We start from the raw sequence: 72,089 nt of genomic DNA, 5'->3' as shown, positions 1-72,089 counted from the left end.
ACATACATTGAGATGCTCGTTAGATAGAAAAAGAGAAAGAAAAACAGTAAATAAAATAATGTTCAGAAGACAGCGAAAGGAAATAGCAAGAGACCAAACGACAACTCAAAAAGGAAAAAGAGAACTAGGTTTTAATATGGTACCTTGGAAATATATAATTGGATATAATGTATAAGCTTGAAAATTGCTTCATGTGAGTTTCAGTGAAATTCATTGTCCTTCTACAAATTCTAGAAGATTCTCTTTTTTTTCAGCGTAACGATTTTGCCGTCCCTCGATAAGATCGCGAAACGAGAATTCCCGGTTATATTAAGCGACTTCTTAAGCGGCTCATTACGCGGCATCTTCCCTCACGCCATGAATGTTTCTGTCTGTTGATTTTATTGATTGAATTAATGCGTTAAAAGTGAATTTACCGACAAGCTGAACTGAAAACACGGGTGTCAAACTGTAGCTATATTCGCAAATAAGTTATTTCTGGTGCAGCTTTAAGCGAAAAGTTCACGGTGCGGTGGTCCATAGCGAAAGCGATATTCATTGCGTGTGATAGAATCCTACATTGCGAATTTTTCTTTTAGTTTTAGGTAGGAAAGTAAATCAACCTTTAAAGTGTGTGCAGAGCCGTTCCAAAGATTGTTTTCGGATTTTGTACCGAGGAATGGTTGCAAATATATGTAAGAAAAAAAAATACTCCGTGTCATTTCTTATGGTCTGTGTAGACTGACATCAAAGTTATCACCACACAGGTCGCTATTGAAAGCCAGTCAAAAAGCTGACTGAGGTGGACCTGACTTGCTCTTATAGTTAGTCCTTTTGTGGCTAGCTAAAGGTCCTAATCGCGTCAGTCTCATCTATCAGTCTTTATGACTGGCCTTTAATAGCGACCTGGTCCCAGAAGTTGAGGTACGGTGCCCGACAAAGGCTTACGGGACACGAGGCCGGTGTAATTTTTTTTCAGCGTGATACCGTGGCCGTCGACACGACAAGGGAACTTATAAGTAAGGGAAGACAGAAGAAGAATCCGTTACTGCTTCTGCTTTCCACTTCTCCTCACGTGTCGGCGGCGGCAGTGTCACGCTGAAGACAAACTACGCCTACCTGGCATCCCGTATACTTTTGTCAGGCACTCTATCCTTAACATAAAGGTAACGAGAATATACTTCCTTAAGGCTACGATAGAGCCTCTAAGCCGAGGGTACAGAATTCAAGGCAACAGTAACCTTAAGAGAAAGGTAACGGTGATAAGTTCATAAGGCTACACACATGCCTCTACATAAGAGTTACACTTTGCAAAAGGGACCGTACTCTAAACATCAAGGTAATCGTGACATTCTAAGAGGTACACCGTACCTTTTATTGAAAAGAAACGAAAGGGAACACTTAACACTTCCAAATAGAGATAATTTCTTTGCCAATTTTTTACCTTTACTATAAGGGTACGAAGCTAAGAGTGTACGTTCGATTAGGCCTGCACTGCCTGAACCAGTTCCGGTGGTGTTCCACTCGCCCGTTCGTTTCGCCAGTGCACCGTCTCGTCCGTTTCAAACCAGTGCACGCCAAGTGTAGCCCTTGTGTAAGGAAACTGTAAGGAAAAATGGTCAGTTCAACGGTAGTGCAGAGTAATGGCGGCAATGGCAGCAGACGACACAAGGCAAATAATAGTTAATGTAAATGCCGGAAGAGACGTTTGAATTCGAAGTCGAAATAACGATTCACTATTTCGGTGTACGTTGGTACACGGTTCCTTCATGAAGTTCGCAAAAGATTCAAAGCTATCACGGTTACCAGGTCGTCGAATTCTTCGTCCTCGCTGTCAGAATCCACAAGTTCCATGGCTGTTTGCACAATTGTTGAGCAGTTCATTGTGTGCGAAATTAAAAAGCAGCAATGCACATGTGATTGAAATGTCACACGTGTTCTTACAAGCTGTAGCGGTGTTAAGACTCGCAGAGAGGAGAAGGCCTGCACTGGTGCTGCACTTCGATATTCGTTTCGCGGCGGCACTAGTGTTGCACCGTTGAACTGGAGCTGGCCTAGTGCTGCGCTAGTCCACTACTGGCCCTGCACCGCACGGAACTGATTCAGGGAGTGCAGGCCTAATCGAACGTACCTGAAGTTAAGCTTTAACTTGCGGTAAAAAAAAAAGAAAAAAAGAAAAACACAAAAACACATGTACCGGTGACGCAATCGGAACTGCCCTTATCTCGGGTTGCGTTTTCTGCTTTCTTTTAATCTTTTTCCAGGACGTAAGAGGCGATAGTGTGCTCTTTCACCCTCTCACATTGGAAGTGAAAGAAAGAGGGGTCAACGAAGATGACCAATGAAAAAAATGAAACAATGGTGTTGCTTCACGATTTTTTTGCGGACGATCTGCCGAAAGGATTATGTTGCCCATATATTATGTTGCTATTTGCTAGGATTTATATTGGTCATTATATAGCTGCTATTCCATTCATCATAACTGGGAAGTTTTCAAAAATAAAATTCTTCAGCTTCTAGAGGATTTCGTCCCCTCTTGTACAGTAAGGGGTACTCGTACGCAGCCCTGGTATGCGTCGGAACTTAAAAAACTGAGTAACAAGAAAAAGCGGCTCTTCAGACTGGCGAAAAGACTCGGTTCTGAGTCAGTATTTGCTCTCTACCACAACTGTGCCAAGATACTCAGAGAGACAGCACAGAATGCGAAACGTAGCTTCTATGCAAAAGATATTCCTAACATGCTTACAATTAATGCAAAGAAATTTTGGCGTGTTATTAACCCCAAATCAAACCAGGCGATTTCTCTGAAAGATGCTGATGGTTCAGTTGTTCCCGATTTGGTTTCCTGTAACATTTTTAATAATGAATTCGCTAGTGTTTTTGTTGATGATTCACATTTTCAACCATCATTGTCGCAGCCGTACCAATTTCCTCCTATGTGTCCTATTAATATCACACCTAATGGTAGTGAGAATGTCATTGAAAATATGAAGCGGTCATCCGCCTGTGGCCTTGATTGCATCAATGTTAAAACGTTAAAGAACACAAAGGCAATCTCATCCCAATGCTTACCTCTAATTCTTTCTCAATCTCTTGCCTCCGGTATTGTTCCTAGAGACTGGCGTTTGTCAAAGATAGTTCCACTCTTTAAAAAAGGCGATAAGCTGGATCATCAGAATTATCGTCCGATAGCTTTAACTAGCGCCCCATGCAAAATCCTTGAACATATAATCTTCTCGCGTGTCTCCACTCACCTTGAGTCAAATAATTTTTTTTACCGTAACCAACACGGCTTTCGAAAGGGCTACTCATGTGACACCCAATTAGCTTGCTTCATACATGACATTCAGTCTAACTCAGACAATAACATTCGCACGGACGCCATATTTTTAGATTTCTCCAAAGCATTCGATACTGTCATTCACCCAGGTCTTCTTTATGAGTTATCGCTATTTAACTTACATCCCCTTGTTTTTAGCTGGTTGAAAAATTACCTCCACGACCGTTACCAAATAACGCTCGTAAATGATGCCCTCTCTTTTCCATTACCTGTGTTATCCGGCGTACCCCAGGGGTCAGTACTTGGACCACTTCTCTTCCTAATCTTTATTAACGATCTTCCTAATTCCCTCTCTTCAAATATTCGCCTATTCGCAGATGATTGTGTTCTCTACCGCAGCACATCTTCCGTTACTGATCAGCTAGCACTTCAACATGACCTTGATCTCATTTCCGCGTGGTGTTCTAACTGGAAGCTTTCCCTTAATACGTCTAAATGCTCGCACGTTTCTTTCACGCGTTCTAGACAGCCTTCTAACGCTCATTACACCTTAAATAACTGTCCCATTTCTAAATCTGACTCATATGACTCATATAAATACCTAGGGATTCATCTAGTTTCGAGTCTTAGTTGGACGACTCACGTTAATGCAATTATCAACGAAGCTAACCGTAAACTTTGATTCCTACGCCGTTATTTAAAGCATGCGCCACCATCTGTTAAAAGACTAGCATACACTACCCTTATTCGTCCTAAATTAGAGTACGCTTCCTCTATCTGGGATCCGCATTTACTTACACTAAATAACTTACTAGAATATTTCCAAAACCGTGCCGCACGGTTCATATCTAATGTCTATTACTATCCTTCTAGCATTTCATCAATCAAGCTATCTCTAGACCTTCCTGATCTTGTGTTACGCCGGAAGTTTCTACGACTTTGTCTTTTTCACAAGTTTTTTCACAACACCTTTTTACGACCGAATTTCATCACAGCTGCTTCCTATACATCGCCGAGACATGACCACATTCTTAAAGTTAACGTTTTCTAAGCAACACTGACCAATTTTCTCGTTCATTTTTTCCGTACACATCCAACGAGTGGAACTGTCTTCCTCAGAACATTGTCATAATTAACGATTTCATTGTATTCAAGCGAGAACTAGCCAATTTCCTGTGTATTTAATATTTCCGTGTTATTTATATTCTAGTTGTGTTAACTTTTATCTTCGCTTACGCCCCCATGTAATGCCCCAATGGGGCGCTTTGAGGTACTACCATAAATAAATAAATAAATACCCTGAAAACGGCTACGATATTAGGTGACCGAAAAGAACAGATGTCCTCATTGGGACAACTTCGTAGCTTTTATAATTAAAAAGGTAATTAACGATTTTTAGGTAATTAGTCATTCGACAGTCCCGCAGCAGATGGCCAAGAACGTCCGCCGGCCCAGAGATGATAGAAGTGCAAACAGCATGTCTATAGCGCCCATAGTTCTTTTATGGTAATCTGTATCGAAGGAAAAAGACACCCTATATAGTTAGGATTTGTCTGCTACTGCAATTCGCCGTTCCGCGAATTCAAGAACCCGCAAGTGATTGCAGCTCAATTGCGACCTGCTGAGCTGAATATTTAGACAAAAAGTGCAACACGCTTTCCAGAGAATCAGTCTTGAGAAAGAATGGTACCGTTTTGCGCTTTATTTCCAAGTTTTTTCCATTTAGTACGCGGCGACATACAATCACCACTCGCAGACGACAGCTGTTCGTCTTCATGGCCACGACCGGTGCAAGTATGGTCGTGATTGGCTGCCGCCGTTGAAAACACGATCCTGATTGGCTGACTATTAGTTGTTGCGTCACTTCGGCGAGTAAGCAGGCTTTCTTTATCCAGGTGGAGTTGCCATGACCCGGTTTGCGGTTGTGTCGCACGCAAATCATGTCACTTCAGAGCGAGGACACTGTGCTTCGTCTACTGCAATGCAAACGTATATCACCCGCGCTCGACAGGCACAAAACAGCCTTGGACCGTTCGCCCCAAAAAATCTGTATCGCGAGAAGGGAATCAATTGCGGTCCGTGTTACCTGCCGTTAAATCCCTCACCAAGGTTCTCGGCAGTTGTGCCAAACGATCCTTCGGAATACACATTAAAGAATGGACTATTTCTGAGAAAGCGTATGGCAAGCGCAACCAACTGGTGGCAGCCGTCATAGTTTGGAGAGACCACTGGCTTCAACGTGACGTCGGCGTTTGAGGTCTGGCTATGACGGCGCATTGTACTCGTAATCATGAAAATGCCGTTTCCACTCGCCCCACTCTGTTCTTGTAATATTCTCGTGCCAGTTTCCCACAGCGACGTACCAGTGCTTATGAACGTCGCCATGACTACTGCTTGGAAAACACGACGTTCGGCATCCTGCCGCTAGGGGAGCCGAGAATATGAACGGCCCTCTGTTCTCGGGCTCCCACAAGTTGAGGTGCAGCGAATAAATGCGATAAGACCTGCTGACTAAAAAAGCACAAGGAAGGGAGTGTTATCGCTTTGAACATATCACCAACCCGCCCAGATTTTAGCGTTGATCAAACCGTACATCACGTATTATCCGCGAAACCAAACCCTAAATCTTTTTAACCCCTCTGGGGAAGTGTCCCCACTCGCAGGTGGTGGTACATTCACATGCAGCGCTGGTACGAATTTGCCATAGAAACCCATCTTGCGAAAAATTCACGTGACCTCCTGCGCTGAACCAATGACTGAGGACTAGCTACCCTATTTTCTTTTTCTTCTTTGATTATGTTACCAGCAACGTAAAATGACGCGCGCTTTCTCTGGTCTGATTTCCTCCTTTCGGCTCGGCTTCCAGTCTTCTGTTGTTCTTTCTTGTTTGGCTCTTTCGTGATTTTTTAGCTCGCTTCCTTCGAAGGTAGTGGGAGTTACAGAAAAACGACGGGGCCTTGACTGTTTTTATCACATTAAGTATTTTACTCTGCGGTATACATTTATGCATGTCAAACGTACACAGCGTGTTCGCAGTAACGAAAATTATATGACAATATTGCCGTGGAATTTGCTTGAAGAAGCCTGACGACGTCGGACTGCCACGAGCAGGAACTGTGATACTGCTACGGGGAGGATGGAGCTTGGAGGCTGCAGGTTTAAAATCAGGATCAGATATATAGCTACGCGTGGTGAAAGTTGCATGATGAAAGTGTGCAATGTATATAAACACAAAAGCTGGTATAAAGCGCGAGAAAGAATAATGATTATGGTACGGTTGTGAGAAGATGGCAGTTATGGGGTGTGATGGGCGACCTAATCCAATATATATATATATATATATATTATTGTGCTACCTACCACGATATATCCAGGCAGAATAGCCAGACAAACTTGATTTGGAGCTACAGGACAGCTGCTAAGCTAACATCATCGGATAAAACTTGTCGAGCTATATCACGTACAATCACAGACATAACGTGTGTCATTCCTTTAGACAGTACGATCGCAACATTAACATGATATTGCTTTACGAAAAGAGATCGCAACTGCGAAGCTACGCGGTCGGTCACAGCGTAGTGCGGGATTTACAGTGAGTGTTGTGCCCCTTATCCACAAAAGTTGTAAGGCAACAAACAATACAAATCAGTTACCTGTCGTTGACCGAGCGTCAGAAGAATGAGGCGTTCCGACTCCCGAATCTTTTCTCGTTTCTACACGAAGAAGCAGAAATGTGCAGAAATGTTGCGATCTTCCCTGGCGGCTGTGACTTTTGCAAAACACTGACATGGTCCGGCCAGAGCTTTCAAACATAGGAATTCGTATAAAAACCGCTATCCGCAACTTTACGCTACGATTTCGCCGCCACGCTGGCGAAGCGGTAACTGCCTCTTCAAGCTTGTGTTCCAGACGATCACAACTTCCGTCCGCAGCTGCACCTGGTATATAATTGCTGACAGAAAAATATCGCGTTAGACTAATGGAAGAATAGGAAAAAGCAGAAGCTCAGAACAGAACAGAAAAAGCAGAACTGAAAAACCACCACCAACGAAAACAGTCCGTTTAAAAGCAATAACATGTTTTGTGCTCCGACGTCTGGGTCGAAGTCCTCCAGGGATCCGTAAAATATTGGTGCTTGCGGACTTGTTTCTTGATCTCCAGGCATTTTTAGACCTCGTCGCCAAACTGTAGTGTTTCTTGAACACTGATTACTTGGATCATTTATGATCCTCGTCGAGACCCCAAGGAACGCTCATCCACCCTCGCTATATCATCGTGAAAGAATAAGTTTATTTTCCAGACACACAGAGGGCGCACTCACGCCTAAACAGTTACAATAACCACAACTAGGTGTCGCCACACACACTACACGTCTACCGTGCTGCTGTGAGAAGAGCATACTTGTGCACGTTACTCGAAAATAATAATTGATTACCGTTACTCCTACGGAAAAAGTAATTCATCACCGTTACCAATTGATCTGCTTTATCTCCTCCTCTTGATTATGATCTACCACAGTTGAGGGCGGAAACGAAGCTGGAACGACGGCGAGACGTGTCGTTAGAGCTTCCCTTATAGTTCCGTGGAAGACAGGTGGGCAAAACTGATCCACAGACCTACCTGTGTGGCGCCGCTCATGATCGTAGTTGTTCCGCGATGTAAAGCCACGAATTACCTATACCTGTATCCCTGTGAAGAATCATGACGTCGCTCGCTTTGAACAAATACATGGAGACAGACCATGCGTCACGCGCCACATCGAAGATGTTTACCTGTTGAAACAATCGATGTGATTGGAAGTCCCATGCACGTCCCTCAGTATACAGAGGGTGTTTCACTGATAGTGTCACAAAAATAGTACATTCTGCGTGTCTAAAAAGTATGAAGGCAACGGCGTTTATCTTCGGCGAACTTTTGCCATGATCTGCGAGGACCTTGATCCAATTTCAGTCGCGAGAAATTGCATTTTCTGAATTGAACTACAAAATTTGCGAAGCCAATGGCACGTTTTCTTCTTTTTCTTGCCGACAATAGAAAGCGCATCTTGGATTTACCCCATTTCATCACAAAGTACATTGGCTACTACAACGGTAATAGCTGGAAAGAAATTGAGGAAAGCTGTCGTTTCGAGACGCCCTAATTGTCGGTCGCGCTCGGTCTTCCAATGGCGAATTCGGGTGGTCATTTCGTGGTAACTTTTTTTGCCACATCCCGAGCAGTGATGTTCGCTTGGTCAAAGCGAAGCAATCTCGCATGTTAGCGTGGCGCGTTCCGAGCGCTCGGAATTTGCTAGCTAGCACTTTTTTCGCCCGGGCTCCAACTATATCCCAACTATGCCCAACTATATCCGGTGTCGTCACATCCGCACTGCAACGGTGGAGAGTGCCCTCATTGGCTCGCACGTCGAAATTCACGTGCTTCAGCAGACGACGGAACCCGAAGACGGGCGACCGCGATGCCCCTAGCGTGATCCAAGGAACTAAAACCGGTCGATTCCTGTCACTTATGTTCGGGTGGCAACGGTCACGTGATCCATCTCAGGCGCCAACCTAGCAATTTCCGAGCGCTAGGCCGTGTGGCCATGAAATGAGCCCCCGAATTCGCCAGAAGAAACACAGCAAGAAGCGTTGACGCGCCCCTTCATTTTCCTCTCCTGTACTTCTGCCGATAACGGCACCAAAGTTCGAACGCCATAATCATCTGAAACAACACTGTGGAGGAAACACGAAGAGGAAGGTCACCGTTTTTTCCCGACCTTTGTTGCATTAACTTCGCGGCGAAAAGTACACGGTAAACAACTTGTTCCTCTGGGAATGAAGGATTTCCCAGTTTTTTAAATCCATTATTATTGTAGCATATAGGGAATGTATTTTGTGACTGAGTGGGGTAAATCCGACATGTGATTTCTGTTTCTGAAAAAGAAAGAAAGAAAACACTATGGCCATTGGTTTGGCAAATGCCGCAGGAGCTCGGAGTTCAAATAAGAACATTAAATTTCTCACGACTGAAAATTGTGCTCGTCTGTCACGGAAAAAGTGCACGGAAGATAAACAGCGTTGAGCCCATAACTTTCAGGCACGTATATTTTGTATGTATATGTTTGCGAGGTGAAACACACAGTGTATGCGGTAGGGGGTTGGTATAGGACCACTAAGCGGTGCTCCAAGGCCACGGCTAACGGAATCGTCGTAAATGTAGACGTTTGGTGCGCACACTTTCCCTGTTTTATAAACCTCTTATAAGCTTCTATAAACATTGGTCTAATCTCAAGTTTTCCCATCCTTCCCGCATTCATCCTACCAGTTTGTAAACGATAATAAACTTCCAAATTTCCTGCACCACGTTTCCTCAACGGTCACAACCCAATCTGCCGAATCCCGAACGCTGCTAAGCGGTTTATCTGTGAGGGGGAAAGTGGACCCCCTTCGCCACGCTGGGAAAGAATACAACAGTCTTTCGACTGGTTGTATATCGGCGACTTCCGACCAGTTATGTGTTTAGACGCTTCCCTTCTCCTCAATAAAAAAGAAACCATTCATTTCATACGCAGAGCTCATCAGATCAAGTAAAACGTCTTCATTACATTTGTGTACGGGAACGCATCGGTAGAAGCTGACGCACGACGACTATTAAAGGTCATATTCTGGGCAGCAAAACACACATTTTATTGGATACACGGCGTCACCATCAATGAAAGAATATCGAATATTTATGAAAGTACAAGTCTTTGCTACAGATTCCTTTCAACGTGTTCCGGTATGCCATGTGTGACGTCATCTGAGGACAGAGGATCGTAGTTATGCGATGACACACCCCAAATGCACAGCCAATTTTGCTTTAACTTTCTTTCACTTGGGCACATCGCAAATGCACGTCAAGCCAGAGCAAATGGCTGGTACAGCGCAGTTGTTATGGCAATTCTTGACTTCGCAGGGGGACCAGTCACGGCCTGGAAAGGAAAATATATAGTTTACACACTGCCGCAGCCACTGGGCACCGTAGATGAAGTGAAAGTTTGCTGGCACACATTCAATAAGCCGAAAGCCTGACACAGTCAAAAGGCAGAAGCGCCTACTGGGTGCCTCGTCAGCTATGTGTGAACAATAATATTATAAGATGAAGGGGAACCAGAACGACTATGAACATGTACACGTCAGTGTGAAAGACTGAGGTTCATGATGATTGTTGGTTTTGGTACTGCATCAAGTGTTTCAACTCGGTCGCAGATGTATTTGGGGCATACCCGCTTTGATCGGTAAAGAGTACCACAGGCCGGGGCCGCGAACGGAAAGGGCGGCTCTAGTAGAGCGTGCAAGGTACTGCTCGAGCACTGGTTTATCCTGATAGGGCTTTTCGTTTTCGGGTTTTCAGTTTTCGTTTTCGGGTTAAACCCGATGTTTCACAATATTTGCACCCCAAACATATCGAGCCTTAGCGGAGGAGACCCAAATACCACAACACTTTCCAGCTTGCGCCGTTTTGTGTAGACCATGTCATGTGCGTACACATCTCCCTGTTCAAAGAAACCTCCACTCTTTGTTTATTTTCCATCCGTGGGCTAATGAAACGACAGCTATGAATGACACAGCAACTATGGGGCAGTTAAGGTTCACTCTGGAATTTCAGCACAAATGAAAAGCAGGCTACGGCAAAGGCAATGGGGCGTTAGGTGAGGCCTACCGTCGCCTTTTCCATGGGGGTGAATTTCAGATAAAATGACATAAACACAGACCAGCTGCATGGTGGACGATATCTGTAGTTGGGAAAGTCTGAGGTTGATCATGTCAAGTGAACACTACACAAGTGAGCTCCTTTTTTGTCGTCTAGCCATATGTTTGGGAAAATGTTCTCAAACGAATTTGAACGTGTTATTTTGTAATTATTTTGTAATGATATCCAGGCCCCGCCAAGTACGCTGCAAAATAATCACATTCAGCGAGATGTAGCTAGGTAGGAATAATGGACTAGGTTTCGTGGTGCTACAATACATATACCTGCGCGAAACTCGTGCGAAACTCCGCGTTCGCGGAAGGAATCTACCCATGTTTTTGCATATTAAATGTTGCTGGCAAACGATACAATAATAACAACAGTAAGCAGATTGGTAATTATGGTAGGAGGAATTGGCCACGTAAACTGTGTTCCAGTATAGTCCAGTGCACAAAGGACGATATGGAGCAATATTTATATACTTGTGGTATTCAGTATGAAAGGTGCAATGATACGATCAAAGATTTGGTCTAAAAAGGTGGGGCAATCGCAGCACTTTGAGAATGATGCGGCTACCGCTGCTGCAATCCCTGTTAAATTTAAGATGTTTCTGTCTTATTATGGCTTTGGAATCGGCGACATTCAAGGGCATAGGTCCATATTAAATGGGTCCGGTGCAGCGTTTTAAGAAGGATGCGGCTACCGCTGCTGCGATCCCTGTTAAGTTTAAGACGTTTCTGTCTTATTATGACCTTTGAATCAGCGATATACGAGGGCATTCGTCCATATTAAATGGGTCCGGTGCAGCATTTTGAGAATGATGCGGCTACCGCTGCTGCAATCCCTGTTAAGTTTAAGATGTTTCTGTCTTATTATGACTTTGGAATCAGCGACATTCGAGGGCATTCGTCCATATTAAATGGGTCCGGTGCAGCATTTTGAGAACGATGCGGCTACCGCTGCTGCAATCCCTGTTAAGTTTAAGATGTTTCTGTCTTATTATGACTTTGGAATCAGCGACATTCGAGGGCATAGGTCCATATTAAATGGGTCCGGTGCAGCGTTTTAAGAATGATGCGGCTACCGCTGCTGCGATCCCTGTTAAGTTTAAGACGTTTCTGTCGTATTATGACCTTTGAGTCAGCGATATACGAGGGCATTCGTCCATATTAAATGGGTCTGGTGCAGCATTTTGAGAATGTTGCGGCTACCGCTGCTGCGATCCCTGTTAAGTTTAAGACGTTTTGTTTTTATTATTATGACTGGAATGAGCGACATACGAGGGCATTCGTCCATATGAAATGGGTCCGGTGCAGCATTTCGAGATTGTTGCGGCTACGGCTGCTACGATCCCTATTAAGTTTAAGACGTTTTTTTTTTTTTTTTGCTAATTATGACTTTGGAGTCAGCGACATACGAGGGCATTGGTCCATATTAAATGGAGCCGGCGCAGCACTTTGAGAATGTTGCGGCTACGCCTGCTGCGATCCTTGTTAAGTTTAAGACGTTTTTTTTTTTTCTTATTATTATGACTTTGGAATCGGCGACATACGAGGGCATTCGTCCATATTAAATGGGTCCGGTGCAGCATTTTGAGAATGATGCGGCTACCGCTGCTGCAATCCCTGTTAAATTTAAGATGTTTCTGTCTTATTATGGCTTTGGAATCGGCGACATTCGAGGGCATAGGTCCATATTAAATGGGTCCGGTGCAGCGTTTTAAGAAGGATGCGGCTACCGCTGCTGCGATCCCTGTTAAGTTTAAGATGTTTCTGTCTTACTATGACTTTGGAATCAGCAACATACGAGGGCATTCGTCCATATTAAATGGGTCCGGTGCAGCATTTTGAGAATGATGCGGCTACCGCTGCTGCAATCCCTGTTAAATTTAAGATGTTTCTGTCTTATTATGGCTTTGGAATCGGCGACATTCGAGGGCATAGGTCCATATTAAATGGGTCCGGTGCAGCGTTTTAAGAAGGATGCGGCTACCGCTGCTACGATCCCTGTTAAGTTTAAGATGTTTCTGTCTTACTATGACTTTGGAATCAGCAACATACGAGGGCATTCGTCCATATTAAATGGGTCCGGTGCAGCATTTTGAGAATGATGCGGCTACCGCTGCTGCAATCCCTGTTAAATTTAAGATGTTTCTGTCTTATTATGGCTTTGGAATCGGCGACATTCGAGGGCATAGGTCCATATTAAATGGGTCCGGTGCAGCGTTTTAAGAAGGATGCGGCTACCGCTGCTACGATCCCTGTTAAGTTTAAGATGTTTCTGTCTTACTATGACTTTGGAATCAGCAACATACGAGGGCATTCGTCCATATTAAATGGGTCCGGTGCAGCATTTTGAGAATGATGCGGCTACCGCTGCTGCAATCCCTGTTAAATTTAAGATGTTTCTGTCTTATTATGGCTTTGGAATCGGCGACATTCGAGGGCATAGGTCCATATTAAATGGGTCCGGTGCAGCGTTTTAAGAAGGATGCGGCTACCGCTGCTACGATCCCTGTTAAGTTTAAGATGTTTCTGTCTTACTATGACTTTGGAATCAGCAACATACGAGGGCATTCGTCCATATTAAATGGGTCCGGTGCAGCATTTTGAGAATGATGCGGCTACCGCTGCTGCAATCCCTGTTAAATTTAAGATGTTTCTGTCTTATTATGGCTTTGGAATCGGCGACATTCGAGGGCATAGGTCCATATTAAATGGGTCCGGTGCAGCGTTTTAAGAAGGATGCGGCTACCGCTGCTGCGATCCCTGTTAAGTTTAAGATGTTTCTGTCTTACTATGACTTTGGAATCAGCAACATACGAGGGCATTCGTCCATATTAAATGGGTCCGGTGCAGCATTTTGAGAATGATGCGGCTACCGCTGCTGCAATCCCTGTTAAATTTAAGATGTTTCTGTCTTATTATGGCTTTGGAATCGGCGACATTCGAGGGCATAGGTCCATATTAAATGGGTCCGGTGCAGCGTTTTAAGAAGGATGCGGCTACCGCTGCTACGATCCCTGTTAAGTTTAAGACGTTTCTGTCTTATTATGACCTTTGAATCAGCGATATACGAGGGCATTCGTCCATATTAAATGGGTCTGGTGCAGCATTTTGAGAATGATGCGGCTACCGCTGCTGCAATCCCTGTTAAATTTAAGTTGTTTCTGTCTTATTATGGCTTTGGAATCGGCGACATTCGAGGGCATAGGTCCATATTAAATGGGTCCGGTGCAGCGTTTTAAGAAGGATGCGGCTACCGCTGCTGCGATCCCTGTTAAGTTTAAGACGTTTCTGTCTTATTATGACCTTTGAATCAGCGATATACGAGGGCATTCGTCCATATTAAAGTAGCACAGAAGTCATTTTTAACACCCAGTTTTCTTCCTATAAAACTGTTATGTAGGCCAGTAAGATGCACCATGCGAAGTAATTTACACCACAGAGTCATAATTATCGCGGAAATTGAATTTACAATACGCCGCAAAAAGCGACCGTGCGCAACCGTGGTGAAGAGCAGCACCAGCCTGTGATCTGCCTGGAACCTCGCGCTGACGCTATAAGGAGAACGCTCCCTGATTGGCCTAGAGAAATGTTGTCTGCTACTCCGCTGTCGTCTGCTACTCGGCTGTTCGCAGTTCTGATAAAGCCTTTCTCCTTGCTCGGTAATGCTTCGGCCGCTCCTTCTATCCCCTCAGGGAAATCGCTCAGGGAAAACTGGCAAAACAGGTTTACGGCGGCAAAGGGACAAGGCGCTGACCCCCACTGACCGGCAAACCAGAACGAGTCTCGTTATGCCGTCATCGGTGACGTGCCATCATACCTCCTCATCCTCGTTATAGCTGGAGTGGCGAGTTGAGGGTGAACGCCCGGAGCTATGTTTATGTGAGTTTTTTTTCTGGGAAACAAATTGCACACATCAAAACCTTTCGCGCTATTCGGTATAATGACACATACACTTTCATTAGATGTCTTAATCTGAAATTTTTTTGGATGGCCCTCTGTACTCCTTTAAATGGGTCCGGTGCAGCATTTTGAGAATGATGCGGCTACCGCTGCTGCAATCCCTGTTAAATTTAAGATGTTTCTGTCTTATTATGGCTTTCGAATCGGCGACATTCGAGGGCATAGGTCATATTAAATGGGTCCGGTGCAGGGTTTTAAGAAGGATGCGGCTACCGCTGCTGCGATCCCTGTTAAGTTTAAGACGTTTCTGTCTTACTATGACTTTGGAATCAGCAACATACGAGGGCATTCGTCCATATTAAATGGGTCCGGTGCAGCATTTTGAGAATGATGCGGCTACCGCTGCTGCAATCCCTGTTAAATTTAAGATGTTTCTGTCTTATTATGGCTTTGGAATCGGCGACATTCGAGGGCGTAGGTCCATATTAAATGGGTCCGGTGCAGCGTTTTAAGAAGGATGCGGCTACCGCTGCTACGATCCCTGTTAAGTTTAAGATGTTTCTGTCTTACTATGACTTTGGAATCAGCGACATACGAGGGCATTCGTCCATATTAAATGGGTCCGGTGCAGCATTTTGAGAATGATGCGGCTACCGCTGCTGCAATCCCTGTTAAATTTAAGATGTTTCTGTCTTATTATGGCTTTGGAATCGGCGACATTCGAGGGCGTAGGTCCATATTAAATGGGTCCGGTGCAGCGTTTTAAGAAGGATGCGGCTACCGCTGCTGCGATCCCTGTTAAGTTTAAGATGTTTCTGTCTTACTATGACTTTGGAATCAGCAACATACGAGGGCATTCGTCCATATTAAATGGTCCGGTGCAGCATTTTGAGAATGGTGCGGCTACCGCTGCTGCGATCCCTGTTAAGTTTAAGATGTTTCTGTCTTACTATGACTTTGGAATCAGCAACATACGAGGGCATTCGTCCATATTAAATGGGTCCGGTGCAGCATTTTGAGAATGGTGCGGCTACCGCTGCTGCGATCCCTGTTAAGTTTAAGATGTTTCTGTCTTACTATGACTTTGGAATCAGCAACATACGAGGGCATTCGTCCATATTAAATGGGTCCGCTGCAGCATTTTGAGAATGATGCGGCTACCGCTGCTGCGATCCCTGTTAAGTTTAAGATGTTTCTGTCTTACTATGACTTTGGAATCAGCGACATACGAGGGCATTCGTCCATATTAAATGGGTCCGGTGCAGCATTTTGAGAATGATGCGGCTACCGCTGCTGCGATCCCTGTTAAGTTTAAGATGTTTCTGTCTTACTATGACTTTGGAATCAGCAACATACGAGGGCATTCGTCCATATTAAATGGGTCCGGTGCAGCATTTTGAGAATGGTGCGGCTACCGCTGCTGCGATCCCTGTTAAGTTTAAGATGTTTCTGTCTTACTATGACTTTGGAATCAGCAACATACGAGGGCATTCGTCCATATTAAATGGGTCCGGTGCAGCATTTTGAGAATGGTGCGGCTACCGCTGCTGCGATCCCTGTTAAGTTTAAGATGTTTCTGTCTTACTATGACTTTGGAATCAGCAACATACGAGGGCATTCGTCCATATTAAATGGGTCCGGTGCAGCATTTTGAGAATGATGCGGCTACCGCTGCTGCGATCCCTGTTAAGTTTAAGATGTTTCTGTCTTACTATGACTTTGGAATCAGCAACATACGAGGGCATTCGTCCATATTAAATGGGTCCGGTGCAGCATTTTGAGAATGATGCGGCTACCGCTGCTCCGATCCCTGTTAAGTTTAAGATGTTTCTGTCTTACTATGACTTTGGAATCAGCAACATACGAGGGCATTCGTCCATATTAAATGGGTCCGGTGCAGCATTTTGAGAATGGTGCGGCTACCGCTGCTGCGATCCCTGTTAAGTTTAAGACGCTTCTGTCTTATTATGACTTTGGAATCAGCGACATACGAGGGCATTCGTCCATATTAAATGGGTCCGCTGCAGCATTTTGAGAATGGTGCGGCTACCGCTGCTGCGATCCCTGTTAAGTTTAAGACGCTTCTGTCTTATTATGACGTTGGAATCAGCGACATACGAGGGCATTCGTCCATATTAAATGGGTCCGCTGCAGCATTTTGAGAATGGTGCGGCTACCGCTGCTGCGATCCCTGTTAAGTTTAAGACGCTTCTGTCTTATTATGACTTTGGAATCAGCGACATACGAGGGCATTCGTCCATATTAAATGGGTCCGCTGCAGCATTTTGAGAATGGTGCGGCTACCGCTGCTGCGATCCCTGTTAAGTTTAAGACGCTTCTGTCTTATTATGACTTTGGAATCAGCGACATACGAGGGCATTCGTCCATATTAAATGGGTCCGCTGCAGCATTTTGAGAATGGTGCGGCTACCGCTGCTGCGATCCCTGTTAAGTTTAAGACGCTTCTGTCTTATTATGACTTTGGAATCAGCGACATACGCGGGCATTCGTCCATATTAAATGGGTCCGCTGCAGCATTTTGAGAATGGTGCGGCTACCGCTGCTGCGATCCCTGTTAAGTTTAAGACGCTTCTGTCTTATTATGACTTTGGAATCAGCGACATACGAGGGCATTCGTCCATATTAAATGGGTCCGCTGCAGCATTTTGAGAATGGTGCGGCTACCGCTGCTGCGATCCCTGTTAAGTTTAAGACGCTTCTGTCTTATTATGACTTTGGAATCAGCGACATACGAGGGCATTCGTCCATATTAAATGGGTCCGGTGCAGCATTTTGAGAATGATGCGGCTACCGCTGCTGCGATCCCTGTTAAGTTTAAGACGCTTCTGTCTTATTATGACTTTGGAATCAGCGACATACGAGGGCATTCGTCCATGTTAAATGGGTCCGCTGCAGCATTTTGAGAATGATGCGGCTACCGCTGCTGCAATCCCTGTTAAGTTTAAGACGCTTCTGTCTTATTATGACTTTGGAATCAGCGACATACGAGGGCATTCGTCCATATTAAATGGGTCCGCTGCAGCATTTTGAGAATGGTGCGGCTACCGCTGCTGCGATCCCTGTTAAGTTTAAGACGCTTCTGTCTTATTATGACTTTGGAATCAGCGACATACGAGGGCATTCGTCCATGTTAAATGGGTCCGGTGCAGCATTTTGAGAATGATGCGGCTACCGCTGCTGCGATCCCTGTTAAGTTCAAGATGTTTCTGTCTTATTATGACTTTGGAATCAGCGACATACGAGGGCATTCGTCCATATTAAATGGGTCCGCTGCAGCATTTTGAGAATGGTGCGGCTACCGCTGCTGCGATCCCTGTTAAGTTTAAGACGCTTCTGTCTTATTATGACTTTGGAATCAGCGACATACGAGGGCATTCGTCCATATTAAATGGGTCCGCTGCAGCATTTTGAGAATGGTGCGGCTACCGCTGCTGCGATCCCTGTTAAGTTTAAGACGCTTCTGTCTTATTATGACTTTGGAATCAGCGACATACGAGGGCAGTCGTCCATATTAAATGGGTCCGCTGCAGCATTTTGAGAATGGTGCGGCTACCGCTGCTGCGATCCCTGTTAAGTTTAAGACGCTTCTGTCTTATTATGACTTTGGAATCAGCGACATACGAGGGCATTCGTCCATATTAAATGGGTCCGCTGCAGCATTTTGAGAATGGTGCGGCTACCGCTGCTGCGATCCCTGTTAAGTTTAAGACGCTTCTGTCTTATTATGACTTTGGAATCAGCGACATACGCGGGCATTCGTCCATATTAAATGGGTCCGCTGCAGCATTTTGAGAATGGTGCGGCTACCGCTGCTGCGATCCCTGTTAAGTTTAAGACGCTTCTGTCTTATTATGACTTTGGAATCAGCGACATACGAGGGCATTCGTCCATATTAAATGGGTCCGCTGCAGCATTTTGAGAATGGTGCGGCTACCGCTGCTGCGATCCCTGTTAAGTTTAAGACGCTTCTGTCTTATTATGACTTTGGAATCAGCGACATACGAGGGCATTCGTCCATATTAAATGGGTCCGGTGCAGCATTTTGAGAATGATGCGGCTACCGCTGCTGCGATCCCTGTTAAGTTTAAGACGCTTCTGTCTTATTATGACTTTGGAATCAGCGACATACGAGGGCATTCGTCCATGTTAAATGGGTCCGGTGCAGCATTTTGAGAATGATGCGGCTACCGCTGCTGCAATCCCTGTTAAGTTTAAGACGCTTCTGTCTTATTATGACTTTGGAATCAGCGACATACGAGGGCATTCGTGCATATTAAATGGGTCCGCTGCAGCATTTTGAGAATGGTGCGGCTACCGCTGCTGCGATCCCTGTTAAGTTTAAGACGCTTCTGTCTTATTATGACTTTGGAATCAGCGACATACGAGGGCATTCGTCCATGTTAAATGGGTCCGGTGCAGCATTTTGAGAATGATGCGGCTACCGCTGCTGCGATCCCTGTTAAGTTCAAGATGTTTCTGTCTTATTATGACTTTGGAATCAGCGACATACGAGGGCATTCGTCCATATTAAATGGGTCCGCTGCAGCATTTTGAGAATGGTGCGGCTACCGCTGCTGCGATCCCTGTTAAGTTTAAGACGCTTCTGTCTTATTATGACTTTGGAATCAGCGACATACGAGGGCATTCGTCCATGTTAAATGGGTCCGGTGCAGCATTTTGAGAATGATGCGGCTACCGCTGCTGCGATCCCTGTTAAGTTCAAGATGTTTCTGTCTTATTATGACTTTGGAATCAGCGACATACGAGGGCATTCGTCCATGTTAAATGGGTCCGCTGCAGCATTTTGAGAATGGTGCGGCTACCGCTGCTGCAATCCCTGTTAAGTTTAAGATGTTTCTGTCTTATTATGACTTTGGAATCAGCGACATACGAGGGCATTCGTCCATGTTAAATGGGTCCGCTGCAGCATTTTGAGAATGGTGCGGCTACCGCTGCTGCAATCCCTGTTAAGTTTAAGATGTTTCTGTCTTATTATGACTTTGGAATCAGCGACATACGAGGGCATTCGTCCATGTTAAATGGGTCCGCTGCAGCATTTTGAGAATGGTGCGGCTACCGCTGCTGCAATCCCTGTTAAGTTCAAGATGTTTCTGTCTTATTATGACTTTGGAATCAGCGACATACGAGGGCATTCGTCCATGTTAAATGGGTCCGCTGCAGCATTTTGAGAATGGTGCGGCTACCGCTGCTGCAATCCCTGTTAAGTTTAAGATGTTTCTGTCTTATTATGACTTTGGAATCAGCGACATACGAGGGCATTCGTCCATGTTAAATGGGTCCGCTGCAGCATTTTGAGAATGGTGCGGCTACCGCTGCTGCGATCCCTGTTAAGTTTAAGACGCTTCTGTCTTATTATGACTTTGGAATCAGCGACATACGAGGGCATTCGTCCATGTTAAATGGGTCCGCTGCAGCATTTTGAGAATGGTGCGGCTACCGCTGCTGCAATCCCTGTTAAGTTCAAGATGTTTCTGTCTTATTATGACTTTGGAATCAGCGACATACGAGGGCATTCGTCCATGTTAAATGGGTCCGCTGCAGCATTTTGAGAATGGTGCGGCTACCGCTGCTGCAATCCCTGTTAAGTTTAAGATGTTTCTGTCTTATTATGACTTTGGAATCAGCGACATACGAGGGCATTCGTCCATGTTAAATGGGTCCGCTGCAGCATTTTGAGAATGGTGCGGCTACCGCTGCTGCGATCCCTGTTAAGTTTAAGACGCTTCTGTCTTATTATGACTTTGGAATCAGCGACATACGAGGGCATTCGTCCATGTTAAATGGGTCCGCTGCAGCATTTTGAGAATGGTGCGGCTACCGCTGCTGCGATCCCTGTTAAGTTTAAGACGCTTCTGTCTTATTATGACTTTGGAATCAGCGACATACGAGGGCATTCGTCCATGTTAAATGGGTCCGCTGCAGCATTTTGAGAATGGTGCGGCTACCGCTGCTGCGATCCCTGTTAAGTTCAAGATGTTTCTGTCTTATTATGACTTTGGAATCAGCGACATACGAGGGCATTCGTCCATGTTAAATGGGTCCGCTGCAGCATTTTGAGAATGGTGCGGCTACCGCTGCTGCGATCCCTGTTAAGTTTAAGACGCTTCTGTCTTATTATGACTTTGGAATCAGCGACATACGAGGGCATTCGTCCATGTTAAATGGGTCCGCTGCAGCATTTTGAGAATGGTGCGGCTACCGCTGCTGCGATCCCTGTTAAGTTTAAGACGCTTCTGTCTTATTATGACTTTGGAATCAGCGACATACGAGGGCATTCGTCCATGTTAAATGGGTCCGCTGCAGCATTTTGAGAATGGTGCGGCTACCGCTGCTGCAATCCCTGTTAAGTTCAAGATGTTTCTGTCTTATTATGACTTTGGAATCAGCGACATACGAGGGCATTCGTCCATGTTAAATGGGTCCGCTGCAGCATTTTGAGAATGGTGCGGCTACCGCTGCTGCGATCCCTGTTAAGTTTAAGACGCTTCTGTCTTATTATGACTTTGGAATCAGCGACATACGAGGGCATTCGTCCATGTTAAATGGGTCCGCTGCAGCATTTTGAGAATGGTGCGGCTACCGCTGCTGCGATCCCTGTTAAGTTTAAGACGCTTCTGTCTTATTATGACTTTGGAATCAGCGACATACGAGGGCATTCGTCCATCTTAAATGGGTCCGCTGCAGCATTTTGAGAATGGTGCAGCTACCGCTGCTGCAATCCCTGTTAAGTTTAAGACGCTTCTGTCTTATTATGACCTTGGAATCAGCGACATACGAGGGCATTCGTCCATGTTAAATGGGTCCGCTGCAGCATTTTGAGAATGATGCGGCTACCGCTGCTGCGATCCCTGTTAAGTTTAAGATGTTTCTGTCTTACTATGACTTTGGAATCAGCGACATACGAGGGCATTCGTCCATGTTAAATGGGTCCGCTGCAGCATTTTGAGAATGGTGCAGCTACCGCTGCTGCAATCCCTGTTAAGTTTAAGACGCTTCTGTCTTATTATGACCTTGGAATCAGCGACATACGAGGGCATTCGTTCATGTTAAATGGGTCCGCTGCAGCATTTTGAGAATGATGCGGCTACCGCTGCTGCGATCCCTGTTAAGTTCAAGATGTTTCTGTCTTATTATGACTTTGGAATCAGCGACATACGAGGGCATTCGTCCATGTTAAATGGGTCCGCTGCAGCATTTTGAGAATGGTGCGGCTACCGCTGCTGCAATCCCTGTTAAGTTCAAGATGTTTCTGTCTTATTATGACTTTGGAATCAGCGACATACGGGGGCATTCGTCCATGTTAAATGGGTCCGCTGCAGCATTTTGAGAATGGTGCGGCTACCGCTGCTGCGATCCCTGTTAAGTTTAAGACGCTTCTGTCTTATTATGACTTTGGAATCAGCGACATACGAGGGCATTCGTCCATATTAAATGGGTCCGCTGCAGCATTTTGAGAATGGTGCGGCTACCGCTGCTGCGATCCCTGTTAAGTTTAAGACGCTTCTGTCTTATTATGACTTTGGAATCAGCGACATACGAGGGCATTCGTCCATGTTAAATGGGTCCGCTGCAGCATTTTGAGAATGGTGCGGCTACCGCTGCTGGAATCCCTGTTAAGTTTAAGATGTTTCTGTCTTATTATGACTTTGGAATCAGCGACATACGAGGGCATTCGTCCATGTTAAATGGGTCCGCTGCAGCATTTTGAGAATGGTGCGGCTACCGCTGCTGCAATCCCTGTTAAGTTCAAGATGTTTCTGTCTTATTATGACTTTGGAATCAGCGACATATGGGGGCATTCGTCCATGTTAAATGGGTCCGCTGCAGCATTTTGAGAATGATGCGGCTACCGCTGCTGCGATCCCTGTTAAGTTCAAGATGTTTCTGTCTTATTATGACTTTGGAATCAGCGACATACGAGGGCATTCGTCTATGTTAAATGGGTCCGCTGCAGCATTTTGAGAATGGTGCGGCTACCGCTGCTGGAATCCCTGTTAAGTTTAAGATGTTTCTGTCTTATTATGACTTTGGAATCAGCGACATACGAGGGCATTCGTCCATGTTAAATGGGTCCGCTGCAGCATTTTGAGAATGGTGCGGCTACCGCTGCTGCAATCCCTGTTAAGTTCAAGATGTTTCTGTCTTATTATGACTTTGGAATCAGCGACATACGGGGGCATTCGTCCATGTTAAATGGGTCCGCTGCAGCATTTTGAGAATGGTGCGGCTACCGCTGCTGCAATCCCTGTTAAGTTTAAGATGTTTCTGTCTTATTATGACTTTGGAATCAGCGACATACGAGGGCATTCGTCCATGTTAAATGGGTCCGCTGCAGCATTTTGAGAATGGTGCGGCTACCGCTGCTGCGGTCCCTGTTAAGTTTAAGACGTTTCTGTCTTATTATGACCTTTGAATCAGCGATATACGAGGGCATTCGTCCATATTAAATGGATCCGGTGCAGCATTTTGAGAATGGTGCGGCTACCGCTGCTGCGATCCCTGTTAAGTTTAAGACGCTTCTGTCTTATTATGACTTTGGAATCAGCGACATACGAGGGCATTCGTCCATATTAAATGGGTCTGGTGCAGCATTTTGAGAATGGTGCGGCTACCGCTGCTGCGATCCCTGTTAAGTTTAAGACGTTTCTGTCTTATTATGACCTTCGAATCAGCGATATACGAGGGCATTCGTCCATATTAAATGGATCCGGTGCAGCATTTTGAGAATGGTGCGGCTACCGCTGCTGCGATCCCTGTTAAGTTTAAGACGCTTCTGTCTTATTATGACTTTGGAATCAGCGACATACGAGGGCATTCGTCCATATTAAATGGGTCTGGTGCAGCATTTTGAGAATGTTGCGGCTACCGCTGCTGCGATCCCTGTTAAGTTTAGGACGTTTTTTTTTTCTTACACATTTACACACAAGTCTTTCGTCCACGAGTCTGCACTTCTTCAGGTTACAAAAATATAAACATGGTACAGGAACATATATACAGTTGACGGGAGAGTTTTGATATGAGAGGGTAACAGGGTGATGGAAAGGATGCAAATACAGGCAAAAATGAAAATATCATAAATACAAACGCAGAGGTATCAGAAGCGCAACATAACGCCAGTTCAAGGGATTACACAGGGAACGAAAATGCATGTAGGTCACGTTTTAGGAATTAAGGATAAAAAGGGGGTTATGGCGACGGAATGAGGACACAGGTGCGCAGTACAAAGGTGACCAGTGGACCGTGAGAATGTGAAGAGAGAGGTGGTCTCAGGAGTGAGTCAAACGAAGAGAATATGGAAAGAAAAATGGAGAGTTGTTTTACAGTTTGCCTGTGTGCGTGCTTATCGTTATTTATTTTATTTTATTTTATGCGAGAAATGATATTTACAGGTTAAATAATTGTAGTGGGCATGCGTGGATGTTCAAACCGTGCGGCTTCAGAGACTAATTTTGCGATTAAAAAGGATTCGCGATTTTTGAAGCGCGGAAATTCGATCAATTGAATTTTTAGGAAAATGCCGACCTATGCCATGGAGCTTATTTCATGCTCACTCCATGAACCGAGAAGAGTCCTCGTATCCCGTCTAGATGTTTTACTCTCTCTCTCTTTTCTGAGCTGCACCAAATTTGTTCGCGTGTTTGTGTGTGTCTTTTCAAGAAGGATATGAAAGCAGCATTGTCGTAGTCGAGCGGTACAACTTATCGGAGTGACTCAGAATCGACTGCATGGTACAACGATAACAGGTTTAATGTTCCAAGCAAGCACGCACTCTGTAGCTCACCCTACCAAATCACCCACTCGTCCCTTTGTCGTCGTCATCCTTACACGACAAGCGCGATGCATATTCTGCAATTGAGTTAAGCGGTAACCGCATACGACCATTTTTCGACGGAAAAACGGCGGGGGAACCGCATGCACAGATTTCCACTGCGACGGACGGTGGCGCCCTAGCGGGCGTTTCGGTACTCCGTGTTAAATTTTGACTTGGAATTAACTGATAAATATTTTGCTGCACATAGAAAAGGTTTAGTGGGACATACAAGAAGTTATCGCGGTTAAAGCGTATTCGCGAAGCAAGTGCTACAAAAGCGCCATCAGACAGCAGCGGGCGGGCGACAACATGCTAGCCACATCCCAGGTTGGTCATACGGGCATCCGAAATGCCCGCCACGTCCGCTCGTGGAGCGATAGCGCGTGGAGCGTTCCTATTGGCTTCCGTCGAACGGCCGCTTCCAATCTTCGTCGGATTTTTCGGTCCGCCGGTGTCGTCGTCCACGGTGGCCGGTTTTTCGTCGAGAATTCGTCCTATGCGGTTACCGCTTTATACGGCCAGACGAACATCCTCCCCGAGTGAATGGAGAGGATGGCGAATATGAACCACTCCAGCAAGACCACTCATGCTCGGACTTTGGCACAAACACGAGCACGGTTAAGCACAGTGATCAACAGTTACAGTTCCTGCATATTGGATTGAATGGTTTAGAAGCCTGACTTGCCAAAAAGTGCCGCTCGAGTGCACTTGCCGCCATCCCCTACTGTCTGTCCGTTTGACTCCCACGGTCGAAAAGTATATCGCCACCAAAGGAACGCGATGAGTGCTTAAGAATAATAATAATATTAATTATTATTATTAATAATTATTAATATAATTGTTATATTAATTGTTAATATAATTATTATTAATATAATTAATAATATTGTTAATCTTGATGTGAGTGAGCTAGGTAACATTCATCAGACCTCTTATATTTTTCAGTATGCGGATGACACGCTTTTGCTCTGTATTCATTCGTCCTATAGTGAGGCTTTACGTTTACTGCAGGATGACGCCTCCCGTGTTATAGATTGGTTTACTGATAATGCCGTAAGTGTTAGCCCAGTAAAATCAAGGCTCATCTGTTTTCGTGGTCTCCCAAACCGTACTGTATGCAATTTGCATTGTTAGTTATGGTACCAGGTGTTGTAATTGTGACTGTGAGTGATTGGTCTGTGTGCCATCCATAAAATATCTTGGTATACATTTGGACTTAGATTTAAAGTGGAATACGCATTTGACGTGGGGGTTAAAAAAATCGCGTTATCACTTGCTTGTTATATAATGTCAGAAGACCTTATGTCATTCGGAGGATGATATTACAGTCTCTTGGTTATTCTGTGTTAAGTTATGGTATAACAGTGTTCTTTAACTGTTCAGTTACTTGGAGGGAACTGAAGATTTTAATGTCATGAAGCACTGCAGGCGGGAACTGAGAAATGCAGAAGTGTATACCGTGTACCGTATTTTCACGAATTATGATAAAGGACAGCGGCATTATTATGTTCCAGTCATATTTTATGCTCTGCCGCATGATTCCCTTGATTTAGATTCAATTAACGCTTTAAAGGTTTTGCTGCGCTCTGTAGTAGGTACTGTGAAGTCTATTTCAGCTATCCTTTTGCAATGTGTTTTTGGGGGTTTTGAGGGCTTGTAGGATTCTTGTGTATATTAATGGGTGGTTCACTATCTGTATCTTATTGCTTGCTTTTTACCTTACTGTTGTTATCAATGTTTTAACTCTGTGTTTAAGTGTTGAGCACGCCATTGACTGTTACCTGCCCACAAGCCCCAAGGCTTAGGCGGGTACTGTTATAATCAAGATCTTCTTGGAGTAATAAACTTTAATTGAAGTGAATTGAATTGAATTGAATTATTATTATCATAATCAATACTAAGCTCTGTTTACGTGCCCAAGGATGGCACAAGACCTTGGTGTTGAAAATTAGGATAGATCAACCACGGGCGTAGGCTGGGGGGGGGGGGGGGTTGTCAAACCCCCGGAAAGCGCACCTTTGGTAGTGCATCATATAGCATGATATCGCACAATAAACGGATCAAACCCCAACGCGAAAGAGCACGAATGTCAAATATACATGGGACACAGCGTCCAGTGTGTATACCATGGGAGTACCCATACGAATATACAGGGTCTCCCAGCTAAACGCTGACATATTTTTGAAATATATATATATATATATATATATATATACTTGGTGAATGGGGTTCGGACGACCGCGAATATATGTAGCTGAAATGAAAATTGAAACACAGACTACGAAAGTACGGGAAGTAAGAAAAAAGGGATAATTTATTTACATTTAAGATACTTGGAATGCTAAAAGGGTTGTCGACGTTTCGACAGTGGCACTGTCTTCGTCAGGACTAAAGTATCCTTCAGTCCTGACGAAGACAGTGCCACTGTCGAAACGTCGACAACCTTTTTAGCATTCCAAGTATCTTAAATGTAAATAAATTATCCCTTTTTTCTTACTTCCCGTACCTTCGTAGTCTGTGTTTCAATTTTCATTTCAGCTATATATATATATATATATATATATATGTTTGTAACTCAAACGTCGCCATGCCAGAATCAGCAGTACGCAGGCAGGCAACGTTTGAGTGGATGGCGTCAGAAGGTCACGTAACACGTGATTCCTCCCGTCAGGGTGAGATAACTCCGGCTATTTTTTCATTTTATATATATATATATATATATATATTTCCCCCTATCTATATACAACATCCTGGTCGTTTGAACCTCCATTTTGTAGCGTGTATATATATATATATATATATATCACTTTTTCCTAGAAGAAATCAATTGCAACACAACATATGCTGAAGGGCACTCCTGAGGTGGGCATTAGGAAACTCCTAAGACAATGTCTTGATTAATTTTCAATAATTAACGTTTTAATTATAAAAGCTACAAAATTCTCCCAATGAGAAGATCTGTTCCTTGCGGTCACCTGATATCGTAGCCGTTCTCATAACAAAAATCCGTTCGGAAGATCTCCCGTAAAAAAATCGTGAAGGAACACCGTTTTTTTCTTTATCTTGTTTATTGCGCGTTTTAGGAGAAGCGTCTTTCTTTCACCCCCAATGTGAGATGGTCGAAAGAGCACACTATCGCCCCTTGCATCCTCTAAACATATTAAAATAAAACAGAAAATGCAGTCCAAGATGAGGGCAGTTCTGATAGAGTCACCCGGTAAATTTGTTTTTGTTTTGTTTCCGCAAGTTAAAGCTCATCTTCGACGCATGAGGCGGCACTCAGCTCCTTCACCCTGTCACATTGGGGGTGAAGGAAAGACGCGTCTCCGAAGATGCGCAATAAACAAAATAAAGAAAAAAGCGGCGTTTCTTCACCAATTTTTTGCTGACAATCTACCGAACGGATTTTTGTTCTGAACACGGCTACGATATCAGGTGACCCAAAGGAACAGATGTTCTCATTGGGACAACTTCGTAGCTTTTATAATTAAAAAATTAATTATGGAAAGTTAATTAAGACATTGTCTTAGCAGTGTGCTAATGCCTTCCTAAGGAGTTTCCTTCAGCATATGCTATATTGCAATTGATTTAATCTCGGGAAAAAGTGATATATATATATATATATTTAATAAATATGTTCGCATTTAGCTGGGACACCCTGTATACATGAGAAACGCATAGCAGACAGTTGCATCATTTGTCTGATTGTTCCATTACGTGTGTTCCATAGTAAATGCCACGGGCACAACTTGTAAGCGGATGTCAAATAATTCCAAAGTTTACCAATAAACAAGTCAAAGACGTCGACATAAATCGACATAAATTATTATTATTGAAATAAAAAGAGGAAGAAAGATAATTACGTTATGTGAATTCAGTTTCCGTTACCGTTGGCACCTTTGGATTTCGTGTACGCTTCGGTTTCTGGTAATGAAAATGATAACAAATTTGTTTAGATTTCTATTCTTGTTTCCGGTGGAATTCGGGCAGTTAACGTTTATCGTTTGTGCTACTCTTTCAGGCATCCAACCCTGCATAAAATACGCGGTCTTTGGTTACAGGGAATGGATGACAATATTGCTTCTGGGTAGCTACCGTAATTGGATCAGCCCTCGAATAACCTAACGGATTAGAAGAACAATGGCGTGCACCCGCATACAGGGTGTGGTCAGAAAATCGTGCACGCTCAGCGTCTCTGCGGTGTCATTTCGTTATTAATCTATTTAGCGTTAATTATTTAAAACAATTACGATACTCACGTATGCGCATGGGTCCCCCTTCCGGTTGCGGCAGAGGCTCTGGCGCAGCTTCAGCCAGAAGAGCCATGGTACCTTAAATGATATATGAACGTATTGATGAGGTGTCAAAAGGAATTTTATATGTAACGCGACCGCGTCGGATTTTCTGACCAGTCGGGACCAGTCAAAAAAAAAAAAAAAAGAAACGCAACCCGTGTACTTTTCCACACAGGAGTAATTTTTTGAATCCGTGTTAGCGCCGCGAAGCAACTCTTGCTATGAGCGGCGTAGAGACGTGGGCAGATGCAGAGAGTACAGCAGGAAGGAGTGGAAGACAGGGGGTTAGTATGCGTCCTGGCCCGACTTCCGGGGGAACTCTGCCGACATTCGTTTGGAAAGTCTGCCAGAAAACCCACGTAAAATCTCAGATACCACATCCGGTGGTAGGATTAAAAGCCACGAACTCTCAGTCTTCATACGGGACCTTGGCGACCACGAACGAGAGGATTCCATCAGCCATGCCGTTAGTAGCCGTAATTTGCTAAACAGCACATAACATTTCGAGAACAACAACAACAACGAAAAAGAAAAAGCTGCATTATCAAATATCATCGGGATCCCAAAAGACTCCGGATGTCCCAGGATGAACACAGATCAGTAGAGCCACTTATCAGTCGCCCCAGGCACGCTTACTGTGTGCTGACACAATGCAATTAACTAGGGCGATGGTGCTTTGTAGGGCGTAAAGCGGGTTACGTTTACGTCAACGAGCGTCCCAGACCATCACTTCTCTTCTTGTGCTGCGTTTTGTTTAGATGTTGTTCGTGTGAAATATATAAAAACTCACATAAAAAGTCTACATACAAACTATAAAAAGTCACATTTCTCAACTACAGAAAGTGCTTCTGTCTTCCTCCCTTGTTTCCGTGTCTCTCGATTTTCTTGTTCGACATCTACATACTAGCTAGCCTGCGCCCTTTCCATTTTGCCGAACCCAATTATGTCGTGGACAATTTAAGATGCTCGTTCGCGTAGAAATACGATTCATTCAAGAACACTCCAAAACCATGCAGCTACCTCCGCTACAATGATTATCTCCATAGCTTCATCAACCTATTCTCTAAAGTCTGTCTGCATGAATGTGCACGCATTGGCACACAATATACATGACCGGTCCAGTGGCGGGTCTACGCCCTGGGTTTGCGGGCGGTTTGTTTGTTGAAGCGCGTAGATGGGAGAGGAGAGAGGGAAATCCTGTTTATTTTAAATAAACTGTTTTTGGGGGGCGATCGCCCCCCCCCCTAGATCCGCCACTGGACCGTACTCATATGAGATGCCTTCATTGTGTTTATCTCCTCCTGTCGATTACGACTTACCAAAGATGAGAGCGAAAAGGAAGATGGTACGAAGGCAGGACATGGTGGCAAAGCTTCCGATTGAGTTGCTGGGAAGAAACATGAAATCGCTCGTTTGGAACAAGTAGATGAGAAACAGGCCATGCGTTACGTGAAACATCGAATATGCTTACCTGTTGAAACAATCGATGTGATTGTGGGTCCCTTGCACGTCCCCCAGTACATATATGCATGGAGCTGGTACAGGATCACTCGAAGCACGTGTTGTTCCCGGTGAGGTTTCGGTGAAACCGATGTGCGAGGAGGAAGGCCGCGCTGGCCGTGCGCCACATGTTTTGGAACGACGCTTACGGGAATCCTGGGCCACATGTGACGGATTCAGCGTAAAAGTACACGTTTGCTGCGCACTTTTCGCTGCGTTATAAACAGACGTCGATAAAGGGTCCGAAAGAGGTAGTGGAATTTCTCCACGAAATGGCTTCGCAATATTTGTTTTGCATGCTCGGAAAAGCTTTTCGTCCGTTAGTACGTTGAGGGACCGTCAAACAAACTCTGATACGTTTGGCACGTGGAACACCTGTGGTTCCACTGAAGTGCGCGAATATCTGCACATAGCAACGAGCATATTTTACATTTATCCAAGTGTTCGGGAATTTGTCTCCTTGCACGTCCCTCAATATACGGTCAACCCTTACGTACGTGCCATCATATCCAACGTGCTTGTGTACCCAAAACCGATAAAGGCGGCCAGCGTGATAATATTTTTTCCCTACACCAAACCACCCCATCTTACATCGAAAATACCGTTACGTCCAACATTATCCGAAGTGAGACAGCTGAAAAAGGGCACGTTTTCCTTTCGATGCAACTGAAAGTTCTCAAATACTAAGCGGTCGCTGTCACTACACCACGTAATATAATAATAACTTAATAATTGGGTGTTTACGTCACGAGACAACTGAGATCATGAGCGACGCCACAGCGGTCGGTCTGTAGATTGCTTTTGCCACCTTAGGTTATTCAACGTGCGATGAAAGCTAATCACACGGCACCCCGTATTTAACGTCCCTCACGAAAGACGACGTGTCTAAGCAACTTGTACCCTGCCACCAAGTTGCTGACGTCCTCGGCCGGGATCGAACGGAGCGGAGTTCATCCGGAGCCGACGGTCGGGTCATTATACTGGTAAGCTCATAGGGTAAGGTATGCCTTCTGCAGTTAAACAAACAAATAAACTAAATGAAAAAGCTTCTGTCATCAGATATTTCTGCTACATATTTTAAAAATGCTAGAGGGTGCTTTTGTTCTTACTATGACAGCCGTGACACGCATGTGAAGCTCGAGTCGTGATGCACCGCTCTTACAGATATCGAAGACATCAACGTCTGCCACAGCGAATGTTTTCGGGAAACAATAAACCGCCATTTCTTGAAGTGGTCTGTACTGAACCATTCTCATTTATATTAGTAGTACAGCATCTATGAGATTCACAAACATTGCCACCAGGGCAGCGTCATCGTCGCGTCTGGGCCCGCTTTTTTGGTGATTTTTTTCCCGTACGCGAGAGGCGGCGCCCGGGTGGAGGGCCGCTCGCGCGCTTACCGATGGGCGGCGCATGGCCGGACGGCTGCCCGCGCGCTTACACTCGCAAATTGTTAAGCCTGGGCCGTCTTCTTTCGCCATTTTTCCGCCTGGGCCGACTTGACTTGCAATTTTTTTCCCCGATACAACAGGTGTGTTGTAGGTGGTTTACATGCAAATATAGACATGCAAAGGATAGCCATACACAAAAGTACAAGTGAAAACATATTTATTAAAGTCATTAGTGCCGGGAATTATGCTATGACTCTGTGTGAAGGAGAAAGCCAGCCCAAAAAACCTGAAGCAGAAGAAACACAATACAATACACAAAATAAACAACATACTTATTACAGGTATGATGCGATACCATTGAACGGGTATCACACATCATACACAATATTTTCATATGAACCTTCATACACACACGTTTTCAATGAATCAGAATTAAAATGGGTACCACATTTAATCAAATATATTTTTAATCAGTACGATTACAATCAAAATTATAAGTTTTATTATAAAAAGTCTAACATTATTATATGAATGACCATAGTGGAGTTTTTATGACAAAGTTCTGATAGATGTACGTTACTTCAAGCACAATAGCTAGGTTGAATATTCCAATATGGCACAAATTTAATTAATCACATTCTTATGAAGTGATCGGTGGTCGGCACGTTGGCGGAGGGCAGTGCATTCGTTTACCGTCGCGCATTTTTCAACCTGAGCCGACTTCACTCGCGATTTTTTTTCCAGCACGCGGTGGGGGGCGGTCCGACTGCTCACCAGCGGGCCGAAGGGCTGAGCGTGCCCTTATCATTGTCATTTTTCACCCTGGGCCGACTTCTTTGGCGATTTTTCCGCCTGCGCCGACTTCGTTCGCATTTTTTTAGGTGGCGCGTGGGCACTTTACACAGGTGGGGACATGCACACTGACAACACTTGGGCCGACTTCATTCACATTTTTCACCCTGGGCCGTCTTCATTCATATTTCTTCTCGCTAGAACAGCTGCGCGGTGGGCAGTTTACACGCAAGTAGGGACGTGAACACTGACAACACCTGGCCCGACTTCATTCACATTTTTCACCCTGGGCCGACTTCATTCATATTTTTCCCCGCTACAACAGCTGCGCGGCGGACGGTTTACATGCAAGGTGGGACATGCGTGCTGTCATCCCAGCCAGGCGACGCTACCATAATAACATCTGGGCCAGCTTCACAGTCTTTTTTTTTTCTTACAACAGCCGTGCAGTGGGCGGTTCACATGCAAGTATAGATATGCAAAGGATAGCCATACACAAAAATACAAGATGAAGTATATTTATTAAAGCCAATAGTGGCATGAATTATGTTGTGACTCTGTGTGAGGGAGAAAAGCTCAACAAAAAACATGAAACAGAAGAACAGAAGAGGGACAAAGCGTGGTAGTTGGTACAAGTTCATATCGGCGCACTGCAGCAATAGACGCGGACAAGGAGTTAGAACATGGAAGAGACAAACCACCTGCAGTTTTCTCAACTAAGAGAAGTTTAATGAAAGAGGAAGTATTTGAACAACAAACATTGTGCGTCATCAAGGGCATATCAGTACAGAACACGTCATAAGGTCACAGGTTTACCACGTGGTAGCCTAGAGGTTTTGCAATCACACTCCTGACCTTGAGGGTTCACCTAGATTCAATAAATTATGTTCCCCGTTAAGATATTCGTTTTCTTGGTAAGTAAGTGATACGGAAGGGGAGCTGACACATTTTTCACCAAACATGTGGATGGCAAAGGCCTCCGTTATCTCACGTACAGTTTGATGTCTATGTGTAGAAAGCACTGAAGTCTGATGAAACATAGGTGTGCATGAACATTGCCTACAATGGAGTGCAAGGTTACTAGATGGGGCACGACCTAAGGAAGACGCGTGTTCCATTAATCTGATATTAAGGCATCGACCAGATTGGCCAACATAGATCTTGCCGCAATCCAGCGGGATCGAATACACCGTCCCCAGGTTGCATGTAACAAAAGGATAGCGGTGACGCACCTCACAGACAGGTGGTGGTTTTTGTTGGTTAATTCTAGAACACAGAGATTGCAATTTTTGCGGAGCTGAAAACACAACATTAGTATCATATCTAGTTGCAATTTTCATCACATTATGAGAGACCCTGTGTATGTAGGGGATGCATACTGGCCTCCCAGGTGGTCGGGAGCGCTGGCTGATGGAGTGGTCATACTTGAATTCCTTGACCAGAGATTCTGCTGTCGTCAGAAGGAAGGTCTCTGGGTAGCATGCTAGCCGGAGCCTTTCCAGGTGCGCCTCAAAGCTAAAGGCTACGGTATGAGAAACTGATTTAGTAAGCGAAGCACGCATCGCCGATTTTGCTGCCGCCCTTTTAACCAGTTTTGAGTGAGCGGAGCTATATGGAAGGAGCCCCTTTTTTGCTCTAGGATGGTATTTCCAACATCTATGATTCTGATCATTGGTGATATATAAATCCAAGAATTGTAGAGAATCCTGTTTAGGGAGTTCAACGGTAAGAGATAGTCCGAAGAGATGTATGCCGAATCTACAATAGTTATAAAACTATTGCACGTCAACATCGGAAGGGCCACTGGGATTGATGGTGGAGCTTTTGCGGTTTGCTAACGAAGAATTGAAATACACTAGACCAGATGTAGTTGTAATCATTGCAATGGGCAACGATCACGAAAGGAATCATATCAAATTATCATATACAAGCAGTCTATATCGCACGATTCATTACGGATTTGTTGAAATTACAGTATGTAAACTGAGGAAATTTCATTCGAAAAATATTCGTAATTTTTAATATCCACGATATAGAGAATCCACATTACAGTGTAGATAGAAAATATCAATCCCTTCGATTACATTCTCTGTCACCATGAAAGGGTTCTTAAAACCTTCGCGTGTCAAAGTGAGGGAGCTAAAGCTTGCGTATTGTGAAATTGCACTTTCTACAACTCAGTCCATAAATTGCAGCACCCGTTCAAATTTTAATTAAGCACTTACTGATGTGGGGTAGTCTCCACTGTTCCTGGATGTGATCCGATAAATTTTAGCAATTGGTGCGCAATCAAATGTCTTGTATAGAATGTGTAACTATATGGACAGCTTTTTAATCTATATCTTAAAAAATTTTAAGAAAGAGTGTACAGTTTTGACTACGAAAATTTAGACAAAAATCATCTTTGGTGTGGAGTTTGCGTTTTGCCTGATTATAAGCTCAAAACTTCTAAAATTAAAGTATGCCTTTTCCATTTGTAGTGCCCCGTATGCTGTGACATTATGAATAGACTGCTAGTTTTTCAGTATGGCTAAAGAAAACCTCAGGTACATTTTGCGAATTGCGTACATTGCGGACGATGCTCGAAGAACCTACCCAGTCATCAAATGTTCTCAAACGAACCTGGAATTGGCTCATTTTTACAGGTGGTGGTGGTGGTGGTGATGGTGAAAGGGCTTGCCGTTGTCGGCCTCACGTATGTGGGCAACGTCACGACTGACGCCCTGGGGAAATGTGCGTCCTGGGCCTACTTCTAGGGGAACTGTGCCGACATATGTCTGAAAGCGTCTGAGGAAAATCCAGGAAAAACCCCAGACAGCACAGCCGGCACCGGGGATTTTTTTAGAAGCCGAGATTGACTTGCCTCCCGAATGTCCAGTGCCCGCGCTTCACAGCTCGGCACGTGCAGCCAATGTCCAAGCACCTACGTCGTCATCGACGCTGATCGTCTTCCGTGTAACATGCGTTTATGTGTGATCAGTTCTGTGTGCTTTCGTTAAGTTTGCAAAACGAATATTTGCTTATTATAATTAACATTACATATCTTCCAGTGGGTTTATGCATAGTGCTCATCTTCCTTGTATAGTGGTTAAACATTTCTGATGACAGCTGTTTGATTCGATTCCCCCAAAATCTGACTGCGTTTGTGTGCCGCGTTTTACGATGATTAGACCTGTAGACTCCGCCTGCGGGTCGTGCTTGCAAAATCCTTCGGATGGCGATGTTGTACAGAATGTAGTCGTGCAAAAATCCCTCTGATTGTCAGCGCTTTTTCCATGCGAGGATCCTTGTACATAGTGTGGAATATTCGATTCCTAGCCATCATTGCGTTCAATCTAAGCATACTAAATATAAGCTGTTTTTGTTGTGATACGTAATATTCACTACATTGATGACAAAGATTACACTTATTATTTCAGTTATACACTTGTTTATTTCGATAAATTACAGTTGTTCTATTCCAAACTCTGAAGTTTTCGTTTGTTGCCTTGATTGTAGAATTCAGAAGACGTCAAATAGTTTAGTCTTATTATTGGGCGCTTGAATCCAGTGTTTATTAAAGCAGGCGATATGTTGTCGCCGTATTTGTATTGCTTCAGCAACTTGCACTTTGTTGCGACGAACTTGCACAATCTCTTACTGACGTTTCCTTTCTTTGTATGAATATTCTTGAATGGCGTACAAGGGAGTGTTAGACGAAAATCACCCGGTGGTCCACCGCAAATGATATGTTCGTTGAGTTTCAATAAGTGATGATACATCAGTACTTGTACAACAATATTGAACTTCTGCTGATTCGACGTCATTGCAAGAAGTTTTAAAAGAAAATAATTGTGGAGACGCTGTAGTGGAACATATCACGTGATAATATTTTTTTCCGTACTTTCCATTTCCACTGTTAGGGGTAATTTCAACAAATCCGTAATGAATCGTGCGATATAGACTGATTGTATATGATAATTTGTTCGGATTGCTTCCTTAATTACTAATGAAGAAAGCAATCAGATGTTGCAATCAGATCAGCAATCAGATGAATAGTTGTAATCATTGCAATGGGCATTGCATGATGCAATGCCCATTGCAATGATTACAACTACATCTCGTATAGTATATTTCAATTCTTCGTTAGCAAACCTCAAAAATTCTACCATCCATCCCAGTGGCCCTTCCCATGTTGACGTGCAAGTATTTTTGTAACTATTGTAGATTCGGCATACAAGTTATTGCACCTTCAGTTCCATAATTTGTACCATATCTCTGAATACGACCATGTCTAGGACGTATTGAAATGCTGTGATAATAGAATCATTTCGCAGCTCTTCTTTTTCGAAGCAGCTTTTAATCACGTCCTCCCATGACCTGTGGTATCGAGTACAAAATCCGTCCATCTCTTCGCTGAAACTTCCTTGTTCTAGTGTGATTCTACACTTAATTAAATCATACTTGTGCTAATTTTATTCATGTTTAGAATGTTAATAATATCCCGCTGTGAGAATTATGAAAAATGATTTACAAAAGATGCGATTTGCAAGGAAAAACGTGTGCTTCCATCGTCTCTGCTGTGTACAGTCCATCCCTCCCTATCTTGACTTGGGTGGGGGCGAGTTTGTGGCTTTCAACTACATTGTGTGCAAAGACCATGGGAGAATTCCCCTACTCCCTGAGGGCTGAACCTTGACGAAAATGTATGGGATCTTTATGGTTAGCGGCTTCCCTCTCTTTTCGAATCCACTAGTGGGTCCTGATTGAAAAAGACATGTTTATTTTGTGTATTCGCGCTGCTTGTTTAGAAAATGTTTCCCTGAATTAATTACTGCTTTTACTTTGTTTCAGATGATCACTCGATTGATATTAATAGAAGTATTCTAATAGTTGGGAAGGTATTTTTGAGCTGTGTGTGTGTGTGTGTGTGTGTGTTGATTTCCTCTGTAGAAAACTTTTACATTAATTTGCATTTCAGATGTGATGTTTGTTTCTGGCTTCTGCGTGTAGAAATTACTGTTGCAAAGTTATCATAAAAAATTATGTAATTAAATTTGTTTCTCGTTTTCGATTGGGTATTGGTTCTGTCATTGAATAAAGTTTACTTTCTCTCAGATGTTCACTCGATTAATACTTTGGGAGTTGGGAATTATGTATGCATGATAGTTGTGTCTGTTGATTTCTTGATTGATTAACAAGAATGTGCAATATGTTAAATTTGCAACGTTTCCCGATTTGATTGAGTATTGTTTCCGCCATGGTAGCATAATATTTCTCGCTTGCTTACATAATATTTGTCTAAAACCAGTTTGCAGCGATGTTGATGCCTGTCCACGTCTTGCACGTCCCCCAGTACATGTATGCATCGAGCTGGTACAGGATCACTCGAAGCACGTGTTGTTCTTTGTGAGGTTCCGGTGAAACCGATGTACGAGGAGGAAGGCCGCGCTGGCTGTGCGCAACATGTTTTGCAAATACGCTTCCGGGAATCTTGGGCCACATGTGACGGATTCAGCGTAAAAGTACACGTTTGCTGCGCACTTTTCGCTGCGTTATAAACATACGTCGAAAAAGGGTCCGAAAGATGTAGTGGAATTTCTCCACGAAATAGCTTCGCAATATTTGTTTTGCATGCTCGGAAAAGCTTTTCGTCCTTTAGTACGTTCAGGGACCGTCAAACAAACTCTGAAACGTTTGGCACGTGGAACACCTGTGGTTTCACTGAAGTGCTCGAATACTGCACATAGCAACGATCATATTTTACATTTATTCAAGTGTTGGTGAATTTGCCTCCTTGCACGTGCCTCAGTATACGGTCAACCCTTACGTACGTGCCATCATATCCAACGTGCTTGTGTACCCAAAACCGATAAAGGCGGCCAGCGTAATATTTTTTCCCTACACCAAACCACACCCTCTTACATCGAAAATACCGTTACGTCCACGATTATCCTAAGTGAGATAGCTGAAAAAGGGCACGTTTTCCTTTCGATGCAACTGAAAGTTCTCAAATACTAAGCGGTCGCTGTCACTACACCACGTAATATAATAATAACTTAATAATTGGGTGTTTACGTCACGAGACAACTGAGATCATGAGCGACGCCACAGCGGTCGGTCTGTAGATTGCTTTTGCCACCTGAGGTTATTGAACGTGCGATGAAAGCTCATCACACGGCACCCCGTATTTAACGTCCCTCGCGGAAGACGACGTGTCTAAGCAACTTGTACCCTGCCACCAAGTTGCTGACGTCCTCGGCCGGGATCGAACGGAGCGGAGTTCATCCCGAGCCGACGGTCGGGTCATTATACTGGTAAGCTCATACGGTAAGGTATGCCTTCTGCAGTTAAACAAACAAATAAACTAAATGAAAAAGCTTCTGTCATCAGATATTTCTGCTACATATTTTAAAAATGCTAGAGGGTGCTTTTGTTCTTACTATGAGAGCCGTGACACGCATGTGAAGCTCGAGTCGTGATGCACCGCTCTTACAGATATCGAAGACATCAACGTCTGCCACAGCGAATGTTTTCGGGAAACAATAAACCGCCATCTCTTGAAGTGGTCTGTACTGAACCATTCTCATTTATATTAGTAGTACAGCATCTATGAGATTCACAAACATTGCCACCAGGGCAGCGTCATCGTCGCGTCTGGGCCCGCTTTTTTGGTGATTTTTTTCCCGTACGCGAGAGGCGGCGCCCGGGTGGAGGGCCGCTCGCGCGCTTACCGATGGGCGGCGCATGGCCGGACGGCTGCCCGCGCGCTTACACTCGCAAATTGTTAAGCCTGGGCCGTCTTCTTTCGCCATTTTTCCGCCTGGGCCGACTTGACTTGCAATTTTTTTCCCCGATACAACAGGTGTGTTGTAGGTGGTTTACATGCAAATACAGACATGCAAAGGATAGCCATACACAAAAGTACAAGTGAAAATATATTTATTAAACTCATTAGTGCCGAGAATTATGTTATGACTCTGTGTGAAGGAGAAAAAGTCAGCCCAAAAAACCTGAAGCAGAAGAAACACAATACAATACACATAATAAACAACATCCTTATTACAGGTATGATGCTATACCATTGAAGGGGTATCACACATCATACACAATATTTTCATATGAACGTTCATACACACACGTTTTCAATGAATCAGAATTAAAATGGGTACCACATTTAATCAAATATATTTTTAATCAATACGGTTACAATCAAAATTATAAGTTTTATTATTAAATGTCTAACATTATTACATGTGAGCACCATAGTGGAGTTTTAATTACAAAGTTCTGATGGACGTACATAACTTGTATAACGTAGCTATGTTGAATATTCCAATATGGCAAAAATTTAATTAATCAGATTCTTATGAAGTGATCGGTGGTCGGCACGTTGGCGGAGGGCAGTGCATTCGTTTACCGTCGCGCATTTTTCAACCTGAGCCGACTTCACTCGCGATTTTTTTTCCAGCGCACGGTGGGGGGCGGTCCGAGTGCTCACCAGCGGGCCGAAGGGCTGAGCGTGCCCTTATCATTGTCATTTTTCACCCTGGGCCGACTTCTTTGGCGATTTTTCCGCCTGCGCCGACTTCGTTCGCATTTTTTTTAGGTGGCGCGTGGGCACTTTACTCAAGTGGGGACATGCACACTGACAACACTTGGGCCGACTTCACTCACATTTTTCACCCTGGGCCGACTTCATTCATATTTTTTTCTCGCTAGAACAGCTGCGCGGTGGGCGGTTTACACGCAAGTAGGGACGTGAACACTGACAACACCTGGCCCGACTTCATTCACATTTTTCACCCAGGGCCGACTTCATTCATATTATTTTCTCGCTAGAACAGCTGCGCGGTGGGCGGTTTACACGCAAGTAGGGACGTGAACACTGACAACACCTGGCCCGACTTCATTCACATTTTTCACCCTGGGCCGACTTCATTCATATTTTTTTCTCGCTAGAACAGCTGCGCGGTGGGCGGTTTACACGCAAGTAGGGACGTGAACACTGACAACACCTGGCCCGACTTGACTCACATTTTTCACCCTGGGCCGACTTCATTCATATTTTTTTCTCGCTAGAACAGCTGCGCGGTGGGCGGTTTACACGCAAGTAGGTACGTGAACACTGACAACACCTGGCCCGACTACATTCACATTTTTCACCCAGGGCCGACTTCATTCATATTTTTCCCCGCTACAAAGCTGCGCGGCGGACGGTTTACATGCAAGTTGGAACATGCGTGCTGTCATCCCAGCCAGGCGACGCTACCATAATAACACCTGGGCCAGCTTCACAGGCATTTTTTTTTCTTACAACAGCCGTGCAGTGGGCGGTTTACATGCAAGTATAGATATGCAAAGGATAGCCATACACAAAAATACAAGATGAAGTATATTTATTAAAGCCAATAGTGGCAGGAATTATGTTGTGACTCTGTGTGAAGGAGAAAAGCTCAACAAAAAAACATGAAACAGAAGAACAGAAGAGGGATAAAGCGGGGTAGTTGGTACAAGTTCATATCGGCTCACTGCAGCAATAGACGCGGACAAGGAGTTAGAACATGGAAGAGACAAGCCACCTGCAGACTCTCAACTAAGAGAAGTTTAATGAAAGAGGAAGTATTTGAAGAACAAACATTGTGCGTCATCAAGGACATATCAGTACAGCACACGTCATAAGGTCACAGGTTTACCACGTGGTAGCCTAGAGGTTTTGCAATCACACTCCTGACCTTGAGGGTTCACCTAGATTCAATAAATTATGTTCCCCGTTAAGATATTCGTTTTCTTGGTAAGTAAAGGATACGGAAGCGGAGCTGACACATTTTTCACCAAACATGTGGATGGCAAAGGCCTCCGTTATCTCACGTACAGTTTGATCTCTATGTGTAGAAAGCACTGAAGTCTGATGAAACATAGGTGTGCATGAACATTGCCTACAATAGAGTGCAAGGTTACTAGATGGGGCACGACCTAAGGAAGACGCGTGTTCCATTAATCTGATATGAAGGCATCGACCAGATTGGCCAACATAGATCTTGCCGCAATCCAGCGAGATCGAATACACCGTCCCCAGGTTGCATGTAACAAAAGGATTGCGGTGACGCACCTCACAGACAGGTGGTGGTTTTTGTTGGTTAATTCTAGAACACAGAGATTGCAATTTTTGCGGACCTGAAAACACAACATTAGTATCATATCTAGTTGCAATTTTCATCACATTATGCGAGACCCTGTGTATGTAGGGGATGCATACTGGCCTCCCAGGTGGTCGGGTGCGCTGGCTGATGGAGTGGTCATACTTGAATTCCTTGACCAGAGATTCTGCTATCGTCAGAAGGAAGGTCTCTGGGTAGCATGCTAGCCGGAGCCTTTCCAGGTGCGCCTCAAAGCTAAAGGCTACGGTATGAGAAACTGATTTAGTAAGCGAAGCACGCATCGCCGATTTTGCTGCCGCCCTTTTAACCAGTTTTGAGTGAGCGGAGCTATATGGAAGGAGCCCCTTTTTTGCTCTAGGATGGTATTTCCAACATGTATGATTCTGATCATTGGTGATATATAAATCCAAGAATTGTAGAGAATCCTGTTTAGGGAGTTCAACGGTAAGAGATAGTCCCATAGCGCTGCTTCTAAAAGTATCCAACACGCTGTCTTTATCAGTACTGTAAAAAACAAAAAAATCATCAACGTACCGAAATACGTGAGTCTGGGGAGTTGCCCTCAGTGCTTCACTGATGATCTTGTCACGCTTTCCCAGGAAGATGTCACACAAAATCGGGGAAACACATGAACCAATAGGGGTACCACTTTTTGTATAAAATATTGACCATCATGTTTCACAACTGTGGACTTCAAGTAGGCTGTCAAGAGCTTTTTTCACAGCAAAGACGTACAAGCCAGGCATTCCCTTTTGCACAATCATAACAGAAAAGAACACGTGGCAGCGCTGCGTTTCGACCTTCCTTCAGCGACATCTAAGCAAACTCGACATTCCAGACCCTTTTGTGATAAAGAATTCCGAGCCTATTATACATTTTTTTCAGGATGGATGTGCATCTGGTCTACAGTTTCTTTCCATCGATTTCTGGATTTATTTTATTCTGTGCCCCAGGACCCTCTATTACAAGCGGTGCATGGCCTTGTTGAGCAGTCAGGACTTGTACCTTTTCAGAATGACACTGGAATGCCTGTGACTGCCTTCTTGGAAAGCTGAAACTTCCGTGTTCTAGTGTGCTTCTACACTTAATTAAATCATACTTGTGCTCATTTTATTCATGTTTAGAATGTTAATAATATCCCGCTGTGAGAATTATGAAAAATGATTTACAAAAGATGCGATTTGCAAGGAAAAACGTGTGCTTCCATCGTCTCTGCTGTGTACAGTCCATCCCTCCCTATCTTGACTTGGGTGGGGGCGAGTTTGTGGCTTTCAACTACATTGCGTGCCAAGACCATGAGAGAATTCCCCTAGTCCCTGAGGGCTGAACCTTGACGAAAATGTATGGGAACTGTATGGTTGGCGGCTTCCCTCTCTTTTCGAATCCACTAGTGGGTCCTGATTGAAAAAGGCATGTTTATTTTGTGTATTCGCGCTGCTTGTTTAGAAAATGTTTCCCTGAATTAATTACTGCTTTTACTTTGTTTCAGATGATCACTCGATTGATATTAATAGAAGTATTCTAATAGTTGGGAAGGTATTTTTGAGCTGTGTGTGTGTGTGTTGATTTCCTCTGTAGAAAACCTTTACATTAATTTGCATTTCAGATGTGATGTTTGTTTCTGGCTTCTGCGTGTAGAAATTACTGTTGCAAAGTTATCATAAAAAATGATGTAATTAAATTTGTTTCTCGTTTTCGATTGGGTATTGGTTCTGTCATTGAATAAAGTTTACTTTCTCTCAGATGTTCACTCGATTAATACTTTGGGAGTTGGGAATTATGTATGCATGATAGATGTGTCTGTTGATTTCTTGATTGATTAACAAGAATGTGCAATATGTTCAATTTGCATTGTTTCCCGATTTGATTGAGTATTGTTTCCGCCATGGTAGCATAATATTTCTCGCTTGCTTACATAATATTTGTCTAAAACCAGTTTGCAGCGATGTTGATGCCTGTCCACGTCTTGCACGTCCCCCAGTACATGTATGCATCGAGCTGGTACAGGATCACTCGAAGCACGTGTTGTTCTTTGTGAGGTTCCGGTGAAACCGATGTACGAGGAGGAAGGCCGCGCTGGCTGTGCGCAACATGTTTTGGAAATACGCTTCCGGGAATCTTGGGCCACATGTGACGGATTCAGCGTAAAAGTACACGTTTGCTGCGCACTTTTCGCTGCGTTATAAACATACGTCGAAAAAGGGTCCGAAAGATGTAGTGGAATTTCTCCACGAAATAGCTTCGCAATATTTGTTTTGCATGCTCGGAAAAGCTTTTCGTCCTTTAGTACGTTCAGGGACCGTCAAACAAACTCTGAAACGTTTGGCACGTGGAACACCTGTGGTTTCACTAAAGTGCTCGAATACTGCACATAGCAACGATCATATTTTACATTTATTCAAGTGTTGGTGAATTTGCCTCCTTGCACGTGCCTCAGTATACGGTCAACCCTTACGTACGTGCCATCATATCCAACGTGCTTGTGTACCCAAAACCGATAAAGGCGGCCAGCGTAATATTTTTTCCCTACACCAAACCACACCCTCTTACATCGAAAATACCGTTACGTCCACGATTATCCTAAGTGAGACAGCTGAAAAAGGGCACGTTTTCCTTTCGATGCAACTGAAAGTTCTCAAATACTAAGCGGTCGCTGTCACTACACCACGTAATATAATAATAACTTAATAATTGGGTGTTTACGTCACGAGACAACTGAGATCATGAGCGACGCCACAGCGGTCGGTCTGTAGATTGCTTTTGCCACCTGAGGTTATTGAACGTGCGATGAAAGCTCATCACACGGCACCCCGTATTTAACGTCCCTCGCGGAAGACGACGTGTCTAAGCAACTTGTACCCTGCCACCAAGTTGCTGACGTCCTCGGCCGGGATCGAACGGAGCGGAGTTCATCCCGAGCCAACGGTCGGGTCATTATACTGGTAAGCTCATACGGTAAGGTATGCCTTCTGCAGTTAAACAAACAAATAAACTAAATGAAAAAGCTTCTGTCATCAGATATTTCTGCTACATATTTTAAAAATGCTAGAGGGTGCTTTTGTTCTTACTATGAGAGCCGTGACACGCATGTGAAGCTCGAGTCGTGATGCACCGCTCTTACAGATATCGAAGACATCAACGTCTGCCACAGCGAATGTTTTCGGGAAACAATAAACCGCCATTTCTTGAAGTGGTCTGTACTGAACCATTCTCATTTATATTAGTAGTACAGCATCTATGAAATTCACAAACATTGCCACCAGGGCAGCGTCATCGTCGCGTCTGGGCCCGCTTTTTTGGCGATTTTTTTCCCGTACGCGAGAGGCGGCGCCCGGGTGGAGGGCCGCTCGCGCGCTTACCGATGGGCGGCGCATGGCCGGACGGCTGCCCGCGCGCTTACACTCGCAAATTGTTAAGCCTGGGCCGTCTTCTTTCGCCATTTTTCCGCCTGGGCCGACTTGACTTGCAATTTTTTTCACCGATACAACAGGTGTGTTGTAGGTGGTTTACATGCAAATACATACATGCAAAGGATAGCCATACACAAAAGTACAAGTGAAAATATATTTATTAAAGTCATTAGTGCCGAGAATTATGTTATGGCTCTGTGTGAAGGAGAAAAAGTCAGCCCAAAAAAACCTGAAGCAGAAGAAACACAATACAATACACATAATAAACAACATACTTATTACAGGTATGATGCTATACCATTGAAGGGGTATCACACATCATACACAATATTTTCATATGAACGTTCATACACACACGTTTTCAATGAATCAGAATTAAAATGGGTACCACATTTAATCAAATATATTTTTAATCAATACGGTTACAATCAAAATTATAAGTTTTATTATTAAATGTCTAACATTATTACATGTGAGCACCATAGTGGAGTTTTAATTACAAAGTTCTGATGGACGTACATAACTTGTATAACGTAGCTATGTTGAATATTCCAATATGGCACAAATTTAATTAATCAGATTCTTATGAAGTGATCGGTGGTCGGCACGTTGGCGGAGGGCAGTGCATTCGTTTACCGTCGCGCATTTTTCAACCTGAGCCGACTTCACTCGCGATTTTTTTTCCAGCGCACGGTGGGGGGCGGTCCGAGTGCTCACCAGCGGGCCGAAGGGCTGAGCGTGCCCTTATCATTGTCATTTTTCACCCTGGGCCGACTTCTTTGGCGATTTTTCCGCCTGCGCCGACTTCGTTCGCATTTTTTTAGGTGGCGCGTGGGCACTTTACTCAAGTGGGGACATGCACACTGACAACCCTTGGGCCGACTTCATTCACATTTTTTCACCCTGGGCCGACTTCATTCATATTTTTTTCTCGCTAGAACAGCTGCGCGGTGGGCGGTTTACACGCAAGTAGGGACGTGAACACTGACAACACCTGGCCCGACTTCATTCACATTTTTCACCCAGGGCCGACTTCATTCATATTATTTTCTCGCTAGAACAGCTGCGCGGTGGGCGGTTTACACGCAAGTAGGGACGTGAACACTGACAACACCTGGCCCGACTTCATTCACATTTTTCACCCTGGGCCGACTTCATTCATATTTTTTTCTCGCTAGAACAGCTGCGCGGTGGGCGGTTTACACGCAAGTAGGGACGTGAACACTGACAACACCTGGCCCGACTTGATTCACATTTTTCACCCTGGGCCGACTTCATTCATATTTTTTCTCGCTAGAACAGCTGCGCGGTGGGCGGTTTACACGCAAGTAGGTACGTGAACACTGACAACACCTGGCCCGACTACATTCACATTTTTCACCCAGGGCCGACTTCATTCATATTTTTCCCCGCTACAAAGCTGCGCGGCGGACGGTTTACATGCAAGTTGGAACATGCGTGCTGTCATCCCAGCCAGGCGACGCTACCATAATAACACCTGGGCAAGCTTCACAGGCATTTTTTTTTCTTACAACAGCCGTGCAGTGGGCGGTTTACATGCAAGTATAGATATGCAAAGGATAGCCATACACAAAAATACAAGATGAAGTATATTTATTAAAGCCAATAGTGGCAGGAATTATGTTGTGACTCTGTGTGAAGGAGAAAAGCTCAACAAAAAAACATGAAACAGAAGAACAGAAGAGGGATAAAGCGGGGTAGTTGATACAAGTTCATATCGGCTCACTGCAGCAATAGACGCGGACAAGGAGTTAGAACATGGAAGAGACAAGCCACCTGCAGACTCTCAACTAAGAGAAGTTTAATGAAAGAGGGAGTATTTGAAGAACAAACATTGTGCGTCATCAAGGACATATCAGTACAGCACACGTCATAAGGTCACAGGTTTACCACGTGGTAGCCTAGAGGTTTTGCAATCACACTCCTGACCTTGAGGGTTCACCTAGATTCAATAAATTATGTTCCCCGTTAAGATATTCGTTTTCTTGGTAAGTAAAGGATACGGAAGCGGAGCTGACACATTTTTCACCAAACATGTGGATGGCAAAGGCCTCCGTTATCTCACGTACAGTTTGATCTCTATGTGTAGAAAGCACTGAAGTCTGATGAAACATAGGTGTGCATGAACATTGCCTACAATAGAGTGCAAGGTTACTAGATGGGGCACGACCTAAGGAAGACGCGTGTTCCATTAATCTGATATGAAGGCATCGACCAGATTGGCCAACATAGATCTTGCCGCAATCCAGCGAGATCGAATACACCGTCCCCAGGTTGCATGTAACAAAAGGATTGCGGTGACGCACCTCACAGACAGGTGGTGGTTTTTGTTGGTTAATTCTAGAACACAGAGATTGCAATTTTTGCGGAGCTGAAAACACAACATTAGTATCATATCTAGTTGCAATTTTCATCACATTATGCGAGACCCTGTGTATGTAGGGGATGCATACTGGCCTCCCAGGTGGTCGGGTGCGCTGGCTGATGGAGTGGTCATACTTGAATTCCTTGACCAGAGATTCTGCTATCGTCAGAAGGAAGGTATCTGGGTAGCATGCTAGCCGGAGCCTTTCCAGGTGCGCCTCAAAGCTAAAGGCTACGGTATGAGAAACTGATTTAGTAAGCGAAGCACGCATCGCCGATTTTGCTGCCGCCCTTTTAACCAGTTTTGAGTGAGCGGAGCTATATGGAAGGAGCTCCTTTTTTGCTCTAGGATGGTATTTCCAACATGTATGATTCTGATTATTGGTGATATATAAATCCAAGAATTGTAGAGAATCCTGTTTAGGGAGTTCAACGGTAAGAGATAGTCCCATAGCGCTGCTTCTAAAAGTATCCAACACACTGTCTTTATCAGTACTGTAAAAAACAAAAAAATCATCAACGTACCGAAATACGTGAGTCTGGGGAGTTGCCCTCAGTGCTTCACTGATGATCTTGTCACGCTTTCCCAGGAAGATGTCACACAAAATCGGGGAAACACATGAACCAATAGGGGTACCACTTTTTGTATAAAATATTGACCATCATGTTTCACAACTGTGGACTTCAAGTAGGCTGTCAAGAGCTTTTTTCACAGCAAAGACGTACAAGCCAGGCATTCCCTTTTGCACAATCATAACAGAAAAGAACACGTGGCAGCGCTGCGTTTCGACCTTCCTTCAGCGACATCTAAGCAAACTCGACATTCCAGACCCTTTTGTGATAAAGAATTCCGAGCCTATTATACATTTTTTTCAGGATGGATGTGCATCTGGTCTACAGTTTCTTTCCATCGATTTCTGGATTTATTTTATTCTGTGCTCCAGGACCCTCTATTACAAGCGGTGCATGGCCTTGTTGAGCAGTCAGGACTTGTACCTTTTCAGAATGACACTGGAATGCCTGTGACTGCCTTCTTGGAAAGCTGAAACTTCCGTGTTCTAGTGTGCTTCTACACTTAATTAAATCATACTTGTGCTCATTTTATTCATGTTTAGAATGTTAATAATATCCCGCTGTGAGAATTATGAAAAATGATTTACAAAAGATGCGATTTGCAAGGAAAAACGTGTGCTTCCATCGTCTCTGCTGTGTACAGTCCATCCCTCCCTATCTTGACTTGGGTGGGGGCGAGTTTGTGGCTTTCAACTACATTGCGTGCCAAGACCATGAGAGAATTCCCCTAGTCCCTGAGGGCTGAACCTTGACGAAAATGTATGGGAACTGTATGGTTGGCGGCTTCCCTCTCTTTTCGAATCCACTAGTGGGTCCTGATTGAAAAAGGCATGTTTATTTTGTGTATTCGCGCTGCTTGTTTAGAAAATGTTTCCCTGAATTAATTACTGCTTTTACTTTGTTTCAGATGATCACTCGATTGATATTAATAGAAGTATTCTAATAGTTGGGAAGGTAATTTTGAGCTGTGTGTGTGTGTGTTGATTTCCTCTGTAGAAAACCTTTACATTAATTTGCATTTCAGATGTGATGTTTGTTTCTGGCTTCTGCGTGTAGAAATTACTGTTGCAAAGTTATCATAAAAAATGATGTAATTAAATTTGTTTCTCGTTTTCGATTGGGTATTGGTTCTGTCATTGAATAAAGTTTACTTTCTCTCAGATGTTCACTCGATTAATACTTTGGGAGTTGGGAATTATGTATGCATGATAGATGTGTCTGTTGATTTCTTGATTGATTAACAAGAATGTGCAATATGTTAAATTTGCATTGTTTCCCGATTTGATTGAGTATTGTTTCCGCCATGGTAGCATAATATTTCTCGCTTGCTTACATAATATTTGTCTAAAACCAGTTTGCAGCGATGTTGATGCCTGTCCACGTCTTGCACGTCCCCCAGTACATGTATGCAACGAGCTGGTACAGGATCACTCGAAGCACGTGTTGTTCTTTGTGAGGTTCCGGTGAAACCGATGTACGAGGAGGAAGGCCGCGCTGGCTGTGCGCCACATGTTTTGGAACTACGCTTACGGGAATCCTGGGCCACATGTGACGGATTCAGCGTAAAAGTACACGTTTGCTGCGCACTTTTCGCTGCGTTATAAACAGACGTCGATAAAGGGTCCGAAAGAGGTAGTGGAATTTCTCCACGAAATGACTTCGCAATATTTGTTTTGCATGCTCGGAAAAGCTTTTCGTCCGTTAGTACGGAGGGACCGTCAAACAAACTCTGATACGTTTGGCACGTGGAACACCTGTGGTTTCACTGAAGTGCGCGAATATCTGCTCATAGCAACGAGCATATTTTACATTTATCGAAGTGTTAGGGAATTTGTCTCCTTGCACGTCCCTCAATATACGGTCAACCCTTACGTACGTGCCATCATATCCAACGTGCTTGTGTACCCAAAACCGATAAAGTCGGCCAGCGTGATAATATTTTTTCCCTACACCAAACCACCCCATCTTACATCGAAAATACCGTTACGTCCAACATTATCCGAAGTGAGACAGCTGAAAAAGGGCACGTTTTCATTTCGATGCAACTGAAAGTTCTCAAATACTAAGCGGTCGCTGTCACTACACCACGTAATATAATAATAACTTAATCATTGGGTGTTTACGTCACGAGACAACTGAGATCATGAGCGACGCCACAGCGGTCGGTCTGTAGATTGCTTTTGCCACCTGAGGTTATTGAACGTGCGATGAAAGCTAATCACACGGCACCCCGTATTTAACGTCCCTCACGGAAGACGACGTGTCTAAGCAACTTGTACCCTGCCACCAAGTTGCTGACGTCCTCGGCCGGGATCGAACGGAGCGGAGTTCATCCGGAGCCGACGGTCGGGTCATTATACTGGTAAGCTCTCATACGGTAAGGTAAGCCTTGTGCAGTTAAACAAACAAATAAACTAAATGAAAAAGCTTCTGTCATCAGATATTCTGCTACATATTTTAAAAATGCTAGAGGGGGCTTTTGTTCTTACTATGAGAGCCGTGACACGCATGTGAAGCTCGAGTCGTGATGCACCGCTCTTACAGATATCGAAGACATCAACGTCTGCCACAGCGAATGTTTTCGGTAAACAATAAACCCGCCATTTCTTGAAGTTGGGTCTGTACTGAACCATTCTCATTTATATTAGTAGTACAGCATCTATGAGATTCACAACATTGCCACCAGGGCAGCGTCATCGTCGCGTCTGGGCCCGCCTTTTTTCGCGATTTTTTTCCCGTACGCGACAGGCGGGCGCCCGGGTGGAGGGCCGCTCGCGCGCTTTACCGATTGGGCAGCGTGTAGCAGAAATTAGGAGAAAGTTAGCACAAATTGAAGATCTCCCTCTCTACAAGTATAAAACGTTCGATGGGTTCGGCTGAAAACTCGAAGAAAGAAGGCGACGAAGCAGTCAGTTCGAGAACAAGATGCAACTAACTTTATTTACAGAGAAAGCCGGGGAAAAAGCGGGAAAGCATGAGAGGAGAAAAGACATTGCTCTGGGTCGGCTCAGGTTACAGCCGAGGACGACCGTCGCCGTAGCTCACAGTGGGGTTCCTTGAAATGGAGCGTCCACTCAACATGCCATGGCCTTTTGCCATCTGCACTGTTTTCTCACATCAACGCCCCCCCGAAAGGAGATAATTGTTCATCTCCTTTCAAAGTCTGTTTCAATGGTGTAAGGGTGCTGAGCATGTCGCCGCCCGTTGTATCCCAGGTAATTCCCAGCACTCTCGTTACCTCTTCTGTTGTCATGGCCCGATGTGTTTCTGAGACCTCCGAAAAATCGTCATCGAAGCAGTTTTGTAGTTCGGTCAAGTTCGATGCCCATTTTCTAAGTTCCATTCCAGATGCACTCATTATCCTGTTCGTTCGAATCGACGATGCTCTTCACCTCCTCAGGTGTAGATGCGTTGGTAAGAAGATCGTAGTCATCGCGAGCTCCTCTCGTTCATCAAGCGCCGTACGAGTCTCACCAGCCGGCCTCTGAGGCACCTTGCGGTTGTCATGAAGATGGCATTCAGCGGACTTCCCATGGCAGTGCGACTACGTATAGCCCCTCTTGCATTGTGACATTTTCCCGGAAGTCGTCGCATCCGCGGTAGTCGATTTCACGGTTGCCTTCGGGTTCGTCGGCGATACCGCTGCCCTTCAGCCTCCCGCAAGGTGCGAAGCGAAGTGGCTGTTTTCCTCTTGTAGGTGTACTCCTGCCTTCAACACACAAATCATAGCATTCGAGTCTGATGTGCAGCTATATGTAGACATGGGACCCTGGAAAAGTCCCAGCCCAGCCTTGTCTCGATGGCAACCAGTCCTCAGGTGAATGCGCTGCGTTTAATTTTTTCCGTTAGTGAGATTCCAGAGTTGATCGCAACCCAACAGCAGAGAAACACCGGGCTCCAGCGGGTATGTCGGGGAACAGCAGTTCGTCAGCTATGTAGCCACCATCCGCACGTATGGCCCGAGCGACTTCGTCTTCCACTGTAGTTTTGCAAATGTCACGGCAGATGAAGGGTACGGTGGACAGCTTGCACAGTAAATTCCGTTGGTGCGAACTGACTCCGCAACCGGACTTCCACTACATTGCATCGTTGTCGTCGTTGGGTGGCGGTAGTACTGCCGAAAGTGTTAAGGCTCACCGTGAAGTTGCCTAGCACATTGAGGCGAAGTTTGTTCGGCCACATCTTTTCGGATAAAGGTCTGCAGACTGCCTCCAATCAATTACGCCCCGTATGTACGTGGCAATTATGGTCGCCCATGACCCAACTGCGGAAAGTTTGCAGCAGCACAGTGTTACTCCCCGCAGGGGTGTCTTCATCTGCCAGCATAGTAGCTGTTGCAACCGTCAGCGTTTTTCTTCGGGGGCGTCCAGGATGGGTCGCACATTGCCACGGCATGCCTCCCACCGCATTTCGGACAACGCATTTTTCTCGGCATTCCTTGGCATTGTGACCCTCGCTTAGTACACCGGAAACAGCGTCGATCATCAGCCAACCTCTTCTTCCGGCCGATCCAATGGAAGTGGTCCAGCACAGTTGTCCGTTGTGTGCGCAGTATCCGAACAAAAGAGGCAGCCGCACTTAGGAACTGACGCACTGTAGAGTACCGCGGCCGAGGATGTACTGCGTTGGTTGAAGGCCTGCCGTAGCTCAGGCGCCACGGAAGGTTTCTTTCTGTCTTGAGTCAGTTCGCTGCGTTCTCGACTTTCTACCTCGATACGAAAGAATCGAAGAATGTTGCTTATTTCTTTCGTTGCGTCGGATGTGGCGTCCTTCGATGTGTCCGAAGCACCGTGCGTTGAGACCGATTCAGAGCCGTCCTCGTCTTGCTGTAGTTTACGATTTGTAGAGCGATGGTATTCCACTACAATGTCCGTAGGGAGTGACGACAATAGGATTTCAGACAGCATAGCAGAATAGTTTGCGCTGGAAACTCCCAGGGACCGGAGACCACGGATGTTCATCTGTACGTTGTCGTATAGTTTACGAAGTCCATGTATATCATCCGATGATGTGACGGCCGGTAGGTTGCGGAGTTTAGCGAGGTATTGTTTTTCTATCCGCCCACGGTCACCAAAACGCTGAGAAAGGATTTCCACAGCGTCGTCGTAAGATGCCTCCGACGTCTGCAAGCCGGCGATAGCTCCAGCGGCTGGACCATGGAGTAGAGAACGGAGATAGTGAAACTTTTCTATCCTGCTTAGCCCCTCGTTGTCGTGAATCGTTGTTCTGAACTGTTCCCAAAACCCTTGCCAGTCGGAGAGGTCTCCACGAAATTGCTGAAGGCTAAGCTTAGGAAGTTTCACTCCAGGACGTGGGGCATGCGGCGTTCTTGATACATCTGTCTGTACGTTAGAAAGCTGCGGTGGAGACGGCGACGTCTGAGATTGCGACAGTCTCCAACGCAGGTTGGCAATCGTTTCCGTCGCTCTGTCTTCATAGTCCATCACAGTGACGTACTCGCTTTCGAGTTCCTCCTCTCGCACATGCGGTTCTATCTCTTTGTTGAGAGTAGTCAAGTCACTGTGACTTACTGTGAGTCGTTCCAGTAGGCTGTTGACCACATCCAATCTGGAAGATCCATCGTTCAGCGCAGCCATGGCGTCGTTGATGAGCTTCGTTGTTTGTGTACGACGGCTGGCACGTTTCACTTTCAGGCGATCCATGTTCGTTGCATTCACGTAGGACTGTCGACGCAGTTCACAGTTAGAGTTCCAGCTTCCCGGGTTTCGGTACCAAAATGTAGTAGAAATTAGGAGAAAGTAGCACAAATTGAAGATCTCCCTCTCTACAAGTTAAAACGTTCGATGGGTTCGGCTGAAAACTCGAAGAAAGAAGGCGACGAGGCAGTCAGTTCGAGAACAAGAATGCAACTAACTTTATTTACAGAGAAACCGGGAAAAAGCGGGAAAGCATGAGAGGAGAAAAGACATTGCTCTGGGTCGGCTCAGGTTACAGCCGAGGACGACCGTCGCCGTAGCTCACAGTGGGGTTCCTTGAAAGGGGGCGTCCACTCAACATGCATGGCCTTTTGGCCATCTGCACTTGTTTTCGCAACAGGCGCATGGCCGGACGGCTGCCCGCGCGCTTACACTCGCAAATTGTTAAGCCTGGGCCGTCTTCTTTCGCCATTTTTCCGCCTGGGCCGACTTGACTTGCAATTTTTTCCCCCGATACAACAGGTGTGTTGTAGGTGGTTTACATGCAAATACAGACATGCTAAGGATAGCCATACACAAAAGTACAAGTGAAAATATATTTATTCAAGTCATTAGTGCCGGGAATTATGTTATGACTCTGTGTGAAGGAGAAAAAGCCAGCCCAAAAAACCTGAAGCAGAAGAAACACAATACAATACACATAATAAACAACATACTTATTACAGGTATGATGCTATACCATTGAAGGGGTATAACACATTATACACAATATTTTCATATGAACGTTCATACACACACGTTTTCAATGAATCAGAATTAAAATGGGTACCACATTTAATCAAATATATTTTTAATCAATACGGTTACAATCAAAATTATAAGTTTTATTATTAAATGTCTAACATTATTACATGTGAGCACCATAGTGGAGTTTTAATTACAAAGTTCTGATGGAGGTACATAACTTGTATAACGTAGCTATGTTGAATATTCCAATAAGGCACAAATTTAATTAATCAGATTCTTATCAAGTGATCGGTGGTCGGCTCGTTGGCGGAGGGCAGTGCATTCGTTTACCATCGCACATTTTTCAACCTGAGCCGACTTCACTCGCGATTTTTTTTTCCAGCGCGCGGTGGGGGGGGGGGGGGTCCGAGTGCTCACCAGCGGGCCGAAGGGCTGAGCGTGCCCTTATCATTGTCATTTTCCACCCTGGGCCGACTTCTTTGGCGATTTTTCCGCCTGCGCCGACTTCGTTCGCATTTTTTTAGGTGGCGCGTGGGCACTTTACTCAAGTGGGGACATGCACACTGACAACACTTGGGCCAACTTTATTCACGTTTTCACCCTGGGCCGACTTCACTCATATTTTTCCCGCTACAACAGCTGCACGGTGGGTGGTTTACATGCAAGTTGGGACATGTATGCTGTCATCCCAGCCAGGCGATGCTACCATCACACCTGGGCCAGCTTCACAGGCATTTTTTTCCTTACAACAGCCGTGCAGTGGGCGGTTCACATGCAAGTGTAGATATGCAAAGGATAGCCATACACAAAAATACAAGATGAAGTATATTTATTAAAGCCAATAGTAGCAGGAATTATGTTGTGACTGTGTGGGAAGGAGAAAAACTCAACAAAAAAACATGAAACAGAAGAACACATAATAAATAATATGGGAAGCTAAGTTGAATATTCCAACACTGTAAATTAATCAATTTCTTATAACGTGAATAGCACAGATGCAAGGAAATAACGAGAAACACGATCAACAGCTACCACTAGTAGAGAGCCAAACCCATGCATCATCCAACACGTAAACAATAGATACATGCAGGAAAATAATAGCGAAACAATCTATCAAAACGAGAAACGTTACAAATTTAATACTGTGACCAGAATAGAGTTACCGCTGAAGAACAGAGAAACACTCTAAACGGCGCATCATCCAACACGTAAACAAAAGGTACATGCAGCAAAATAATTGAAAAACAATCTATCAAAACGAAAAAATTACAAATTTAATACTGTGACTAGCACAAAGCTAACGCTTAATAGCAGAGATACACTCTAAACGGCGCATCTGCTAACGTGTAAACAACAGACACATGCGGGAAAATAATTGTGAAAGAAACTATCAAAACAAGAAACATTACAAATTTAATAACTCGAAATGGAAATAATTTATCTTTTGAACTATCATAAAATCATCCTTGCGACCTAATCTAGTCGAACAATATACAATTTTCATCCTCCTCAGGCACTATAAACAATACCTTGGCGTAGGTATCCAACACACAATACAGCCAAGCCAGCTATATTTGCTACTTGAGCCTGGTGGCAGTCACGCTCTCCCTCTATACAGCCCAAAGCGGAGAAACCTCACGTCCTTTGTCAATCTATGGAGTGGGGGACTCTCTCTCTCTCTTTCACATTCTTTCCTCCAAAGGGAAATAATCTTAGGACTGCTCAAATTTGCACAGAGGCGAAATATTTTATTGATCAACTATCACAAATAGACGTTGGCACTATGCGATTCTCAACAACACAAATAGAATTTTCTCAAAACAAACAGTAGCAAGCAAAATCTACGAACAGACATCAATATCGCTGCAAACTGGTTTTAGACAAACATTATGTAAGCAAGCGGGAAATATTATGCTACCATCGGCGGAAGCAATACGCAATCAAATCGGGAAACGTTGCAAATTTAACATACTGCACATTATTGTTAATCAATCGAGAAATCAGCAGACACAACTATAAAAAAAAAGCAAAGTGAGAAAGTCAAGTTTATTCAATGATAGAAACAATACTCATTCGAAAACGAGAAACAACTTTAATTACATCATTTTTAAGATAGCTTTGCAACAGTAATTTCTACACGCAGAAGCCACAAAGAAACATCATATCCGAAACGCAAATTAATGTAAAAGTTTTCTACAGAGGAAATCAACACATATACAAACATAGCTCAAAAATACCTTCCCAACTAGAGCATGATTAAGAACGCGGAGGGACAGGGACTTTCCAGACTAGTGGTGTGTGCAGATAAATTCAGTTGCTAGTTGAACGCCTCCGTGTGTGTTTGTCCCTGTCCCTCCGCGTTCTTAATCATGTTCTGTCCCAACCGGCACGCTCTGCACCTTCTCGCACTCCTTCCCAACTAGCAGAATATTTCCATTAATATCAATCGAGTGATCATCTCAAACAAAGTCAATGCAGTAATTAATTCAGGCAAACATTTTCTAAACAAGCAGCGCGAATACACAAAATAAACATGTCTTTTTCAATCAAGACCCACGAGTGGATTCGAAAAGAAAGGGAAGCCGCTAACCATACAGTTCCCATACATTTTCGTCAAGGTTCAGCCCTCAGGGAGTAGGGGAATTCTTCCATGATCTTGGCACAAAATGTAGTTGAAAGCCACAAACTCGTCCCCACCCAAGTCAAGATAGGGAGGGATGGACTGTACACAGCAGAGACAATAGAAGCACAAGTTTTTCCTTACAAACCGCATCTTTTGTAAATCATTTTTCATAATTCTCACAGCGGGATATTATTAACATTCTAAACCTGAATAAAATGAGCACAAGTATGATTTAATTAAGTGTAGAACCACACTAGAAAACAGAACAAACAAGGAAGTTTCAGCGAAGAGATGACTACGATACCATAGGTCGATGGATGAATACTATACCACTTGATACCATAGGTCATGCGAAGACATGATAACAAGATGCTTCGAAAAAGAAGAGCTGCGAAATGATTCCATTATCACAGCATTTCAATACGTCTTAGACATGGTCGTATTCGGAGATATGGTACAAATTATGGAATTGAAGTTGAAGAACTTGTATGCCGAATCTACAATAGTTATAAAACTATTGCACGTCAACATCGGAAGGGCCACTGGGATTGATGGTGGAGTTTTTGCGGTTTGCTAACGAAGAATTGAAATACACTAGACCAGATGTAGTTGTAATCATTGCAATGGGCAACGATCACGAAAGGAATCATATCAAATTATCATATACAAGCAGTCTATATCGCACGATTCATTACGGATTTGTTGAAATTACAGTATGTAAATTGAGTAAATTTCATTCGAAAAATATTCGTAATTTTTAATATCCACGATATAGAGAATCCACATTATAGTGTAGATAGAAAATATCAATCCCTTCGATTACATTCTCTGTCACCATGAAAGGGTTCTTAAAACCTTCGCGTGTCAAAGTGAGGGAGCTAAAGCTTGCGTATTGTGAAATTGCACTTTCTACAACTCAGTCCATAAATTGCAGCACCCGTTCAAATTTTAATTAAACACTTACTGATGTGGGGTAGTCTCCACTGTTCCTGGATGTGATCCGATAAATTTTAGCAATTGGTGCGCAATCAAATGTCTTGAATAGAATGTGTGACTATATGGACAGCTTTTTAATCTATATCTTAAAAAAATTTAAGAAAGAGTGTACAGTTTTGACTATGAAAATTTAAACAAAAATCATCTTTGGTGTGGAGTTTGCGTTTTGCCTGATTATGAGCTCAAAACTTCTAAAATTAAAGTATGCCTTTTCCATTTGTAGTGCCCCGTATGCTGTGACATTATGAATAGACTGATAGTTTTTCAGTATGGTTAAAGAAAACCTCAGGTACATTTTGCGAATTGCGTACATTGCGGACGATGCTCGAAGAACCTACCCAGTCATTAAATGTTCTCAAACGAACCTGGAATTGGCTCATTTTTACAGGTGGTGGTGGTGGTGGTGATGGTGAAAGGGCTTGCCGTTGTCGGCCTCACGTATGTGGGCAACATCACGACTGACGCCCTGGGGAAATGTGCGTACTGGGCCTACTTCTAGGGGAACTGTGCCGACATATGTCTGAAAGCGTCTGAGGAAAACCCAGGAAAAACCCCAGACAGCACAGCCGGCACCGGGCATTTTTACAAGCCGAGATTGGCTTGCCTCCCGAATGTCCAGTGCCCGCGCTTCACAGCTCGGCACGTGCAGCCAATGTCCAAGCATCTACGTCGTCATCGACGCTGATCGTCTTCCGTGTAACATACGTTTATGTGTGATCAGTTCTGTGTGCTTTCGTTAAGTTTGCAAAACGAATATTTGCTTATTATAATTAACATTACATATCTTCCAGTGGGTTTATGCATAGTGCTCATCTTCGTTGTATAGTGGTTAAACATTTCTGATGACAGCTGTTTGATTCGAATCCCCCAAAATCTGACTGCGTTTGTGTGCCGCGTTTTACGATGATTAAACCTGTAGACTCCGCCTGCAGGTCATGCTTGCAAAATCCATGTTTCTTCCATGTTTCTGTTTGAAAACATGCGTGTATCCCCGATGCAGAACAACTGAAGAAGTGCATTTAATGACAAGAATTCAGTCCCCTTCCTTCACATAGTTTCTGTTTGAAAACATGCGTGTATCCCCGATGCAGAACAACTGAAGAAGTGCATTTATTGACAAGAATTCAGTCCCCTTCCTTCTCATCGTTTCTGTTTGAAAACATGCGTGTATCCCCGATAGAGAATAACTGAAGAAGTGCATTTAATGACAAGAATTCAGTCCCCTTCCTTCTCATCGTTTCTGTTTAAAACATGCGTGTATCCCCGATGCCGAATAACTGAAGAAGTGCATTTAATCACAAGAATTCTGTCCCCTTCCTTCTCATCGTTTCTGTTTGAAAACATGCGTGTATCCCCGATAGAGAATAACTGAAGAAGTGCATTTAATGACAAGAATTCAGTCCCCTTCCTTCTCATCGTTTCTGTTTAAAACATGCGTGTATCCCTGATGCCGAATAACTGAAGAAGTGCATTTAATCACAAGAATTCTGTCCCCTTCCTTCTCATCGTTTCTGTTTGAAAACATGCGTGTATCCCCGATAGAGAATAACTGAAGAAGTGCATTTTATGACAAGAATTCAGTCTCCTTCCGATGGCGATGTTGTACAGAGTGTAGTCGCGCAAAAACCCCTCTGATTGTCAGCGCTTTTTCCATGCGAGGATCCTTGTACATAGTGTGGAATGTTCGATTCCTAGCCATCATTGCGTTCAATCTAAGCATACTAAATATAACCTGTTTTCGTTGCGATGCGTAAAATTCATTACATTGATGACAAAGGTTACATTTATTATTTCAGTTATACACTTGTTTATTTCGATACAGTTGTTCTATTCCAAACTCTGAAGTTTTCGTTTGTTGTCTTGATTGTAGAATTCAGAAGACGTCAAATAGTTTTGTCTTATTATTGGGCGCTTGAATCCAGTGTTTATTAAAGCAGGCGATATGTATTCGCCGTATTTGTATTGCTTCAGCAACTTGCACTTTGTTGCGACGAACTTGCACAATCTCTTATTGATGTTTCCTTTCTTTGTATGAAGATTCTTGAATGGCGTACAAGGGAGTATTAGACGAAAATCGCCCGGTGGTCCACCACAACTGATATGTTCGTTGAGTTTCAATAAGTGATGATACATCAGACCATGTACGACAATATTGAACTTCTGCTGATTCGACATCATTGCAAGAAGTTTTAGAAGAAGATAACTGTGTAGACGCTGTAGTGGAACATATCACGTGATAAGATTTTTTTCCCGTACTTTCCATTTCCACTGTGAGGTGTAATTTCAACAAATCCGTAATGAATCGTGCGATATAGAGAGCTTGTATATGATAATTTGTTCTGATTGCTTTCTTGATTACTAATCAAGAAAGCAATCAGATGTTGCAATCAGATCAGCAATCATATGAATATTTGTAATCATTGCAGTGTCGTATACTATATTTCAATTTCGTATCTATATTTCAATTTGCAAACCTCAAAAATTCCACCATCAATCCCAGTGGCCCTTCCCATGTTGACGTGCAAATATTTTTACAACTATTGTAGATTCGGCATACAAGTTATTGCACATTCAATTCCATAATTTGCACCATATCTCCGAATACGACCATGTCTAGGACGTATTGAAATGCTGTGATAATAGAATCATTTCGCAGCTCTTCTTTTTCGAAGCAGCTTTTAATCACGTCCTCCCATGACCTGTGGTATCGAGTACAAAATCCGTCCATCTCCTCGCTGAAACTTCCTTGTTCTAGTGTGCTTCTACACTTAATTAAATCATACTTGTGCTCATTTTATTCATGTTGAGAATGTTAATAATATCCCGCTGTGAGAATTATGAAAAATGATTTACAAAAGATGCGATTTGCAAGGAAAAACGTGTGCTTCCATCGTCTCTGCTGTGTACAGTCCATCCCTCCCTATCTTGACTTGGGTGGGGGCGAGTTTGTGGCTTTCAACTACATTGTGTGCAAAGACCATGAGAGAATTCCCCTAGTCCCTGAGGGCTGAACCTTGACGAAAATGTATGGGAACTGTATGGTTGGCGGCTTCCCTCTCTTTTCGAATCCACTAGTGGGTCCTGATTGAAAAAGACATGTTTATTTTGTGTATTCGCGCTGCTTGTTTAGAAAATGTTTCCCTGAATTAATTACTGCTTTTACTTTGTTTCAGATGATCACTCGATTGATATTAATAGAAATATTCTAATAGTTGGGAAGGTATTTTCGAGCTGTGTGTGTGTGTGTGTGTTTTGATTTCCTCTGTAGAAAACTTTTACATTAATTTGCATTTCAGATGTGATGTTTGTTTCTGGCTTCTGCGTGTAGAAATTACTGTTGCAAAGTTATCATAAAAAATGATGTAATTAAATTTGTTTCTCGTTTTCGATTGGGTATTGGTTCTGTCATTGAATAAAGTTTACTTTCTCTCAGATGTTCACTCGATTAATACTTTGGGAGTTGGGAATTATGTATGCATGATAGTTGTGTCTGTTGATTTCTTGATTGATTAACAAGAATGTGCAATATGTTAAATTTGCAACGTTTCCCGATTTGATTGAGTATTGTTTCCGCCATGGTAGCATAATATTTCTCGCTTGCTTACATAATATTTGTCTAAAACCAGTTTGCAGCGATGTTGATGCCTGTCCACGTCTTGCACGTCCCCCAGTACATGTATGCATCGAGCTGGTACAGGATCACTCGAAGCACGTGTTGTTCTTTGTGAGGTTCCGGTGAAACCGATGTACGAGGAGGAAGGCCGTGCTGGCTGCGCGCAACATGTTTTGGAAATACGCTTCCGGGAATCTTGGGCGACATGTGACGGATTCAGCGTAAAAGTACACGTTTGCTGCGCACTTTTCGCTGCGTTATAAACATACGTCGAAAAAGGGTCCGAAAGATGTAGTGGAATTTCTCCACGAAATAGCTTCGCAATATTTGTTTTGCATGCTCGGAAAAGCTTTTCATCCTTTAGTACGTTCAGGGACCGTCAAACAAACTCTGAAACGTTTGGCACGTGGAACACCTGTGGTTTCACTGAAGTGCTCGAATACTGCACATAGCAACGATCATATTTTACATTTATTCAAGTGTTAGTGAATTTGCCTCCTTGCACGTCCCTCAGTATACGGTCAACCCTTACGTACGTGCCATCATATCCAACGTGCTTGTGTACCCAAAACCGATAAAGGCGGCCAGCGTAATATTTTTTCCCTACACCAAACCACACCCTCTTACATCGAAAATACCGTTACGTCCACGATTATCCTAAGTGAGACAGCTGAAAAAGGGCACGGTTTCCTTTCGATGCAACTTAAAGTTCACAAATACTAAGCGGTCGCTGTCACTACACCACGTAATGTAATAATAATTTAATAATTGGGTGTTTACGTCACGAGACAACTGAGATCATGAACGACGCCACAGCGGTCGGTCTATGGATTGCTTATGCCTATCTGAGGGTTCTTTAACGTGCGATGAAAGCTCATCACACGGCACCCCTTATTTAACGTCCCTCGCGGAAGACGGCGTGTCTAAGCAACTTGTACACTGCCACCAAGTTGCTGGCGTCCTCGGCATCAGAAGGCGCACACGCTAGAGCCCTGCACGGGCACGAGCCCCCGACCCGGCCCGCGGCCCGGCCCGACAAAATACGCCAGCACCGCGGGCCGGGCCGGGCCCGGGCCGTTAAAATACGCCACCACCGCGGCCCGGGCCGAGCCCGGGCCGACAAATATGTTCCCGAGAGACAGGCCCGGCCGGGCCACGCAGCTAATGCCACACTATGGAGATGCATTAGTTCATATCATCATGCGCTTGCGTCATTCCTGTGCATATTTTGCAATGATAAGCAAAGGATACTGCATTATGCATATGATTCGACCCTCTAGAACATTCTCAAAGCCACTTTACATTGCTCCTCACTCCTCACGTATTTCACAATCACTTTGGCAAAGCTTGGTGAGAGAGGTAGGGACTGGGAGAAGCAGTTGCAACAGCATGCTTTACCTCCGCAAAATCTTGACGGTGTAACGATAACGCCCATGCCCGCGTGCGTTCTGGATTTAATTTGGTCTCGTGCGGTTACGGTGTTAAACCGCCATCACTTGTATGTTTGTCTTCTCTCCTTATAAATTTACTTATAAATTTGTTTGATAATCGCCAGAAACGCCTACGTCGCGGCTGGAAATACTAGGCCGGGCTCTAGTCACTGGGTCACGGGCCGGGCCGGGTCGCATAAAAATATGAAGGTCCGGGCCGGGTCATTTTTCGATGAGCCCGGGCTGGGTCGGGCCCGGAAAAGTCGGCCCGTGCAGGGCTCTAGAACACGCTACCGACTGAATCACCGAGGCCGGTACTACACCACGTACGAAAAAGAATGATCGTACCTCCATGAATAAATACCAATCTTCCCAGTCGGAAATCAATCGCACTCAACCAAAGAAAGGGTGCCCGCGAAATACCACGTCTAAATGAGCTGTGTGCAGCGATTGCAGCGCTCTCAAACGTTGCTCCACCTAATCTTTGGGGCCGTATTTTGAAGGTGGTCTTCGTTCCCTTTTAATTTTTTTTTTTTTTTACGCGGTCGTTCAATTTAGGCCAGAAAGAAAAGCGACAAAAACCGCACCTTGTTGGAAACACCTCGGTCGGGTGTTTCCCAGAGCTGGCTACGCTTATGGAATTGACACCTCGAATTGAGAATTCACAGCGAATTCAATTGAAACCTCGAGTTGACAGCGAACACAATCAAAACTAGTATTATTATTACAGTTTGATTAGCTTGACCATAAACAGCGCGATGGCCTCCTAACTGGCAGAGGACTTAGTGAGCTAAATCTCGGAATATTAAAAACACGACACCGGCGGAAAGTTCTCATTGGTGCATGAAAACTAATTGATTCGATCAAACACTGGCTATCGAAAATGGCATGGACGCATTTGCACAAAAATATAATGTCTCGACTTTTGCGTCTCGCAACCAACGTTTCTAAATTGCAATCACTCAGTATTCTGTTATACTCACAAAAATATCGTCTTCCAAGGTATCTATCAAAGTAAATACAGTTAACCAGACCGCCTTCCTCCAATACAGGACATACATCATTCAAAAAGCAAACCAAGTTAGATTCAGTGGACCTGCATCTGATAAAACCATGCTGATGCGGTACGATTTTGCGTTTAAAATAATGCGTGAGGCGGTTACACAGAGTGATTTCGAAAACCTTGGCAAATGCAGATAACAGTGATACTGGACGGCAGTTTTTAACATCACATTTCTTCCCAGACTTATGTACGGGAATAACTATGCCATTCTTCCGAAGTTTAGGGAATCGGCATGTCGATAACGATAAATTAAAGACTTGTGTCAGGGGAACCACAAAAAGCACAGCACAGCCCTTGATAATGAAAGAAGGTATACTGTCGAAGGCTAAGGACATTTTCGACTTAAGCATCTGGATTGCAGTCAGCACTTCAGAGGAATCAATGAACGGTACATGAAGGTAATCATCAGTTATTGAAATAGGTGTGCAACTTGCCTCTTGTGAGGCGTAAACCGAAGAAAAATGACCCGCAAAAGCGTTGGAAATGTCAGGAGGCTCCTATTTCCCGATGGATCATTAACATGTGTGATACTTTCGCGGTTGGAACCTAGTTCCTTCCTATAGCGCCAAAACTCTCGCGGGTTACGAACTGAGTTATTTTGAACAGAATCAAGGTAACGCATTTTATCACGACGATACAAAGCCTTCGCTTGTTTTCTATGTGTGCTGTATATTGAGTACGAATCAACATCCCGTAATGCTCTGAAACGACGATGGAACTTCAGTTTTTTACGTAGCGCACGCCAAAGTTCGGCAGAAAAAAAAAAGGGATAATTTTATTTCCTCGCATAACTCTTAGGGACATAGACATCAATACCTTTTTTAACAGCAGAGGTGAACAATTCGAGAGCAATGTCCGCATCGGATGCCTCAAGAACTGCAGACCAGTCCAAACATTCAAAATATCGATACGTGCCAAGGTAATCGCCCGTGGCGAACTTGTAAGTGATTTTATCAAATCCATTGGACGGCGTTGAAGTAAGCCACAAGGATAACAAAAAAGGAACATGCCACACGTCCTCTCTCACCAAAGGTTATCTGGCAGTTTCGATACTTTCCACGTCGCAGTTTGTGAGGGTCAGATCTAATACGTGTCCTGCATAATTTTGGAATGTATTCAGCTGTCTTAAAGACAGGAAAGACATCAGAAAAAGAACATAGTCCGCCTTGAACGCAGATCTATCGTCACAAAGTGAGACACGATGTGGAGCAGTCCAGTCAATGTTGGGGACGTTAAAATCCCCGAGGTACAACACACGATATTTAAAGGTGTTTAGGCATTTGCTCAGATCCTCCAGTTGATAGACAAAATCATGGCTATTTACATTTGGTCCAGATTAGCAACAACCTACTATCAGATTTGGTTTATCTCTTGTACAGATTTCAACCCACACGCTTTCTTTACAAACGTTAAGGTCGTTACGACTAAAACCAGAGTGAGTTTGCTTAACAGCAATAAGAACACCGCCCCCAAAATCTGCGTCCATAAGATAATATTGACGATCCTGCCGAAAAACGTTATAACTTGATGATAAATATTCTCCAGAGTTAAAATCCGGATTCAGTCAAGTCTCCGTAAGACAAATTACATCGTAATTGTTTAACGAGACGTTTGCTAAAAATTCAGTTGATTTTGTGCGGAGACCACGCACGTCTTGGTAAAACACAGAAAAAGGTGTGTCTCCTGTCATGCGATTTGCTCACTACGATTGTCAGCAGCGACAGTGACTAGATTTTCGGTGTCAGGAATTTTACCGCGAAATAGGCGGAACAAACATCCTTCTGGCCACACTTCTTCATTGTTAATGAGGTGGAACTTAGCACTGTTTGTTATTATGCAAAATGAACAATATGAATCCCGACGAGTTTGCAGCTTAATGCAGCGGAATGGCGAACTCTGCAGAACACCACTCACTGAGTTGGAGACTTCGTCGACAGTAGTACTTGCGTCGAGCCTGGAGACAAAAAGCGCCTTTTCCTTTGCTGCGAGAGGGCGATCCTTAGCGCCGAAGATTTATCTGTACCCAGGGTTACTGGCGGCCGCCTTTTGCGGTTCTGCACAATAGTGAATCCGTCGTCATCCGTGTTGTGCACCACGGAAGACACTGCACTGTCGCGAGACACAGTAGTAGAAACAGGAGTTTGCTGTACACCTTGATAAGAGGGATGGTTTCCAGAATTGGTGGATCCCCGCGTATGTTTCACAGAGGAGTTACAAAGCACAGGATGCCCTCCCAGTATGGCGACTGTGATACACAATTGCTAACAAATTTTAGTTGGTTACATCGCAGAGAGCGTTGTCACTTTTTAAAATATTCGTGCATGCTGATTAGAACACCTGTAGAGGTGCATGGTAAGCTACATCGTTAAGATAGTAGTTACAAGATCATGCCGTGCACTTGGATAGATAATAGACCTAAAATATAGTCATGGGCCCGCTTGTAGAACGTTGAGGTCATTTCACAGTGCTGCCCTCTATCGCTTTCGTAGTGCTTTCTGCATAAGGTACTGTCCTCGACGCTTCTCTTTCCTTTAGCACTGGCACTGCTACTGAGGGCAGCAGTCAGGCATAGGTTCAACATTCGTGCAAGATGACCCAGAACAGCGCGGCCATTTGGAGCCGACGGTCGGGTCATTATGCTGGTAAGCTCATACGGTAAGGTAAGCCTTGTGCAGTGAAACAAACAAATAAACTAAATGAAAAAGCTTGTGTCATCAGATACTTCTGCTACATATTTTAAAAATGCTAAAGAAGGCTTTTGTTCTCACTATGACAGCCGTGACACGCATGTGAAGTTCGAGTCTGTTTGCACCGCTCTTACAGATATAGAAGACATCAACGTCTGCTACGGCGAATGTTTTTGGGAAACAATAAACCGCCATTTCTTGAAGTGGTCTGTATTGAACCATCCTCATTCATATTAGTAGTACAGCATCTATGAGATTCACAAACGTTGCCGCCAGGGCAGCGTCACCGTCGCGTCTGGGTCGACTTTTTTCGCGATTTTTCAGTTGCGCGACAGGCGGAGCCCGGGTGGAAGGTTGCTCGCGCGCTTACCGATGGGCGGCGCGTGGCCGGAGGGCTGCGCGCGCGCTCACCCTGGCACATTTTTCACCCTGGGCCGACTTCTTTCGGCATTTTTCCGCCTGGGCCGACTTCACTTGCAATTTTTTTACCCGATACAACAGGTGTGTAGTAGATGGCTTACATGCAAATATAGACACGCAAGGGATAGCCATACACAAAAGTACAAGTGAAAATATATTTATTAAAGTCATTAGTGCCGGGAATTACGTTATGACTCTGTGTGAAGGAGAAAAACCCAGCCAATAAACTTGAAGCAGAAGAAACACAAAACAATACGCATAAGAAAGAATATACTTATTACAGGTATGATGCTATAGCACTGAAGGGGTATCACACATCATACACAATATTTTCATATGAACGTTCATACAAACAAGTTTTCAATGAATCAGAATTAAAATGGGGTATTTAATCAAATACGATATTTTTAATCAATACGATTACAATCAAAATTACAAGTTTTATTATTAAATGTCTAGCATTATTACATGTGAGCACCATAGTGGAGTTTTAATTACAAAGTTCTGATAGGATGTACGTAACTTCAAGTACAATAGCTAAGTTGAATATTCCAATATGGCACAAATTTAATTAATCAGATTCTTATGAAGTGATCGGTGGTCGGCACGATGGCGGAGGGCAGTGCATTCGTTTAGCATCGCGCATTTTTCAACCTGGGCCGACTTCTCTCGCGATTTTTTTTTCTAGCGCGCGGGTGAGGGGCGGTCTGAGTACTTACCAGCGGGCCGAAGGGCTGAGCGTGCCCTTATCGTTGCACATTTTTCACCCTGGGCCGACTTCTTTGGCGATTTTTCCGCATGGGCCGACTTCGTTCACATTTTTTTCAGGTGGCGCGTGGGCACTTTACACAAGTAGGGACATGCACACTGACAACACTTGGGCCGACTTCATTCACATTTTTAACCCTGGGCCGACTTCATTCATATTTCTTCCCGTTACAACAGCAGCGCTGTGGGCGGTTTACATGCAAGTTGGTACATGGATGCTGTCATCCCAGCCAGGCGATGCTACCATCACACCTGGGCCAGCTTCACAGGCACTTTTTCCTTACAACAGCCGTGCAGTGGGCTGTTCACATGCAAGTATAGATATGCAAAGGATAGCCATACACAAAAATACAAGATGAAGTATATTTATTAAAGCCAATAGTGGCAGGAATTATGTTGTGACTCTGTGTGAAGGAGAAAAACTCAACAAAAAAAAACATGAAACAGAAGAACACATAAGAAAGAATATGGGAAGCTAAGTTGAATATTCCAACACTGCACAATTAATTAATTTTTTATGACGTGAATAGCACACATGCAAGGAAATAACGAGAAACACGATCAACAGCTAGCACTAGTAGAGAGTCAAACCCATGCATCATCCAACACGTAAACAATAGATACATGCAGGAAAATAATGGAACAATCGATCTACAAAGCGATCTACAAATTGAAGCGAAACAATCTATCAAAACGATAAACGTTACAAATTTAATACTGTGACCAGAATAGAGCTAACGCTTAATAGCAGAGAAACACTCTAAACGGCACATCTGCTAGCGTGTAAACAACAGACACATGCAGGAAAATAATTGCGAAAGAAACTATCAAAACAAGAAACATTACAAATTTAATAACTTGAAATGGAAATAATTTATCTTTTGAACTATCATAAAATCATCCTTGCGACCTAATCTAGTCGAACAATATACAATTTTGATCCTACTCAGGCACTATAAACCTTACCTTGACGTAGGTATCCAACACACAATACAGCCAAGCCAGCTATATTTGCTACTTGAGTCAGGTGGGAGTTACGCTCTCCCTCTATACAGCCCAAAGCGAAGAAACCTCACGTCCTTTGTCAATCTATCGAGTGGGGGACTCTCTCTCTCTCTTTCACATTTTTTCCTCCAAAGGGGAATATCCTTAGGACTGGTCAAGTTTGCGCGGAGGCGAAATTTTTTATTGATCAACTATCACAAACAGACGTTAGCATTATGCGATTCTCAACAACACAATAAGAATTTTATCAAAACAAGCAGTAACAAGCAAAATCTACGAACAGACATCAATATCGCTGCAAACTGGTTTTAGACAAACATTATGCAAGCAAGCGAGAAATATTATGCTACCATCGGCGGAAACAATCCTCAATCAAATCGGGATACGTTGCAAATTTAACATATTGCACATTATTGTTAATCAATCAAGAAATCAACAGACACAACTATCACGTATACATAATTCCCAAATCCCAAAGTATCAATCGAGTGAACATCTGAAGCAAAGAGAGAAAGTCAAGGTTATTCAATGATAGAAACATACTCATTCGAAAACGAGAAACAAATTTAATTACATCATTTTTTATGATAACTTTGCAACAGTAATTTCTACAGGCAGAAGAAAGAAACAAATATCACATCTGAAATGCAAATTAACGTAAAAGTTTTCTACAGAGGTAATCAACACACACACACACAGCTCAAAAATACCTTCCCAACTATTAGAATATTTGTATTAATAGCAATTGAGTGATCATCTGAAACAAAGTCAAAGCAGTAATTAATTCAGGCAAACATGTTCTAAACAAGCAACGCGAATACACAAAATAAACATGTCTTTTTCAATCAGGACCCACTAGTGGATTCGAAAAGAGAGGGAAGCCGCTAACCATAGAGTTCCCATACATTTTCTTCAAGGTTCAGCCCTCAGGGAGTAGGGGAATTCTCCCATGGTCTTGGCACACAATGTAGTTGACAGCCACAAACTCGCCCCCACCCAAGCTAAGGTAGGGAGGGATGGACTGTACACAGCAGAGGCAATGGAAGCACACGTTTTTCCTTACAAACCACATCTTTTGTAAATCATTTCTCATAATTCTCACAGCGGGATATTATTGGCATTTTAAACCTGAATAAAATGAGCACAAATATGATTTAATTAAGTGTAGAATCACACAAGAAAACAGAACAAAAAGGGAAGTTTCAGCGAAGAGATGAATACTATACCATAGGTCGATGGATGAATACTATACCACTCGATACCATAGGTCATGGGATGACATGATGAAAAGCTGCTTCGAAAAAGAAGAGCTGCGAAATGATTCTATTATCACAGTATTTCAATACGTCCTACACATGGTCGTATTCGGAGATATGGTACAAATTATGGAATTGAAGTTCAAGAACTTGTATGCCGAATCTACAATAGTTATAAAAAAGATTTGCACGTCCACATTGGAAGGGCCACTGGGATTGATGGTGGAGTTTTTGAGGTTTGCTAACGAATAATTGAAATACACTATATCAAATGTAGTTGTAATCATTGCAATGGGCATTGCATTAATCAAGAAAGCAATCATACCAATTATGCAATTATGCTTATGCAAGCAATTATGAATTTGTTGAAATTACACCTAACAGTTGAAATGGAAAGTACAAAAAAAATCTTATCACGTGATATGTTCCACTACAGCGTCTACACAATTATTTTAGTCTACCAGTTCTTGCAATGACGTCGAATCAGCAGAAGTTCAATATTGTCGTACAAGGTCTGATGTACCATCACTTATTGAACCTCAACGAACATATGAATTGCGGTGGACCACCGGGCGATTTTCGTTTAGTACTCCCTTGTACGCCATTCAAGAATCTTCATACAAAGAAAGGAAACATCAATAAGTGATTGTGCAAGTTCCTCGCAACAAAGTGCAAGTTGCTGAAGCAATACAAATACGGTGACAACATATCACCTGCATTAATCAACCCTGGATTCAAGCGCCCAATAATAAGACCGAACTATCTGATGTCTTCTGCATGCATCAACCAAGACAACAAACGAAAACTTCAGAGTTTGGAATAGAACAACTGTAATTTATCGAAATAAATAAGTGTACAACTGAAATAATAAATGTAATCTTTGTCATCAATGTAATGAATTTTACGCATCCCAACGCAAGCAGCTTATATTTAGTATGCTTAGATTGAACACAATGATTGCTAAGGAAGCGAATATTACACACTATGTACAAGGATCCTCGAATGAAAAAAGCGCTGACAATCAGAGGGGTTTTACACGACTATACACGCTGTACAACATCGCTGTCCGAAGGGTTTTTCAAGCATGACGCGCAGGCGGAGTCTACAAGTCTAATCATCGTAACACGCGGTACACAACCGCAGTCCGATTTTGGGAGTATCGAATCACACAACTGTCATCAGAAATGTATAACCACTATACAACGAAGATGAGCACTATGCATAAACACGATGGAAGATATGTAATCTTAATTATAATGAGCAAATATTCCTTTTGCAAACTAAACCAAAGCACACAGCACATATCACACATAAACGTAGATCCAATTCACAAAATGTACCTGATGCTTTCCTCAGCCATATTGAAAAACTATCAGCCTATTCATAATGTCACATCGTACGGGGCACTACACATGGAAAGGGCATACTTTAATTTTAGAAGTTTTCAGCTCTTAATCAGGCAAAACGCAAACTCCACACGAAAGATGGTTTTTGTTTAAATTTTCATAGTCAAAACTGTACACTCTTTCTTAAATTTTTTTAAGATATAGATTAAAAAGCTGTCCATATAGTCACACATTCTACACAAGACGTTTGATTGCACACCAA

General features: G+C 43.8%; 1 protein-coding gene across 1 annotated transcript; it reads right to left on the bottom strand.

The window, feature by feature from the left end:
* Positions 1–52,700: 52,700 nt before the first annotated feature.
* On the bottom strand, positions 52,701–53,879 carry LOC135376187 (uncharacterized). Its single transcript, XM_064608787.1, has one exon. It carries the CDS (start codon positions 53,877–53,879, stop codon positions 52,701–52,703), a length of 1,179 nt encoding a protein of 392 aa, XP_064464857.1.
* Positions 53,880–72,089: the final 18,210 nt, after the last annotated feature.

Source organism: Ornithodoros turicata, unplaced genomic scaffold, assembly GCF_037126465.1.
Source record: "Ornithodoros turicata isolate Travis unplaced genomic scaffold, ASM3712646v1 ctg00001054.1, whole genome shotgun sequence".
Taxonomy (NCBI): Eukaryota; Metazoa; Arthropoda; class Arachnida; order Ixodida; family Argasidae; genus Ornithodoros; species Ornithodoros turicata.
Note: the sequence above shows the minus strand (reverse complement) of the source record. Positions and strands in the feature narration are given on the sequence as shown.

Coding starts and splice junctions, on each gene's coding strand:
- LOC135376187 (XM_064608787.1), bottom strand. CDS start 53,879: ATGGATCGCCTGAAAGTGAAACGTGCCAGCCGTCGTACACAAACAACG.